This window comes from Clarias gariepinus, chromosome 6 (genome assembly GCF_024256425.1).
Source record: "Clarias gariepinus isolate MV-2021 ecotype Netherlands chromosome 6, CGAR_prim_01v2, whole genome shotgun sequence".
Taxonomy (NCBI): Eukaryota; Metazoa; Chordata; class Actinopteri; order Siluriformes; family Clariidae; genus Clarias; species Clarias gariepinus.
In genome coordinates, this window is record NC_071105.1 from 1,187,754 (window position 1) to 1,248,701 (window position 60,948).

Below are 60,948 nucleotides of genomic sequence, written 5' to 3' on the forward strand. Positions count from 1 at the left end.
GGCTGAAGAGAGCTGATTAGGCAAGCTCTCTTACAGGGAAGGGATGGGAGGCACTCTGTGCTTTCACATCAATCATGGCTTTACAGCCAGTCGCAGGGGCCTGCGAGCTTGAGCAAGCAGAAGGAGCGGATAGCGCTGTCCTCCGAGTGTGTTACGCTGCCCCAATGCTGGGCAGTTCGAAAAGATGCGAAAGTGATAGTCATCAGCCCTCCCTGACTAGTAGTAGTAGCCTTGATGGGGGAGTGCCTTAATGACGGTTGGGAATTGGACATGACCAAATTCCCTGCCAAAAAATAAATAAATAATAATGGAGGATATATTGTTAACTCTACTGATACTGATAGAAAATGTTTTAGGACCCCAACCCTAAGGATTGCACATCCCAAACATAGTCAGACTTTAGTGTTTAATCTTACCTGGATACTGCTCACCTGTACATGCATAAACTGCAGCTGTAATCATAAATAATATCATTTAGCACAATTAGTACTAATTACATTTATGGTACACATTTAGGAAAGAATACTGCTTCATAATCGCACTATTTGGCATCACCCAGAAAATACCCAGTTCTCTTTTAGTGTCTGGTTCATCCCAATGGTTCTTCCTCATGATGTTTCAATAACTTTTGAGAGTTGTTAGGGCAGGAAGTACCTTGTGATATGTGGTGACTACTTGAGATATCTATGGGGTGCAAACTCCCACATTTAACTTTAATGTTCATCTTACTTGGATCTTTGGAGGAAAATCTATGGATCTATGAAGTTTTATATTGGACATTCGCCACACATTCAAGATTATCTCATCTGTTCATCAAGAAATAAACACACAAAAATTTCAAAAAATATTTTCTTACTCTGGAGTGGACAGAGAAGCTATTACAAATAAAAATTTTTAGATCTTCTCCTGTTACAGCCTGCTGGAGCTATATCTGTCAGAAACGCTGCTAACCGGCGCTTTATAGCGATGGAGTCACTAAGGGACCGTTTAACAAGTGCATGACCAAGACCCAACCTTTTGTTTACAGAAGAATACACAAGAGTACAGAGAAATGTCTCACAGGACATCAAACATATAACACTGTTAGGCTACAGCAGTGGTTTTCAAACATTTTCTGTCATTCCCCACTTAACGGGGTGGGCGAATTTTCAAGCCCCACTTGTCAACAAAATGACAACGAAAACGGCCAGGTTTACTATTTATTAAAAAATCAATTTCTAAACCAATAAGATCAAATAACACCAAGTTCAAATGAGATAAAACACACGTGCTATTGTTATAACAGGCTTACTTCGTCACTTATCTAGAGCTTTTTTTCAAAGAAGTCGAGTGGCTTATTAACGTGACTGGGGTGTGTCGATAAGTGTCTTCCTACTTTGTTTCGTGCTGTCTGCTGCCAGCGCTTTGGGACACAAAACACACACGTGTCTCTCCTCTGCCCCACCATCCCCACCATAAATCCAAGCGCAACATACAGTAGGCTTCATCATGTTTTCATTTCGGCTGAGCTTTTGGTTGATTAGGTTGATGATGCTGAATCACCTGCTTATTTGTGGTCTATGTAACAAATGTATCCATTTATGTTATTATGCTCACTACATACAGTACTCTACTGTGTTATGTTTTAAAATGCCCCCCCCCACATACATAATCTCTTTCAAATAATAAATTAAAACATAAATTCAGAGGTTTATGGTTTACAAATGACAAATTATAACAAATGAATTTAATTATAAAGTAAGCAATATAAAAAAAAATTGTATAGGAGAAAAAATATATACATTTTATATTTTTTCCATATACAACATGTATATTTTAGGGTCAGGGGTTGCTCAGTGGTTAAGGCATTGGACTACGATTCGGAAGATCCCAGGTTCAAACCCCACAACCACCAAGTTGCCACTGTTAGGCCCTTGAGCCCTTAACCCTCAACTGCTCAGATGTGTTATAAGATAAAAATGTAAGTCGCTCTGGATAAGAACGTCTTCCAGATGACTAAATGTATATTTTTTTTATATTGCTTATTTTGTAATAAAAATCGTTTCCTGTAATTTTTCACCACAGACAATATTTATTTAGTGTAATTTGTGATAAATAATTTGTTATTTGTACATTGACAAACCCCTACAAAATGAATCATTTTTGGGGATTTGTATTAATCGTCTCGACGGCTGTCACGTGCCTAGGTGTAAGGATTTCAGGAAGTTTGGTAGACCTCCTTTTGTCTACTCAGTGCTCAGCCTGTATTCTGCTTGTCCCGCCTGGATCCAGGGAACCCCTCAATGATACACACAAGTCAGTGTTCAGTGAGACGTTCAAAGTTTATTGTGGGAGACAGGAGTATATATACGCACACACACAAAGAACCAAAAAAAGGTGGATGCAGGAGTGTTTACATCCAGTCTGGAATGCTTTAAAAAGATAAGGTAAGGAAAAACATAAATTTAGGAGTAGCTCTGCATTTACGAGCGTTTAAAAGTTTTACGACCTTTAACATAAACTACTATAGTTTAGTATTTATTGAAAGTACAGCTTGTGTCGTGAGAAAAGGAAGAAAATCACTCTGTTCTCATGCACACAGAATACAATGAAACATACTAAAAATCAAATATTCCCTACACTAGGGTTAATTATAATATTAATAATATATTTGATAATAATAAACCTTTGAATGTATGTCGTAATGTAATATTTGATAAAGATTATGTAGGGGGGGGCAATCCGTGGCAGGGGGGCATTTTACCGCATAACACCTGTTTGTGTCCGCAGTAAAGTTAGTTTAATATTTGCATCTCCGAATTCAATAACTGCGTAAATAAACCCGTGAATAAGATACCCAGATATATTTCCTCTCTACATTGTCTTTAAGCTCCATCCGCCTTAAATTATACAAGTTTAAAAGCATAAACACCATTATTCTCTACAGCGCAACGAATGATTTAGGGATCATCGCAAAACGCCGCAAAGCAACAAAAAGCGTAGAACGATATCGATCTTCCCTTCTGTTCAGCGCCTGAAGGATCAAAAAGCAACTCTGTTACCACACTGGAAACTAGAAATGCCAGACTAGTACTGCCTGATAAAATATTAATGTTTAACAAAAATACAGAAACATCAGCATACACATTGGAATAAATGAAATTACATATATAATACCGAATGTTTCCTTATATATTGTTCCTCTGGAATTAGCATGCTGACGTTAAACCGTTATTGTTGCTCTATGGTTCCACTTTTTCTCTGAGGTTATTTTAATTTACTTGTATTAATGATCCTTTTTTTTGTGTGTCATTATTTAGTTTTGAGTGTCTGATCTTTATTGTCAATAAACAAAAGCATAAATTAGAACTGTCCTATTATTTTCCACTAATTCCCTCCCGTTCATTGCGCCCCACCTGTCATGTCTGTATTCCCCACTAGTGGGGCGCCACACACTTTGAGAACCACTGGGCTACAGTTAGGATTATTTGTTTATTTATTTGTTTGTTTAATTGATTAATAATTATTTTAATTTACATTTAAAAATAAATGATTACACAGACAATTCTTGTGGCAATAAAACAGATAATTTGTTAAATAAGAGTTGGAATGTTTTTTATTATTTAAATAATAATAATAATTGTAAAGGTATGTATGAAAATGAATGCACTTTGGTACAGTCTATTATGAGTTCTAAAAAATGACAATTAAATCAACAAAATTCAATAACTTTTTTGCTATAGAAATTTTGAATTTAAATCCAACTGTACTACTGTATAATCCACTCTATCCTTGCTAATAACTACAACCATTGCCTTTGCAATATTCAGTTTGAGCTTATTTCAGTTGTAAATTCTTTTTATTAATTTTTTGCAAAAAAAAAGAAAATAAAAATAAAATCAAACTGAATGAGAAAAAAGGAATAGTTATGGTTATGAGCAATGATAGAGGGGATTATAGAGGGGATTAACCAGAAATGAAACCACTGCAGAAATCTTCACAACAACATCATGCAATAGTGAGGACTTCATGAACTTTTTTAATAATAAAATTGTAAATATTGGCACAAAATTGAGGCTTTGAAACCGAACAATGTAATTGATGCAGATGGTAATCTAGCCATGTCAGATCGGAACCTAGAATACTTTACTCCCCTTGAAGAGAATGAACTAATTTCACTCATCTCTAACCAACCATCGCATTGGTTATGTTCCAAAATCATTTAAATTAGCAGTTATCAAACCAATAATTAAGAAACCTGACCTTAACCCCTGTGAGCTGTCCAATTACAGGCCAATATCAAACCTCCCCTTTATCTGTAAGATTCTGGAAAAGATAGTAGCGGAGCAGCTATGCTCATATCTACATAGAAATAGCATACATGAACTGTATCAGTCAGGATTTAGGCCTTAATACAGCACAGAGACAGCACTCGTTGAAGTAGTAAATGACCTCCTATTGGCCTCTGATCAGGGTTGTGTAACTATGCTTGTATTACTTGACCCCAGTGCAGCTTTTAACACCATTGATCACGCTATTCTTCTTCACAGATTAGAAAATGTAGTAGGAATTAAGGGTACAGCCCTCTCCTGGCTCAGATCCTATCTGACCGATCGGTATCAGTATGTAGACTTAAATGGTGATTATTCTGCATGTTCTCTAGTGGAGTTTGGCATTCCGCAGGGTTTAGTTTTAGGCCCACTGCTTTTTTCCCTTTACATGCTTCCTCTGGGCAACATAATCCGTAAGCATGGTATTAATTTTCATTGTTATGCTGACGACACACAGTTATATGTCTCAGCAAAACCTGATGAGAAAAAACAGCTTACTAAAGTTGAGCAATGTGTGCAGGACATAAGAAATTAGATGATAATTAACTTCCTTCTGCTTAATCCGGATAAGACAGAAGTTCTAGTCATAGGACCGCATACAGCTAGAAGTAAAATTTTAGATCACACCGTAACTTTAGATGGCTTTTCTGCTCCGTCAAGTGCAACAGTAAAAGTTCTGGTTGTTCAGCTAGGTGCATAAACAAGCTTCAGCTAGTCCAGAATGCAGCAGCGAGAGTCCTCACTAGAACCAGAAGATACGAGCACATCACCCTTATCTTATCTTCACTGCATTGGCTCCCTGTAAAATTTCGCATTGATTTTAAAATACTACTCTTGACATATAAAGCATTAAATGGTCTCGCGCCGCAGTACCTAAGCGAACTGCTAGTGTCTTACGAACCGCCACGCCTACTTCGATCAAAGGATGCAGGCTGCTTGTCAGTACCGCGTATTATGAAAAATACAGCTGGGGGCAGAGCTTTTTCTTACAAAGCCCCAAAATTATGGAATAGTCTTCCAAATAGTGTTCGGGACTCAAACACAGTCTCAGTGTTTAAGTCCAGGCTAAAAACCTATTTATTTAATCAAGCATTTTTATAAATAGATTTGCCTTAGGTAAAGGAGCAGATCTGGGGGACTCATGGACGTAGAGTATTATGGTGAACTGGTATATGTTTCGATGCTGTCTTCCTCACTCTCATTGATCACTCAGGTTTGCTGACGGTGAGGTGATTGTTTGCTTTACATCTCAGGAAGCCCTCATGTTTGTGTTTCCTTCTGGCTCTCCCTTTTAGTTATGCTGTCATAGTTAGTCCTGCCGGAGTCTCTGCTTGCACTCTACAGTTAATATACATTCACATTATACATTGTGTGACTGTGACCATACCTAACTGCCATCTCTCCTCTTCTTCTCTTTCTCCCCCTCTTATTCTTTCCTCTCTCCTCCTGTCTCCCCCTTTCACTCTTTCTCTCTCTCTGTCGAGCTACACATGTCGTTCCTGAGCTACCAGTGATCCAGACTCCCTCTGCCCTCCGGACCTGTCTGACCCATCCTGGTGCCCCGCTTCTGGTTGGAGATCTCGTCACATGGATGCCCCGTGTGTCTCTCTGGGATGCGTCTGGTGTCTGGGGATGATTCTCTCTACCTAGAAGATGGTTCTGGCCTCGACTGGTGTTGGCAACTGTTTCTCTGGGGACTTGACAGTTTGATAGTTCAGGACTGGAACTTCCTACAAGTCTACCTGGGTCTTCAATAACTACCTGGACTCCATATTGACATCAATTAACATCAGCTATTATAGCTGAACTGCCTCCCACCCTACACACTGTATAAATGCAGATCATTTACTGCTTTCTGTTTCACCCAAATGAGGATGGGTTCCCTGTTGAGTCTGGTTCCTCTCAAGGTTTCTTCCTATTACCATCTCAGGGAGTTTTTCCTTGCCACTGTCGCCCTCGGCTTGCTACCCAGGGACAAACTGACCATTTTGATTCATACACATTCACATTTCATACAAACTTAAATAATTATTTTGATTGTGTAAAGCTGCTTTGCGGCAATAAAAATTGCTAAAAGCGCTATACAAATAAAATTGAATTGAATTGAATTGAATAATGCAGGGGGAAAGTTTGTAGTTATTAGCAAGAGAGTATAGAGTCTAGCAGCAAATATAGCAGAATTATCAAAATTTTAATCAGTGCAGAAATTAATTTTGGAGAACTCTCTGTCTTACACAGTTTTGTGGTTCACCTGCTCTATCACATCAATAGACTGGGGGTGTTTAATTTAAATTTTTTTACTATTTCTTAAAACACGTTTCAGTTTGTCATTTTAAATTACTACATAAAACATAACTGATTCCTGAATCCATTTTAATATACAGTATAATTTAAATAATTTAAATGAATACTTAACCTGTATGTCTGGCTGAAGCATAAATTATTATTATAGGGCTGACATTTCACATAAACAAATGCTTTTTTAAAACACATTTTACTTAGTAAACCTTGCTGGAAAAACAATTGTTGATATGGTGAAGCTTTCTGTAAGATTTATACCTTTGACTGTAAATGTGAAAATAGATGTCAAGTGCACTGAGCAGGAGGTATCTACTGTAGCAAGCAAGCAAAGACCTTTTACACTTTGAAGTATGCCTTTAAGTTCACTTTTTATTAATCTATTTATTACAAACTCAAATGACTGACTACACAGTATTGTGTAGTTACAACAGAGCTTTCAGCATAAAAGCCTTCTCTTATGATTCGATTATACTGTAGCTGTGTAAACCATGATATAAACCATGCTCCCTGTTCAGGAAATATCAGTTAATGATGAAGTTCCTACAGTATATAAACTTTCACTTACAACATGTAGACCCTGGATGGCCCCAAAAATTCAACACATGCTTTAATTTTGTACCTCTGTGCACTTGTCTGTGAGAGGTGTTAGTGTGGAAAGTCATGGGAAATTGAAGTTGTCTTCTTGTGCTGAATGTGTGATGTACACGCTCACACAGCATCATCTACTGGTGCACTCAGGTGGGACTTTACCTTTACAGGTGCGAGTGTACAGAAGGGTTTATTTGTTTAATATAATCTAAATAAAAAAACCTTTGTGTTTGTTTAAAAAAATGTAAAACCTGATATTAATTCACTGTGCTTTGGCTTTAGAGTCTGATTATTTGTTATTTATATGATTGTTTATTATTGAATGTAATACTTCTATTATTGATATCAAGTAACAAATTGATACATTATGTGTTTAGTTGATATTAATTGTACCACTTTCAGTACCCCTTAGTAACAAAGGACATAGCACAATGACATCAGGGGGCTGAATAAATTATAATATACCAAAAAATAACAACAAATTGGATAGGACAAAGCAATGAGGAGGGCAATATCAACCCATATAAACCCATGCTGAAAAAGAAATTTTTTTTTTTTTTACAGCATTAGCTTGTTTTGAGCTACTTTCTGACCAGTTCAGAATTTTTTTCCAGCTTTTTGGGAGTTTTGCATTTTTGATCTTGTGGGTTAGAATGTGGTTGTTTCTATAATAAAATTTGGTCTTGAATTTTTTGAGTTAATTGTTAAAAGTTTACACCTTAAAATAAACCTGAAATTTTGCTACAAAATCTCCTTAACATGTTTTGACTTCGCAATTATGTTAGGCCTTGTTCACACGGGTGTTAAAATCGAGCGTTTTTCTTGTGTTCGTAGCGTCCGGTGAGCGCGGATCAAGCGGCGAGTGTTTCCTACACATAGGAGTCAATGAGAGTGATGTCAATCGATCGCCACTATAAAACACAATACAAAAGTCTAGGACGTTCAGAGCACGTTCGTTTATCCAAAAACTTAACGCCCGTGTGAACAAGGCCTTATTGTGTCTGACATAGCTGAATCATTTGAAAATTAAACCCCTAAAAAAGGCAAAATCTGAAGGGTCTATTATGCTTCTCAAACTCACTGTATTTTACTTTATACGCGGTTGAGATTGGCGTCTCCTCAAATCCGCAATCCCGTTATATTAAAACTTCTGTCTTATCAGTGTCTTCTGTTCAAGGTTCCTGTCTCCTCCAGTTACAAGATTCTGCTCTAAAAATTGTCAAAACTGTGAGGTCAGGATTGTGGCATGAATATAACGCCATACCTGTGACCCTGAATACAAAATAAACCTGTATAGATGATAAGTGAGCGTGAATGAGTGAGTGTTCTTAGGGAAAATTATGAGTGAGCCCACTCCCTTGGCTGAGAAGCAACCCCACACATAAATGGTCTCGGGGTGCTTTATTGTTGACATGATGCATGACAAATAGTATCGCTCACCTTCATACAGTTCAAGAAGGGCAGCAAAAAACCCACACTTCTCTCTAGGAAAAACATCAGGGACAGACTGAACTCAACTCAACATTTATTTATATAGCACCTTACAGCAACCTTAGTTGAACCAAAGTGCTTCACAGCATTAAAATAAATGACAAAAGAAAAAGTGGCGCATACATTTTTTTAAAAATCAAAATAAATGAGTTTTAAGTTTTGCTTTAAACAGAGGCAGATCAGTAATATAATGTAACTCAGGAGGAATGGTTTAGGAGTTTAAGAGTTTAGGACCGGTGTTCCATCGAAACATGCTACCCATCGAGTTGTGCTAACTACCGGATCTGCGAATGCGCAGTCCCACAAGTTTACACTCTATCTCCACTGCCATAAATTCATACTACCTTGGTGCTGAGACTTCGGTTGACGGTGAGTTTAAACCGTTTTTCTTTGCTTAATTTTACTGAAACATTTGAGTTTCTGCATAAATTGTCATGAATGAGCCATAAGGTTGAGGAAAGAAAAAAATGGTTCAGGGTCTAAAATTTAAACACCTACGTTTACATCTTTTTGTATACTTAAATATCTTGTGGTTATCATATGTGTGCAGCACTATTCAGTACACAGAGTAGTTCATGCATAAATGCTTACGCACGTGATAACATGCGTTTTTGATTAAATTTATGATAATGCCAAAAAACACAAACAGCTCTTCTAATAACACTGAACGTCCACAGTGTTGTTGTAGTGATGCGGTAGCATAAATCGATAGGCTCTGCTATCGATTTGTGCTATGGTTGCATTTTTCGACAAGGCAGCATAAATCGACAGAACACCGGCCTCAACTGAAAGACCACTAGTGGTTTTGATCAGCAGAACGTAAAGCTCTATGTTGGTAGAAACTTACTGTCTCACACAAGTAAGAAGGTGCCAGGCCATTAACTGCACTAAAAACAAATATAAAAAGTTTAAACTGAATCCTGAAGCAGCAGACTTTGTGAATATTAATATTTGTGTCATTCTCATCCATACTTTGTCTTTGGTCAAGACAGCTGTAAGAAGCATTGCACTGCATGTTGTACTGTGTATAGTTGTGTGTGCGTGTGTGAGACAAATTAACATTAGAATTTGTTAACAATACTGGAAATACTAAACATGTCAAATGTTAGAAAGGAAACAACAAAATATCAATCATTAATGCAAGTGACTTTACATATTTTGGTACATGTCCTAACATCAGGGAAAACAACATATATTATTTATTAGAAATATACAAGGAACTGTTACCAAATGTACATGCATTACATTAAAATGTACTAAAATGAATACATTTTTATAATTTATTTAAATTCATAATTTCTTAAATTATTGCACAAAATCATTTTTATAATTGCACAAGGTGGCCCGTAATAAGCATTTAAACAGCCACTATTCACAGTCTCTGTGTATGAAACTTCAGCTTGTCCTTATTTTTAACTGTGTGAATGAATCTGTATTGATCTTGCACTTTTCCCCTGTCAGAATGCTAGAGATGAAACTCTCCCTCTTGGTTCGTGCACTCATAGGGCTTCTCTCTTGTATGAACAAGCTGGTGTTGTTTGAGGTTGCCTAGGTTACCAAAACTTCTCCCACACTCTGTGCAGTAATAGGGTTTGGCTCCTGTGTGAATGCGTTGATGGACTTGGAGATTGTCTTTTCTTTTACACGTCTTCCCACACTCCTCACAGCGATACAGTTTCTCTGCTGTGTGAATCCGCTGATGTTTCGTCAGATTTCTGTTGTCGGTAAAACCTTTTCCGCACTGTGAGCATTCATACGGTTTCTCTCCAGTGTGAACGCGCTGGTGTCGTATCAGATTACTGATGATGGTGAAACTTTTTTCACACTCTGAGCACTGATAGCGCTCCTCTCCCTCGTGAATACGCTTATGTCTCATGAGACTACTACTCGCAGCGAAACCTTGCCCACACTGTGAGCACTGATACGGCTTCTCTCCAGTGTGAACACGCTGGTGTTGGTGAAGCGTACCCCTCTGGGTAAAACTCCTCCCACATTCTGAGCAACAATACAGCTTCTGTCCTGTATGAATGCGCTGGTGCTGCTGGAGATTACCCTTCTGTGTGAAACTCTTCCCGCAGTCTAAGCAGTGATACGGCTTCTCTCCGGTGTGAACGACCTCATGCGTCTTGAGATTTCTTCTATTACTGAAACTCTTCCCACAGTGAGGACACTGATGAATTTGTTTTTGCGCTTCTCTGTGAGAGGTTTCGGTGTAAACAGGACCAGATGAACTTTGGTGTCTACTGGAGCTCTCCGTTGGCTGCAGAATCTCAAATTCAATGTTTTCTGACTTCATTATGGCCGGAGCTCCTGTGGAAGGATGTATTCACACACAATATGAACGAAAACAGGACACCACGTATTGGTAACAGAAAAATCACTATGCAATCATGCTAACAAATAAACGCACAAATACACTTTTCAGTTTGGAACACGATGACGTCACCTCATATTTGGTCTTTTCTTCCTAAACCACATCATTTACCTTGATATTGTTGGAATGGAATCTAGACGGGAGTTTGATAAAAGTGCATTGAAAACAGGTTTTGGCACAAAAAAAAAAAAAATTACAATTAAATTACTAAATTGGCACAAAAAAAAATTACAATTAAATTACTAAATTCCTTTGGGGTTAAACAAAATATAAATAGATCAACTCACCGGTATAATCATACACTAGATTTAATTATATCTCATGGTATAGATGTCACTAATATAGAGATTTTACCTCAAAGTGATGATATCACAGATCATCACCTCCTGATATATACTCTACCCGTAGAACAGATTAGCTGCGTCTCTCCACGTTATCGATTTGTTAGAAATATGAATCCGACTACTAAAGACAGATTCACAAGTAATCTACCGGATCTGTCCCAAATTCTTATTAGACCCCTAAATGCAGACGATCTAGATGAAGTGACCAGCAGCATGGGTACTATTTTTACCAGTACATTAGACACTGTTGCTCCCATCAGATTAAAAAAAGTCAGAGATAAAACACTTGCTCCTTGGTACAATAGTCATACTCGTGCCCTAAAGAGAGCAACCCGTAACCTTGAGCGAAAATGGAGAAAAACTAAATTAGAAGTTTTTCGAATTGCGTTTAAAGACAGTATGTGCAGCTATAGACGGGCTCTAAAAACCGCTAGGACCAAGCATCTTAGCCAACTGATAGCAAGAAACCAAAACAATCCCAAGTTCTTATTTAGTACAGTAGCCTGCCTAACAAAACCTAAGATGCCTGCAGAGAGTACTCCACAACATTTTAGTAGTGAAGATTTTATGGACTTCTTTAATGAAAAAATCGATAGCATAAGGAAGAAAATAACAGAGGTTCAACCTCTAATAGCATCTCATGATCTAGTTCAGCCTAGAGCTTCACATTTAGATTTTCAGTGCTTTACAGGTATAGGACAGGAAGAGCTGTATAAACTTATCATCTCAGCTAAATCAACAACGTGCCTGTTAGACCCAATACCAACCAGATTTTTAAAAGAAGTGATGCTTACAGTTGGAGAGCCACTTCTAAACATTTTTAATTCTTCATTATATCTAGGTCACGTCCCTAAACCTTTGAAGCTGGCAGTCATTAAGCCGCTTCTTAAAACATCTAATTTGGACGCGAATGAAATAACAAATTATAGACCGATTTCAAACCTTCCGTTCATATCAAAAATATTAGAAAAAGTAGTATCAGCTCAAATATGCACATTCTTGCAGGAAAACAACATCCTAGAAGAATTTCAGTCAGGTTTCAGGCCCCATCATAGTACAGAAACTGCACTAGTTAAGATTGCAAATGACTTGTTTTTAGCTTCAGACCAAGGCTGCATCTCAATACTAGTCTTACTTGATCTAAGTGCTGCATTCGACACCATAGATCATAATATTCTCATAGATCGCCTACAAAATCATATAGGTATTCAGGGGCAGGCATTAAAATGGTTTAGATCATATCTGTCTGATCGATACCATTTTGTAGATCTAAATGGAGTACCGTCTAATGTAATGCCAGTGAAATATGGGGTCCCACAAGGGTCAGTTTTAGGACCTCTCCTGTTCTCAATTTACATGCTTCCCCTGGGAAACATCATTAGAAGGCATGGGATTAGTTTCCATTGTTATGCTGATGATACCCAATTATACATCTCAACAAAACCAGATGAAATACCCAAGTTGTCTAGATTAACAGAGTGTGTCCAGGACATAAAAGATTGGATGACCAATAACTTTCTTTTACTAAATTCAGATAAGACAGAGATATTGCTCATCGGCCCAAAAACCAACACACAACAGCTTTCACAATTCAGCCTGCGTTTAGAAGGATGTACTGTTACTACTAGCTCAACAGTAAAAGACCTGGGCGTAATATTAGACAGTAACTTGTCTTTTGAAAATCATATTTCCAATATCACAAAAATAGCCTTTTTCCATCTTAGAAATATTGCCAAACTTAGGAGTATCCTATCCGTATCTGATGCAGAAAAGCTAGTTCATGCATTCATGACCTCAAGACTGGACTATTGTAATGCATTACTAGGTGGTTGTCCTGCATCCTCAATAAACAAGCTACAGTTAGTCCAAAATGCAGCCGCCAGGGTTCTCACTAGATCCAGAAAATATGATCATATAACACCTATATTATCATCCCTGCACTGGCTACCTGTTCAATTTAGAATTAATTACAAAATAGTACTACTTACATACAAGGCTTTAAATGGTTTAGCTCCCTCATACCTAACCAGTCTTTTGATACACTATAATCCACCACGTCCCTTAAGATCACAAAACTCCGGACTTCTGGTAATTCCCAGAATTTTAAAATCTACAAAAGGGGGCAGGGCATTTTCATATTTGGCTCCAAAGCTTTGGAATAGCCTTCCAGACACTGTACGGGGAGCAGACACGGTTTCCCAATTCAAAAGTAGGCTCAAGACGCATCTCTTTAATCTGGCATACGCGTAACTCATCCCATAACCTCATACTCCAGCACACCTATCCTGAATGGCAACTACGCTAATTCTCTCCATCTTTTCTGTATTTTTCTACCCATCCTGAGGCATCTGGAGATTGTGCCAGCTTCAGTAGACAAAGGCCAACCCTGCGAGGTTTCTAAGGCATCTTGAGAAGGACCTGCTCCAGCTAGATTCTGCTTTATGATGGCTGGAGCTACACATCCTGCTCCTGTGCTTTCAGTGATCCTGACCCCATCTGCCCTCTGCACTTACTGCTGAACTGAATCTACACAACTTCTGTTATATTGAACTTTCACCTGCACAACACACTTGATGTTATTTCTATCTGTTATCACCCAGATGAGGATGGGTTCCCTGTTGAGTCTGGTTCCTCTCAAGGTTTCTTCCTATTGCCATCTCAGGGAGTTTTTCCTTGCCACTGTCGCCGTCACCCTTGGCTTGCTCATCAGAGACATTTCATTCATCATTCATTCATTTCATTATTATCTAGACACATTTTTCTCACACATACACACTTCCAAATATTTTCTTTTCTTTTCTAAAAAAAAAAAAAAAAAATCTTTAATTTTTTTTTTTGTGAAGCTGCTTTGGGACAATGACCATTGTTAAAAGCGCTATATAAATAAAATTGAATTGAATTGAAATTTAAATTCTGTGTGCACCAGGAAGTATTAATATTCTACTCTATCTTTCTGCCAATCTGCTGCCGCATTTGGACCGACAATAGTCTGAATGTGTGAATATAAAGCTACAACGCAAATTCCAAAAAAGTTGGGACAGGATGGAAATTGGCAATATAAAAAAAAATAAATTAGTCTGTAAAGTCTCTTTAGCTTGTACTATAGTGAAAACTCTACAAGAAGTCATTATTTGATGTGGTTTATCGTGAATTTAATTGTTTGTTGAAAATATGCACTAATTTTGCAATCTGATGAGATGAAATTTCGTACCACCAAGCTGTTATTGTTCCCGTAAACATTTGTGCATTTTGTAAAAACCTTGTGAAGACTTAAAGAAAACATTTGACCGCCGTCATTGCCAACAAAGGGTATATAACAAAGTATTGAGATGAAATCTGTCAGTTCAGAATTAAATTTTATTTAATGCATATTACGGTATATATACACACACACACACACACACAGTGTAATATACACTAGTAGTTTGTTACACCAAGAGCTACCACCCCAGATATATTTCCTGGTGTGTTCAGACTTGACATAATTAAATGATTAAATGATTAAAACAAACTTTGGTGCGGTTGCTCTGTAAGTGCGGTTAATTTGACCAAGTATGACGCTTCCATCTGAACCTTAGCGTGCACCAGCAAACGAACCAAGATCGTTTGAAAATTTGCTTCTCTCTCGGCCCGCTTTCATTTCTCTCTCGGGGCAACTTTCACTGTAAGATTCTGTATCTGTGACATCTGATGTAGAGAAGGCAGCGTTTGGATGGGCAGTAAGTGAGGAAAGGTTCTAACTACGTCATGCATGTTAGTACGGTACTGGAAGAGTTTCAAAAAAAACAAATTAAATGAAAACACTGCCTTGTTAAATATTCAATTTACAAGCGTCTGAGGACATTGACCATGGACAGAGTTAGAGCTGGAAGATACAGGTGATATCGCCTCCCCTGCTGGGTCTTAGTGCCTGCAGAGTTTCTGAGTGTGCGTGTGTGCGTGTATTCACCCAGCAGGGGAGACGATTAACTACAAGAAAGAAAAAAAACGTTTGCTCAGTTGTGATGACATGACGCTTGGCGTCAAAACAAGAAGCGCATGCGTGACACAAGATACTCGGTACTCGTAAACCAAGACAATGCTTGTTTTACAAGTCAAAATTTAAAAAAAAAATCTTTGCTCGTCTTGCGGAACACTCGCAAACCGCGTTACTCATAATCTGAGGTTCCACTGTATTGTTAGACAATGTAATCTAATAAGAAGATTCCTGTGCTCTAAGAAAAGACGCCTCATTGTGCTTTCTCATGAGTTATGCAGTAACACCTTCTATATCCTGTATCCAAACGAGGATACATCCAAATGGCTCTTGTCTGCTAGAACCCGTTTGTTTAATTAGGAGAATGCAATTCTCACCTGTCTGTCTTCGGGTCCCTCTATGACTGACATGTTAATGACTGGTTCTTTTGATGTTCGGGACGTAGCACCGTTTAAATGTGCTCTCCTTGCTGAGAATAAACAGAGATCTTCAGAAATCATGCCTGCGTGCGTGTGTGTGTGTGTGTGTGTTTGTTAGTCTCTCTCGGTCGATCGGGCTTGGACTGGTAAGTGTATCAAGGTGCAGAGGACACAAGAAATTCTCTGAGCTTAAAACTTAGCTCGGACACACTTCTTCTACATTTTAAAACCTAACATCTTGTAATCTTTTTGACCCCACGGGGTGAGATCTTGCGTGGAGCCCTAGATCGAGGGAGATTATCAGTGGTCTTGTATGTCTTCCATTTTCTAATAATTGTTCCCACAGGTGATTTCTTCACACCAAGCTGCTTACCTATTTCAGATTCAGCCTTCCCAGCCTGGTGCAGGTCTACAACTTTGTTTCTGGCATCCTTTGACAGCTCTTTGGTCTTGGCCATAGTGAAGTTTGGAGTGTGACTGTTTAAGGTTGTGGACAGGTGTCTTTTATACTGATAACACGTTTAAACAGATGCCATTAATACAGTTAACGAGTGGAGGACAGGGGAGCCTCTTAAAGAAGAAGTTACAGGTGTGTGAAAGCCAGAAATCCAAAATTGCTTGTTTGTAGGTGACCAAATACTTATTTTACCAAGGTAAACAATTTACAAATTAATTCATTAAAAATCCTACAATGTGATTTTCTGGATTTTTTTCTTCTTATTATTTTGTCTCTCATAGTTGAGGTATACCTATGATGAAAATTACAGGCCTCTTTCACATTTTTAAGTGGGAGAACCTCCACAATTGGTGGCTGACTAAGTACTTTTTTGCTCCATTGTATGAGGGATTGGTAAAATGCAAGCTGCAGACCTAAATTACTTTTTATAAAATAAAAAGTTGTAAAAATAGAAAAAAAAGAATGGATTTTTTTAATCACTGAAGAAAAACAATTTTGTGAACCACATACCAAATAAAATCAAAATGGTGCCTGACAGTATTTTACATGTTTTTAGCAAATAACGCAAGCCTGTCCACCGCATCAGACTTGAGACACGCACTGTGGCAAAAAAAAAAAAAATCAATTTTCAACATCAACATTAATTCTAATAAATCGATAATAACAAGTACAGAACAGCATGTGACAAGAGTGCATGTGAAATGTTCACAAACGAACAATAGTGAAATTAACAAAATTTCATGTGTTTTTTAGCGCTCTTGTCATTTAACGCAGCCGTGCTGGACTATCGAACACTTTTGTGCTCTCGGATCGGGCAGGCTGACGTAGGAGCGAGCGGGGAGTCTATCACAGAAATAAAGATCACTGCTTCCATTGCTTAATTATTGATAGCCATTTATTTATTTATTTAAGTTTTTAATATATATAGGGAATAAAAAATATATACACACTTCAGAAAAAGAAAATACTATAATGTATATTACTATAATATCACATATCAATATATAATATGTAGAAATACATTTAGTATTAAAATTCTTATAAATGTTTTTCCTGTATATACAGTATACACAAAGACACCACGTTATATGTATAATTTGTGTTTGGGTCCGAACCAAGAGAACCGGACTACAGGTGTGAACACACACTCAGACCCGCGCGGACACCAGCCTGTGTAGCGCACTAGCATAGGAAGTAGAAGCCCATTTAGGACTGAGCCACTGTTAGCCGAGTGTAACTTACCTTGAGCTTTACAGCAGAACGCAGTTAACCACCTCAAATACACCCACAACGGATCAGATGGAACTGTGGGGGTAAAACCCTGTCAGAAATATTGGAATGTAAAGATGATTAGTAGAGTCGGAGAGCTCAGCTCATCAATCAGCAACACTGCAGCACGGCTTCTTCTGCTTCTGGGAATGTGTGGAGGAACGAGACCGAAACGCTCACAGCGACACCTACTGGAGGATCAGGGCACTCATTTGGAAAGAAGACCGAAGCCGTTAAGACACTAAAAAATATATATATTTTTATACCTTATAAAATTAAAAAGCTCAATATGTGTATTTGCTGTAAATACAAAAAGATGCAATTTTATAGACTTAATATGGAAGTTTTAATGTAAAAGAATGTGGCATAAGGAACAAGCATGAGAATGTCTTTATTTAAGCCACCCCGAACCAATATTTACATATCTGGTCAAATAATGATTTTATTATATTTTATTGACATAGCATTCACAAATCAAAAGTATAGCAATTACCCAAGTATTTGACTGTTGTTTATTAAATTCCCAGTAAGGATTGACAGAATCTTGATACTGTCTTTAAATCAATAAAGCATTTACTGTATGTCCACTTAAAAATGTATTTGGCCGTCACAATGAAGTTATAATAATTTTAATAGCTGAATATTCAAACACTGATTCAAATATTTATTTAATTAAAACAATTAGTATAATTTGCCAAATAAATAAAACAAATGCATACTCAGTCATGCTATGAAGGCTCATTATAATATTTCCATACTTTGTGTAACCTTCTAGACACAAACTGTTCAAAATACATAATGGAGTTAGGTTGTTTAAAATAAAGTTCATGTAACAAACATGGTTTCCGCATATTTAGACTACATAAATGAAACATTGTTTTACCCAAATATGAAACATCATTTTAAAACTGGAATTAGTTAACCTAACATCAAAGTGAACACTCTATCCACAGAACTGGTGTTCATGTATTTTTCGCCTCTCAGTGCATGGTATGCCAATTAACACAGAATGAGAACGATTCAAGTTTGCAGAACAATTTTTTGGTGTTTCTTTCTAGGCACAAAATGTTCAAAATAATTACTTTAAAAAAAGTAGCAACATGGAACCAACTAATTTAAAAAACAGCAGTTTAGACCTAAGTGACTAGACTTTGCTTGACAGCTTTGAAGCATCCAGCTCCAAGAGAGGTTTCAGTAATACCTCAAAGGTATACTTGAGATGCCTGGGATAATAGAGATTCAATGCATAGTTCAAACCAAGGAGGAGACAGCAAACCCTAGGAAAACCTTCAAGGCCTGTAAGAACTTTCACTCCCTCGATAATGATTGCAGCATCCTTTGAACTGGCACTTGTAGCTCCTGTCCTCGTCACAATTACTGCCATCAGAGGCGGCGTTACCATTAGGCAAACGTAGGCGAGCACCAAGTGCCCCAAACTGCCAGGGCCCCATGACTTAAGCCTAACTAAGTGGTTTTAGCTAGCACTTACGTCTAACATGTAAATGAAACCACAAAGCCATGGATAGGATCTTTGGCAAAGGTAACAAAAGTTTTTCACGCCTGTGCATAGTCACAAGTCACCTCAGGTCAACAATGTCCTAAGAAAGGCTGTCTGCACTTGCTATTCTCTCCATTGAGCACAAAGTCAGAAAATCAGTGGATATGGTGTCAGAAATAACAAAGTTTGTTGAAGCCAAAGCTTGCAAGGCCAGATTTTAGTGTCTTGGCCTACACCATTTACCCCAGCCATGCACACAATAAGACTAATTATTTCAAATATTTTAAAATTAACATTATTTTCATATTATCCTTAATCCAACACCCTAATATTCATAATGTTTTTCCCACCCACTAAATCTTATTTGATGAAATAAGACTAAGCTATTTTAAAAAAGTAAATAATAAAAAACAGGGAGAAAGAATAAAAGGAGCCAGAAGCAAGCTTTTTGATCAGACAGTAATTTTCAAAGATCACCCTGAGGTGTACTGAATCCATGTTTAGTTAGCTATAAAACAAAAAAACAAGAAAAAGACAATTCCAACTGACACTGGTAGAAAACTGTGTCTGTGATTGACATTGTAAGTGCTGTTACTTTGAACATAATTAGTGATGTTGTAGACATATGCAGCTGCCTTAGATATAAAAGGTACTTACTGTTATGGTAAACTGCAACAAATGTGTCTTTTTAGTGTAACCATGCACTTTCCCTCTACAGAATAAGATGCCAGTGGATAATAATCTTGAAGGCAATGGTGATGAACAAGAATCAATTCTTTACTGCTTTCTAACAGAAAAGACCTAAAATGCTCCAGGTACCAGGCACTGAGTTTCTTTACAATGAAGTAGTTTTCAAAATTCGTGTCTGTATAAGCTCAACAAAATCAGGTAGACCTCCGGTGGAACTATATGGCATGATAATTCCAGTAAAATACTGTGTCCCTTAGTATGTCACAGCATTTCAAAACTGTATGCTGCTTAACTAAAGGAACAGTTCCTTAACAGACTCTCAGATTCTATCATCTAGTACTTCCAGATGCACAGATGACACTTTGCTTACGATTAGTGCAGGAATAATGTCATTTACCTGTAGGCCCTCATTATTTAAATGTTTTGTTGAAAGTGACAACAAAATATTCTTGAACATTTTACCTGTGAACCTGAGTACTCGTTTAAAGAACTTATGTTTGGCCTCGAAGCCCATAGTCCATAATCCAACTATGGGACCAAAAGCTTTTATCAAAGCAGGGTAGTGCTACAAAATGTTAGTTTCAGCTTGGGAAAAACTTCTTGCAACCTCTGAAAATGCTCTGAAATTTCCAGACCAAGATAAGCTTTCACATGAGTGGATAGGAGCCACTGTAAGCTCTACCATTTCTTTCAATGTCATAAGTATTTGCCATGCTGGATCATCATAAGGAGTCCTTGATCCAATATAATATAATAATATGTATAAGAATAGTTTTTCAGTCAGTGGACAAGCTCACTTGACACCATAACAATGTAGTAATGTGCAAATTTTCTCTTTTAGTCTTGACATGAAATTTATAGGCTTTTTTTGTTTTTTTTTTAAATTCTTTTCCCTGCTTTCGACAGTATTCAAACTGTGGTCCAAGGCAGAACCTGCAAATGTAAGGCCTATTAAAACTTTTAACAAGTCCACCAAGAGAATGAGCTGCAAGATTGTCAGCTGCAACACAATATACGGTTCCTTTAATGTTTTTTCCAGCACTGGGCACAAAAACTCTCCTGTTCTAAGACAAAGATTTTTAAAAAAAATGGCTAAATCTGCTTCATAACCAAATCTTTTAGCATTCATGGCTTTGCAGAAAATACTTATATGTATTGCAGTTAGTGTGGAGTGCACTTCAGGTGGTGCATTTGCGAGGATCTGGTAAACTAACATAATCTTGTGTTTCTTTCGTAATGTCACTAAGGGGTTATAATTGATATAAAGAACTAAAGAAATAATTGTTTTTCAAATGTATCCCTTTTTATATGATTCATACAGAGTGGATGTGCTGGGTTGTATGCATCTGTAAAATCTTTTTTCGATCAATATATGCTGTAATGTCTGAAGAAAGGAAACATACTTAAAGCTGAGCTTTTCTTGTGAATTAAGAATGTATTCAACAGGCTTTATGACCAGTGTTGGGGGACATTCCATTTTAAAGTAATTAATTACAAAATTACTGTCTTTAAAAAGTAATCAGTTACATTACAGTGTTACTTTCTGATAAAACTAACTAGTTCAGTACTTTTCCCCTGCAGAAAATTAAAACTCCTTTGTGATTCCTCATGCATGTTGTTTTAGTCAAGACCTTTATAATTATTCTACCTGCGCGGTTTCACACGGTGGCCGTAAGTACACTTCATTATGATTCACTGCGAGTTTTGGAGCTGTGATTAGGTTCCCATCTTTCCGCAAGTTGGTCCTTGCATAGTCAAACTGCATAGGTGAGATGGGGGGTGTTAATATACACACAATAACGGATTGGAAATCACTGGTGTCAGGCTCACGAATTACATAAATTGTCTGAATAACGAATCACATTAAAAAATAATAATAATAATAAATAACCGAGTACTTAAATGGCTGCATGCATTAAAAAAAAAAAAAAAAAAAGTAGATTTTTCTAAAAAGAAAACCAATTAAGCTTCGTTTCTCTTTTATATTTTACATTGCTGTTTAATTAAGCAAAAGTAATTTTTATCCGATTACTCCATCATAGGCATCGCTAGGCCATTTTTTTGAGGGACAAAATTCTCCATAAACTACTCACAAATTGGTGATCGCCCATCATCCCCTTTAAATTCCATATGAAAGTGGTGACAGACTTCGGCTCCTTCCCGTCTTTCAGCGCGGTCTTCAATTCGCCATCACAGAGGAAGGATTAAGGCAAGGTGTGTGTGCGATAAATTGTTATATCTGCATCAGTGCAGTCCTTTCACATAAATACAGTTTACAAAATGTCCTGAGGGATTAATCAGTTAAATCTTCACTGTGTTCACCCTCATCACACCAGCTGTTTCCTCTAGTGAAAATGAAGCCCTTAATACAGACTCTATGAACCTATAGTCTACTTTATACAACAATCATGCCATTGCCATTTTAATTGAAAAACCTAACTGTCTATATAAAACATTACACAGTGCATATGGCATTTACTACCATAGAGTTATACACATGAATGATTAATAATAGTGACAGACAGCATTCAGTGCACTCGGTATAACTGTACATCAGTGTGATTTACAGAGATAGAAAAATCCTGTTTTTGTAATAAATATTGCATTGTATTAAATAATGTACCAAATCGTAAAATACATTTATTAGCCTTAGAGTAGTTTTTTGTCACTTTGATTTAGAAAAAGTAACTTTTTTAATGAATAAATACAAACAAGTAATGATGTTAAAAAGATGCATTTTTTAAAATTACATTAAAACAATGTTTGTCTATATTAATGAATTTTAATAAATAGCCTAGTAGCTATGAAATTTTAAGAGGTTGAATGTAGAACCTACTGTTTTCTTTATGAAGCTAAAACATTAAAATAAACTAGACAACATGACAATCAAAATTTTCATATTTATATTTAACTTTAGATGGAAGGTCACATGGGAGTAGGTCTCCAAATGAACAGCAGGTAAGAATAGGACATGGACAGCCTCTCATGCACATTAACACTGTGGTTTCAACATTGAAGTCATTGCATCAGAAAATATTTTTCACATTTTTTATGTCTGACAATTTCCAACAAAAAGCAGCAGTATTGTCAAAGAATTAACAGATAAATCTTTGACATTACTGGCCCCCACACAGTTTATCCCATTGCCCAGCCTCATAGGTGTGTTGTTTATATTGCTAATCAACGTAGGTTTAAAGTTATATGCTGTTTTCTGGTTACATTTTTTATACAAGGTTTATACAGTAAACTGTGTGTGTGAGATCAGGAAGACTCATTTAAGTACTGATTCTGAACAAGCCAAATACGTATTCAATATCTATGGGGGCTGAGCCCCCCTTAACTGAAAGTCCTAAAAACGCCTCTGTACTCGATTAATCGATAACATTTTTGGTAGAATACTTGATTACTAAAATATTCGATAGCTACAGCCCTATTATGGTTTCTTTTAACTTCTGCCTGGTAAGAGACAATACGAGCTTGGCAGTCATACACACTTGCTAGGCACAAAAAACCTCACATCATTAGGTTTTAGCATGGCTTTTTCCCTCATGAAAAATTGAGAAAGTCAAGTCAACTCAATAAAATTTTATTTTTATAGCACTTTTAATGATAGCCATTGTTGCAAAGCAGCTTTACAGAATCAAAATAATATTATGTAAATGTGGATGAAATCAAAATGATCAGATAAAAAAGTCCCTTGTTTTTGTTGCTTGTGTATTTCTTATCTAGGCTGAGGTCGACCTCTCCCCATCATGCAGGTGTTAGGTTTATTATGATCTTATGTGAGAAAACACCCCACTTTCCCTGGGCACTCGGTGTCTTTCAATTCATCCTACACGAGTTTTAAACCTTTAAGAGCAAACATTAGTTTATGTGCATATATTTGATACTTAAATAACAAATATATGTGATGCATATGTAATTCTGTGTATCTACCAAAAAACATGCTTACAATATTGTAATAATAACAGGAGTACAAGAGCTCTTACTTGACCTTAATTATACACGCACATGTTCGGTTTCACTAAAAACAACATACTTTGTTTTGATAGCTGTTTAATCTGTTAATACTGTCTGCAGTTGGTACAGTGTGGGTGCGGGGGAGGAGGAGGAGGAGGAGGAGCTATTCACAGGTGGGTACGCGAGTTTGTGTGCATGGGAGAGGAGTTGAGAAAACATTAATTTCTTTTACATTTATCAAAAAATGAAAAAGAAAAAATTGAGTGGTTAATAAAAAGTGCAACCCCCCTATAATAATAAATAAGTAAATGTAATGTAAAGGTCATTGAGGATACCAGTCTGAAAGCCGATTTGGGAGCGAAATCTGATGCAGGCCTCGAAATTGCGACCATTTTGGTCGCATATGGTCCCGAAATTTCATCTATGCGACCTCAAAATATATTTGGGAGCATTGGTGCGAGTGCATGTAATTGTAGCCGTGTGACCTGTTTTAATTTCTCTACAAATTAAACAAATTAATATGTTAACAGTATGTATGTGTTTTGTGCCCTAAAGGCTGATACGATGACGTTCTGCCGTTGAGATTTTAGATTGGTTAATAATAGCTGTCAATCACTCAGTCAGGTGACGGCGCTAACTACAGCTGGGAAATTAAAATTTAAAGAGGTGCAGAAGAGGGAAAATGAAAAGAACACTGATTTCTTTTGCAAACCACATAACATTACAAATAATGACGCTGGTGATAGTGATCATGTAGTGATTGTTGATTTACCAGCCGAAAAGAAGGCGTACAGTTTTCGGAGGGAATGGCTGAAAGACTTCGAGTGGCTCCGCTATAAAAAATGGCTCTATGCACTGCATTCACTGTAAAACCTGTGGGACGGAGTTTGCAGGTAACAAAGCGTTCGCCACTGAATCTACGCGCTTTAAGCTCGAGAGCTTGATCAAACACGGTGAGAGTGTCAAACACAAGAAATGTAGGGACAAGTGTGTAGCAAAAAGTTCAGTTTCAACAGGTTCGATCGTTGAGGCTTTTAATCGTCAGGATACTGCCAGCCGTTCCGCGCAGTTGGCAGAACAGTCGGCATACACTATCTGCAAAGAAGAACTCGCCTTTACTAAATTTAAACCCATGTTGCAGCTAATGAAAATGAACAGTATTGCAATTAACATGATATATGCAAATGACAAGTCATGTGCCAATATCATCGGCGTAATAGCAGATACCCTCCGTGAGAACACTGCAGTTAAAGTATCATCAGCCCAGTACATCTCATTCATGATCGATGGAGACACTGACCTGTCTGTCAAGGAGTGCGTGATTGTGTATGTCCGCATCCTGCTTGGCAGACTGCCCACAACCATCCTCGTCGGGCATGTTGAGGTGGAACATGCTAATGCTGTGTCCTCAGCGCAGTGTGAGAGGGGGTTCTCTATCCAAAAGCGCATAAAGTCAGACATTAGATCTTCATTACACCCCAACACGGTAAAGGATCTAATTTAAATCAGCGTTGAGGGACCTCCTTTGGAAGCCTTTGATGCCTCAGCCAAAAGATGGATGTCAGAGGGACAGCAAGCCAGAAGACCGAATTTCAAATCCTGGCCACAGGATATGTAAAGCTTCAGTGATTGGTTGTTAGTGTTAGGGCCAGGGGTAGCTTAGTGGTTAAGGCATTGGACTACGGTTCGGAAGATCCCAGGTTCAAACCCCACAACCACCAAGTTGCCACTGTTGGGCCCTTGAGCGCGGCCCTTAACCCTCAACTGCTCAGATGTGTAATGAGATAAAAATGTAAGTCGCTCTGGATAAGAGCGTCTGCCAAATGCCTAAATGTGTTGATTGGTGTTGTTTTTAAATTAAAGAAATCTGTTAATATACAATTTGTAGTTGTGGTGCTCATTAATTTTTGGTGGGTGCTCCTAACTTTTTGAATGTGGTAGCACCAGTGCTACCAAATAAAAAATAATTTCGAGCCCTGTGATAATTGCCAAAAAACAGTCAATAAGATCTATAAATCAATAAACAAAATTCCACAGTTAACATCAGAAAAGTAGTGGAGCACTGACAATGCTGAGAGTTTATTTTGTGGTTGATTTAAGGATATAAGAAATTTTCAATGCATATACTGGCATAAAATAACATTTGGCAACACTTCTGGATTTATGCAACTACTGGACAACAATTTAACTCAAACATCTAGTAATGTTAGTAATGTTAATGATTAGTCATCAATCAACTAATTGCCACTGCGAATTTAAATGATTTTTAATGTATTAACTGTTAGTTTGTTTAGCATCGTATTTCTCAGTAGCTCACATACATATTAACTAGTCCACCCCTAGAGCAATTCATGTAATGTGAAGTTTTTGACAGCCTGATATTTTAAGCTCAATTTGTTTATCTTGCATAAATAATTTTTGTGATTGTTCCACTATAATTGTTCAAATAAGAGTTACAATTACTTATCAGTGATTAACTATTTAAATGTGATATTTAAATTATATTTAATTTGTACCTTTAGAGTTCCAAAATGAATCTTGTTTTTTCGGTAGATGAAAATGAAAAAATTTAAAGCTAAATGAATTTTTAATATGTCACTTGTCATGTAAAAAGAAGTCATGTTAAAAATAGAAAAGGCCATCTACTCCTTTAATACGTTTCCAAGTTCGCAGTTTGATCATGATAAAACCCTTAATGCCTGTCAAGGACGTATCAAGGAATATACATGAATTGCGACTAGCCAGAGTTCATTCCTAGACTTCCTGCTGAGAACTGTCCATTATCTTAGCCACGTGAGTGTGTTTGTGTCTCAGCAAGTTACTTCGTCGTACAAAACTCTTCCCACACTCGGAGCACTGATACGGCTTCTCTCCTGTGTGAATCCGCTTGTGTTTTCTGAGATTACTCTGAATAGTAAAACTCTTTCCGCACTGCGAGCACTCGTATGGTTTTTCTCCCGTGTGAATGCGCTCATGTTGCTTGAAACTTTTGTGAGTGGTAAAACTTTTCCCGCACTGATGGCAGTAATAAGGCTTTTGCCCCGTGTGGATGTGTTGGTGCACTCGAAGAGCGTTCCTGTCTCTAAAACACTTCCCGCACTCTGAGCACTTGTAGGGTTTGTCTCCACTATGAACCAGCTGGTGTTGCAGTAGAGTCCCCCTGGCTGCGAAACTCTTCCCACAGTTTAAGCAGAGATATGGCTTCTCACCAGTGTGAACACGCTGGTGTTTTAACAGCTTACTCTTCTCACTAAAACTCTTTCCACAACATGAACACTGATACGGCTTCTCTCCCAAGTGCATGCGCTGGTGTTGCTTGAGACATCTTGGCCTGGAGAAGGCCCTCCCGCACTCTGAACAGTGATACGGCTTTTCTCCTGTGTGGACTCGCATGTGTTGTACAAGATTACGGTTCTCGATAAAATGCATCTCGCACTCTGAGCACTGGTATGGCTTCTCTCCTGTGTGAATGCGCTTGTGTTTTATTAGTTGATCCTTTCGTTTAAAACTCATCTCGCACTCTGAGCACTTGTAAGGCTCCTCTCCAGTGTGAATGCGCTGGTGTTTATTGAGCGTGCTCCTCTGTCTGAAACCTTTCCCGCAGTGTGAGCACTTGTATGGCTTCTCTCCAGTGTGAATGTACTGGTGTTTATTGAGCGTTCCCCTGAAACTGAAACTTTTCCCGCAGTGCGAGCACTGATATGGTTTTTCTCCGGTATGCGTGCGCTGGTGCTGTTTGAAACTACTCATATTAGTAAAAATCTTTCCACAATGTGAGCAGAGGATACATGCTTTTTGCTTTTGCTTGAAAGATGAGCGTTGCTGACTCCTGGAGCTCTCTGTGGACTCTGGACTCTCCCCTTCAATCCCGTCTGACTTCATCCTACTTGTGATGTTCTTGTAGAAATAAATTTATGATGCGTAGGAGAGAGGACCGCAGGAGAAGACTGGGCAAAAGTTATCTGGATTCAAAAGAGAAAAAGTTATTAACCACTTATAATTGGTTACAGTATAAATTTAAGGCGTCATCACAGCTGACCTGTTTGAGAAATTTTGCATCCTCAATGTATTGAGATTACAGTATATAGGTCAGGTTTGTTGGCAACCATGTAAATCCCCTAGGTGTTCAGTAATGTATAATGTATAAACATTATTTCATTTGATAAGGTGACATTGATAGAACCTGTAGCCCTACCTAAGCTGTTCAACCACTGAAGTATGCTCACCTGTAGCACTATCCCACCCACCCTACAGAGACAAAAGCTGTAGCCTATCTGGGGTCCTGGATTACAGACTCTTCCCCACTCTCTCATTGGCCAGTGTTCACATCGTTCTTATTATTCGCTGTACACTTGCATATTTACCAAGGATGCGAACCATCAGTCAATTCTCGGTTTGGAATTATCACGATACCTCGGGCTAATCCTAATTAGATATTACATTTTCCCTGATTTTGTTACAATTTTAAAGCTCAATTATTGGTTTAAACATTAGACTTTTCACTTAAAATCGAAGTGCAACATTTAAACAATACAAACTAACTTGAAATACGAGAGTTCAACATTTAACTCAATTAAATTAAACACAAAGCTACCTTGTTAGTGAGCAGCGCAGATCTCTGTCATCTGCCATATTTATTACCTAGCAAATAATTCACTTTTACCACATTAAATGGATGAAAAGGTGTGAATAGTTCAGAGTGCTCCACCTGTAGGATTATAAAGCGACTGTGACACTTTACCTCCTTAAACACCTCAAATGTCTCAAAAGTCAACTTGATAGTGAGCACGCGTGGGCATGCAGGGCAGCTAACACACACGATTTTTGACTAATGAGTGCTCATGGTGTGAGACTTTGAAGAAAATGGCAGATCGGCCTTTAAAGGCATGCAATTTTTTATAATGTAACACCATAAGAATGTGTTCTGCGCTTGGTACAGACCTATTTATATCGCTTAAACTGAAAAACAGCCAATTCTGGTCACTGGCTGATGAACTAGTTCATCATAAAGTCCGTCATGGCAACAGAAATTGGATAAATACACTACACCATGTGCAAATAGTACTTTTCAGTACTTTCACTTATTGTTCAAGGAACACTGCTATGTACTTGAAAATACTTATTGCAAAATATTTACTAGAATTAAAATATCTGTATTCAAAAGCATCATCAATTCCCAAAATGCACTACATGGTCCATTTTTCAACACAGATGCGATTATATAGACCATTAAGGCACCACTGGTCTATGGGATTTAAAATACAAAAACTTCCAAAACATTTCTTTGACACTTGCCAATATACATTAAATGCACATGGCATAAACGATGATGGGGAATGAAGGTGGATATTCTGCCTCATTTCTTCATGACGGAGATTTTGTTGGTAGTGGTGAAGAAATAGACTTGCCTAAAATACATCCAGATTTAGTTCAAACATTTCAGATGTTGGAAAATACAAATTCAACAGCAGTGTATCGAGCAGATTATTCAATAGAATATCGCAAAGAATCTGCATTGGTTATGAAATATGAAGGTGATATTCCAGTTTTTGTGTGTGTTGCAAGAGATACTTGTTCTTAAGTATGTCAAGTATTTAATCTGTGAAAAAATGGGATCTTATTATGAAGAGCATATTTTGTGCTTTGTGTTAAAACCAATGGTAGAAATGCTCATTTGTTTGTTGACACAGTTGCGTTTCAGTGGCCTTTATCTATTTATAGTTATTAAGGCTCTAGAGTGGTAATGAATGTGAACAGCCATATGTATATGGTTTAAATACCTAAAATGAGGCATATATGAAAGATTAAGAATACCATTATCATTATTATGGATTGATATTAGGGGTGATATAACTTTCATAAGCTTTGCTCACCATCTAATATTATTACACAAAATATCGCAGACTATAGACAATGCCAATCTTTAAAGTTTGGAATGCCACACGCAGTTTAAATTAAGCTGTTGGTGTTGTGATTTTAAGGAGAAAAGTGAATAAAATATTATTTATTATTCATATTGTAGCGTTTTTACGCCGGAAAGAATGCTGGAGAGACGAGTGAGCTTATTTGCTGCCCAATGCAATGGCTGGGAGTACTTTATTTAGCACACAGCAGGTATGGCATGAGCAGCACCTTCACTCAGGAGCCTACATCCAATTTAGCGTTAGCCTGAACTGGAGCACATTTCACACGTCACACACCTCAACACACACACAACAGGGCCGAAGTCATTTACCCAAACACCTTTCCCCATCATGGTGAACACACCGACATCCCCGCAAGGCATGCTGGTCGTCAGCCGCCGCCCCGCCCACGCCACACTGCCCCCACCCGAGCTGTGACCGTCCCCGGTCACCACGACAAACTTTGTTTCGGAGGCGTGGAGGTGGTCGGCGCTGGCGGTGGGAACGCCGGCGTCCTTTGGCAGGTGAGGGATAAACGCGAACGTAGCCCTGAGGCGATCCGGCCTCCACAGAGTTCAATGTTTTCCCGGCGTGCGGCTGGCAAGGCGCAAGACGGTCCCGGTGGAGCAAAACTCGTGCCCGCCCTGCCAACCGCACCCGGTAGATGACATCGGAGAGCCGAGCTATTACCGTACAGGGGCCCACCCAGTGAGACACACGCCCGGCCGAGAGCCCCCTCCTCCTCCTTCCGGAGGAACACACCCACACTTGCTCGCCAGCAGCAAAATCTCGCCCCTGGCTGTGAGTGTCCACGCCCATTCGCCCCATAGGTGCCCCCACCCGAAAGTCTTGCAGCGGTGCCCGCGAGCGCTGGGTGGGGCCCTTCTGCTTGGCGATGAGCGGATCACGGTTCAGCTGTGACACCGGCGAAACGACTGCGGGTGACGCAGTAACTCGGCTGCACGCTGGCTCGGACGGCTGATCACCGCTGGAGAGCCTGGAGGACTGCACGGGGAAAATGTTCGGCGTCGAGGGTTCTACGTCGTCACGGCGCTCCACTCGCTCGCAGCACCGAGGGTTTCCCGCTCGGTCTGCTACCGGAAGTTCCGCCCCCCCGGGTGTGTGCTGCTAACCTGTCCGGCTGTGGCTTGTGTCCGAGCAACCTGGCTACCCCGAAGTTACCACGCAGAGTTCCGCTAGACAAGTTCAGCACCGCACCCCATCTCTCCAAAATGTCCAACCCCAAAACGCAGTCCTCCTCGACATTCCCCACTAAGAACTCGTGTGTAAAAGTTCGACCACCCACCTGGACTCGCGCAGTGCCAGGATTTTCACCTCGCCGCTCCGCGTTGGTTGCCGTGGTATGCTCGCTTTAGCGCCGTCGGGAAAGCGCTTCTTCTGCGCGAGTAGTCGCTCCGCTACTCGGCGGCCCGCTTGAATTTTCAGAAGGTCCTCTGTTGTGCGCTCGAACCCGTTATTCTCCATCCCACTTCTGACACCAATGTAGCGTTTTTACGCCGGAAAGAATGCTGGAGAGACGAGTGAGCTTATTTGCTGTCCAATGCAATGGCTGGGAGTACTTTATTTAGCACACAGCAGGTATAGCATGAGCAGCACCTTCACTCAGGAGCCTACATCCAATTCAGCGTTAGCCTGAACTGGAGCACATTTCACACGTCACACACCTCAACACACACACAACAGGGCCGAAGTCACTAACCCAAACACCTTCCCCCATCATGGTAAACACACCGACATCCCCGCAAGGCATGCTGGTCGTCAGCTGCCGCCCCGCCCACGCCACACTATATTTCAATTAATTTGTTTTCAATGAATTTTGGTACATTCATATTTGCTGTAATTCATTATAATGCTGTACTTGATTGTAGGTGCCCAGAACCTTGTCCACTCACACCATCAACCTAATGGCTTCCTGTGATGACAAATGTTACTAAAGTCTATAAATATAGTAAGACATATATATTGATTTTGTGTCATCAGTTCTGAATCATTCGAACTTTGTCAAGCTTTGAAGGCAGCTCCTCTTCCAACCTTCAGCCCTTTGGTAGAAAGGGAACTGACAGCTGTGAAACCAGAGCCACTCAAGGTCTGGACAGAGATGATTAAGCAGACAGCACACTTTTACCTTGGCAAATGGCAAGAGATTTCCTTGCACTGGATTTGTTCAACTTAATAGGTAATCAAATTTTACATTATGATTGTAATTCATTACAATCATAATGATAGATTTTTTACAAAACGAAAAAAGAAAGTATAGCATTAGATAAGCATTTGCTGACCTAATCATGAATTAATTATCTGCCCACCTATAATTATATGGTCACATTCGCTGTGCGCTCAAGAAAAAGTCACAGGCTTAGCCTGGCAGCACCAGCAAAACACCACCTACCAAGAAGAGATGTTTCAGGCTGCTTCAACATCCAGAGGAGGTTTCCTCAGAGGATGTGAAAAGACATGTTGCACTGGGGAAAGAGTGTGAGAGGTAGAAGTGTGGACAGAGCCCCTCCCATATAAAGGCCCTGCTGAAAAGCACCAGACAGGACAGAGTGAAGATGCTGGCCAAATGTCAAGAGGGTGGCCTCTCAGCCATCTCAGCCATCACAAAAAAAGTAAAGAAAACCAATTAATCTTTGTTTCTCTTGTATATTTTACATTGCTGTTTAATTAAGCAAAAGTTTATCTGATTACTCGAATAAATTTTTGGTAAAATACTGGATTCCTAAAATATTCGATAGCTACAGCCCTAGATGAGATATATAGCAGGATGCGGTAAACACTCTGCTGTTTGTATCATACAGCTAGACATATATGGACATTTCCAAACAATAGCCAATCCAAATAGTGCACAACTAAGTGAGGAGGTTCATGTCAAAATCCGAGGTTAATGTGTTACAAATAATTTAAGTGTACAGCTCGGGCCATTAGATTTAAACCTGGTGAAATGTAAATGACACAGGGCACAAAACCTATGTTTGTTTCTTTTTTTTTAATCCATCTAACATCCAAAAATTCTCACACACAGTCTGTATACACGCACTATGTTCAAGTGCCCTAAAGAGTGTGTGAGTTAAACAGCACTATGTTCAAATGCCCTACAGAGTGTGTAAGGTAAACAGCACTATGTTCTAGTGCCCTACAGAGTGTGAGTTAAACAGCACTATTTTCTAGTGCCCTACAGAGTGTGTGAGGTGAACAGCACTATGTTCTAGTGCCCTACAGAGTGTGTGAGGTAAACAGCACTATGTTCTAGTGCCCTACAGAGTGTGTGAGGTAAACAGCACTATGTTCTAGTGCCCTACAGAGTGTGTGAGGTAAACAGCACTATGTTCTAGTGCCCTACAGAGTGTGTGTGAGGTAAACAGCACTATGTTCTAGTGCCCTACAGAGTGTGTAAGGTAAACAGCACTATGTTCTAGTGCCCTACAGAGTGTGAGTTAAACAGCACTATTTTCTAGTGCCCTACAGAGTGTGTGAGGTGAACAGCACTATTTTCTAGTGCCCTACAGAGTGTGTGAGGTGAACAGCACTATGTTCTAGTGCCCTACAGAGTGTGTGAGGAAAACAGCACTATGTTCTAGTGCCGTACAGAGTGTGTGAGGTAAACAGCACTATGTTCTAGTGCCCTACAGGGTGTGTGAGGTAAACAGTACTATGTTCTAGTGCCCTACAGAGTGTGTGTGAGGTAAACAGCACTATGTTCTAGTGCCCTACAGAGTGTGTAAGGTAAACAGCACTATGTTCTAGTGCCCTACAGAGTGTGTGAGTTAAACAGCACTATTTTCTAGTGCCCTACAGAGTGTGTGAGGTGAACAGCACTATGTTCTAGTGCCCTACAGAGTGTGTGTGAGGTAAACAGCACTATGTTTTAGTGCCCTACAGAGTGTGTAAGGTAAAGAGCACTATGTTCTAGTGCCCTACAGAGTGTGTGAGTTAAACAGCACTATTTTCTAGTGCCCTACAGAGTGTGTGAGTTAAACAGCACTATTTTCTAGTGCCCTACAGAGTGTGTGAGGTGAACAGCATTATGTTCTAGTGCCCTACAGAGTGTGTGAGGTAAACAGCACTATGTTCTAGTGCCGTACAGAGTGTGTGAGGTAAACAGCACTATGTTCTAGTGCCCTACAGAGTGTGTGAGGTAAACAGCACTATGTTCTAGTGCCCTACAGAGTGTGTGTGAGGTAAACAGCCCTATGTTTTAGTGCCCTACAGAGTGTGTAAGGTAAAGAGCACTATGTTCTAGTGCCCTACAGAGTGTGTGAGTTAAACAGCACTATTTTCTAGTGCCCTACAGAGTGTGTAAGGTAAAGAGCACTATTTTCTAGTGCCCTACAGAGTGTGTGAGTTAAACAGCACTATTTTCTAGTGCCCTACAGAGTGTGTGAGGTGAACAGCACTATTTTCTAGTGCCCTACAGAGTGTGTGAGGTAAACAGCACTATGTTCTAGTGCCCTACAGAGTGTGTGAGGAAAACAGCACTATGTTCTAGTGCCGTACAGAGTGTGTGAGGTAAACAGCACTATGTTCTAGTGCCCTACAGGGTGTGTGAGGTAAACAGTACTATGTTCTAGTGCCCTACAGAGTGTGTGTGAGGTAAACAGCACTATGTTCTAGTGCCCTACAGCGTGTGTAAGGTAAACAGCACTATGTTCTAGTGCCCTACAGAGTGTGTGAGTTAAACAGCACTATTTTCTAGTGCCCTACAGAGTGTGTGAGGTGAACAGCATTATGTTCTAGTGCCCTACAGAGTGTGTGAGGTAAACAGCACTATGTTCTAGTGCCGTACAGAGTGTGTGAGGTAAACAGCACTATGTTCTAGTGCCCTACAGAGTGTGTGAGGTAAACAGCACTATGTTCTAGTGCCCTACAGAGTGTGTGTAAGGTAAACAGCACTATGTTTTAGTGCCCTACAGAGTGTGTAAGGTAAACAGCACTATGTTCTAGTGCCCTACAGAGTGTGTGAGTTAAACAGCACTATTTTCTAGTGCCCTACAGAGTGTGTGAGGTGAACAGCACTATTTTCTAGTGCCCTACACAGTGTGTGAGGTGAACAGCACTATGTTCTAGTGCCCTACAGAGTGTGTGAGGAAAACAGCACTATGTTCTAGTGCCGTACAGAGTGTGTGAGGTAAACAGCACTATGTTCTAGTGCCCTACAGGGTGTCTGAGGTTAACAGTACTACGTTCTAGTGCCCTACAGAGTGTGTGTGAGGTAAACAGCACTATGTTCTAGTGCCCTACAGAGTGTGTAAGGTAAACAGCACTATGTTCTAGTGCCCTACAGAGTAGGGCTGGACGATTTTATCGATTCTGCGATATAAATCGATTTTTTTTTCCAAAGAAAGTATTTTTTAGCCGCGAGTATCGATACATACGTCCCATTCAAATCCCCCGTGTTGTTTACCCCCGTTCGCGTTGCAGGAAGAGCGATTTGGTCAGCCAGTCGCTAGTGTTGCTGTAGAGCAAGTTACCCGTACTAACTTTACACAGACGCAGATGTCTACCTATATTCAGAGAATGGCGGCGAATATAAATCCAGCACCTGCCTGCTTAAAAGCAGATGTGTGGGAGCACTTTGGTCTAAAAAAAAAAAGAAGGAAAGCAACGACTTGGATAAAAGCATCGCGGTTTGTAAGCTATGTGGCACTAACGTTAAATATTCCGGTGCTGTGTCAAAGTTGGTTCCCCCATCAGGATACGTTTTTTTAGCCCCACCCCCGTGAAATCGGCACAGGGAACGCGCATTTAGTAGAAGGCTCGCCCGCGAAGGGTTATGCGCGGACCACTGAGATTCTACGGATCGCAGTAAAGGCCAAAACGGACAGTTAGCGTTTTTTAATCCCTGACGAACTCGAGCCATCAGGATGTGTTTCCCTTGTTATTCTGGACATATTTAAAATGATGAACCTCGGCTGAGTCACTTGTAGGCTGTAAAAATGTCAGTACATGCGTTGTATTGTTTATATTTAATCACAGGTATACACTACCCATGATTTATTTATTTATGCTATTTTATCAAGGGATTTTTTAAAAATACAGTATATATTTAATATAAATAAATGGACCACTACGAGTGCTGATTACTTTCATATGCAGTTTGGGTTTATTTAAATAGAGGTGACCTAGTGAATTGACATCACACGGATAAAATGCTAATTATCTCGCATAATAATAATAATAATAATAATAATAATAACAATAATTTATTATTATTATTATTATTATTATTAATGTCTTGAGACTGTATCTGATGGGTCTCTATTTTGGCATTATGATTTTGCTGAAAAGGCATATTTGATATGAAATATCAGACAAAATACTGACAAGTTTACAGCCTAAGGTCAAAGAAACTGTTCAGAACAGGCCACTTGCACTTTAACTCTCCATTGTTAATTGCAAATTGCAATGTTGCACTTTATTTACTTTCAAGGCTTGTAAGCTACAGTTTGCACTGTTTCAATAAATGGAACTAATTTTCTTAACACATCTTTGATTAATTTTGTCCAGCATTTATTTTGCAAGCTGTCTGATGTTTTTTGTAAATGAAACACTCACATGATGTCACCAAAATCACTCTGTCTCTTTTAAATCGATCAGAAAATGATGTAAGGGTATCGAATTATATCGAATCGTATCGTTGGCTAAATATCGTGATATATATCGTATCGTGAGCTGAATATCGTGTATCGTATCGTATCGTGAGATTAGTGTATCGCTACAGCCCTACTACAGAGTGTGTGAGTTAAACAGCACTATTTTCTAGTGCCCTACAGAGTGAACAGCACTATGTTCTAGTGCCCTACAGAGTGTGTGAGGTAAACAGCACTATGTTCTAGTGCCCTACAGAGTGTGTGTGAGGTAAACAGCACTATGTTCTAGTGCCCTACAGAGTGTGTGAGGTAAACATCACTATGTTCTAGTGCCCTACAGAGTGTGTGTGAGGTGAACAGCACTATGTTCTAGTGCCCTACAGAGTGTGTGAGGTAAACAGCACTATGTTCTAGTGCCCTACAGAGTGTGTGTGAGGTAAACAGCACTATGTTCTAGTGCCCTATAGAGTGTGTGTGAGGTAAACAGCACTATGTTCTAGTGCCCTACAGAGTGTGTGTGAGGTAAACAGCACTATGTTCTAGTGCCCTACAGAGTGTGTGTGAGGTAAACAGCACTATGTTCTAGTGCCCTACAGAGTGTGTGTGGGGTAAACAGCACTATGTTCTAGTGCCCTACAGAGTGTGTGTGGGGTAAACAGCACTATGTTCTAGTGCCCTACAGAGTGTGTGAGGTAAACAGCACTATGTTCTAGTGCCCTACAGAGTGTGTGTGAGGTAAACAGCACTATGTTCTAGTGCCCTACAGAGTGTGTGAGGTAAACAGCACTATGTTCTAGTGCCCTACAGAGTGAGTGAGGTGAACAGCACTATGTTCTAGTGCACAACAGAGTGAGTGAGGTGAACAGCACTATGTTCTAGTGCCCTCCAGAGTGTGTGTGAGGTAAACAGCACCATGTTCTAGTGCCCTACAGAGTGAGTGTGAGGTAAACAGCACTATGTTCTAGTGCCCTACAGAGTGTGTGAGGTAAACAGCACTATGTTCTAGTGCCCTACAGAGTGTGTGTGAGGTAAACAGCACTATGTTCTAGTGCCCTACAGAGTGTGTGGGGTAAACAGCACTATGTTCTAGTGCCCTACAGAGTGTGTGTGAGGTAAACAGCACTATGTTCTAGTGCCCTACAGAGTGTGTGTGAGGTAAACAGCACTATGTTCTAGTGCCCTACAGAGTGTGTGTGAGGTAAACAGCACTATGTTCTAGTGCCCTACAGAGTGTGTGAGGTAAACAGCACTATGTTCTAGTGCCCTACAGAGTGTGTGAGGTAAACAGCACTATGTTCCAGCCTGTGTAGCGCACTAGCATAGGAAGTAGAAGCCCATTTAGGACTGAGCCACTGTTAGCCGAGTGTAACTTACCTTGAGCTTTACAGCAGAACGCAGTTAACCACCTCAAATACACCCACAACGGATCAGATGGAACTGTGGGGGTAAAACCCTGTCAGAAATATTGGAATGTAAAGATGATTAGTAGAGTCGGAGAGCTCAGCTCATCAATCAGCAACACTGCAGCACGGCTTCTTCTGCTTCTGGGAATGTGTGGAGGAACGAGACCGAAACGCTCACAGCGACACCTACTGGAGGATCAGGGCACACATTTGGAAAGAAGACCAAAGCCGTCTTGTTTAGAAACACCATCATAAACATTCTAAAACCTAAGAGGCTGAAGTTAGCTCCTTATTCGCCTCGTTACTAACGGGAGTGTTCACGTTGGCGAAAGCTGCGCAGTTTATCAATAAAACGTTATTTTGGTGGCTTAAACCATTCTGGCCAGGCAAATATAAACTATACAACACCTAGCAGGTACCCAACTATATAGTAAAAGTGAAATTGTCCTGGCACAGATTGATTTTACACTTTAAAAAGGATGGAAATATTTGACTATTTAATTGTATTATTAAATCGATTTTTGAATTGAAAATTTATTTATTTTTTTGATTGTTATTTTTTAAAATTGTAGTGATTTTAATGTCAATTAAACTTTAGAACAGAATTTAAGTGTATGGAGCGCTCTGACTGATTAATGGATATGTATTAGTTATTCAGCAATCACTATATTTTAAATATTTGCCTATCCCTTACTTGCTATATACACTCACTAAATTATAAGTATGTTAGGAGGGTATTTAAACTGATACATTTTAATTCTTTTATACAGCACATTAATGATAGTAAAAAAATGTTGCACATAGCAATGATAACTAATAATAATAACATTTATAAAAAAATTACCCAAACAGGTCTTAAAACCAACAATAGAGATACACATCCAAAATGCAATGACAAACTATACGGGATTATCCTACATTTTTTGACAGTAAACTAATTTAATTTTCATTGTATCTCTTATATTTTCTAAAAACACTAGCATGTCCTTTATTTCGGAGAAGATAAATGAAAAATTCACTAGAATATCTTCTTTTTCATCTTCTCCAACATTTTCTAGTGTGTCAGATTTACACAGGGCCGTCTCTGCTTCATCCTTGTTCATGTACAAGAGTGGAGGTGAAGCAACATTTCCACTGAAAAGCTGTTTATTTTCATTGCGCCACCTCTCAGCTTCCAAAATGCACTGATATACCTGGTGGATCTAAAATCAGAAAATATATTAATCTCAACACATATACAGTGATTAACACAGTGATTAGTTTACTGCTGATGTTGATGGCAAAAAAGAGAATAAAATAGGCCGTATCTCAGTTTGTTACTGAGCATATATGCTAATTAAATTAGTTTGTGTGTTTGTCTGTCCTGTCTTCAGCATATTCAGTGATTAAACAAAAGAAATAAAGTCAAATGTTTTACTGCCGTAGACTGAACAGTGTTTAAGGTTTTTGTAACAAGTAGAGTTTTTGACAAGTTTGTTTAACAAGATCTTGGAGAGTGAGAGGATTCCAGAGGAATGGAGAAGTGTATTGGTGCCAATTTTTAAGAACAAGGGAGATGTGCAAAGTTGTGGCAATTATAGAGGTATAAAGCTAATGAGCCAGACAATGAAGCTTTGGGAAAGAGTAGTGGAAGCTAGGTTAAGGGCAGAGGTGAGCATTTGTGAGCAGCAATATGGTTTTATGCCTAGAAAGAGTACATCAGATGCAGTATTTGCTTTGAGGATGCTGGCGGAGAAGTACAGAGAAGGTAACAGGGAGTTGCATTGTGTCTTTTTAGATTTAGAGAAAGCGTATGACAGGGTGCCAAGAGAGGAGCTGTGGTATTGTATGAGGAAGTCTGGAGTGGCAGAGAAGTATGTTAGAGTGGTGCAGGACATGTATGAGAGCTGTAAGACAGTGGTAAGATGTGCTGTAGGTGTGACAGAAGAGTTCAAGGTGGTGGTGGGTCTGCATCAAGGATCAGCTCTAAGCCCCTTTTTGTTTGCTCTGGTGATGGACAGGATGACAGATGAGGTAAGACAGGAGTCCCCATGGACTATGATGTTTGCAGATGACATTGTGCTCTGTAACGAGAGCAGGGAACAGGTGGAGGAAAATTTGGAGAGGTGGAGGTATGCTCTGGAAAGCAGAGGAATGAAGGTTAGCCGCAGCAAGACAGAATACATGTGTGTAAATGAGAGGGACCCAGGAGGATTGGTGAGGCTACAGGGAGCAGAGGTTAAGAAGGTGCAGGATTTTAAGTACTTAGGGTCAACGGTCCAGAGCAACGGAGAGTGTGGAAAGGAGGTGAAGAGGCGGGTACAGGCAGGTTGGAATGGGTGGAGAAAAGTGTCAGGTGTGTTGTGCGATAAAAGAGTATCAGCGAGAATGAAAGGAAAGGTGTACAGGACAGTGGTGAGACCAGCGATGCTCTACGGCTTAGAGACAGTGGCGCTGAAGAAAAGACAGGAGGCAGAGTTGGAGGTAGCAGAGCTGAAGATGTTGAGGTTCTCTTTGGGAGTGACAAGGATGGATAGGATTAAGAATGAGTTTATCAGAGGGACAACCCACGTTAGATGTTTTGGAGATAAAGTCAGAGAGGCCAGATTGAGGTGGTTTGGACATGTTCAGAGGAGAGATTGTGATTTGGATGCTGTCTTCCTCACTCTCATTGATCACTCAGGTTTGCTGACGGTGAGGTGATTGTTTGCTTTACATGTCAGGAAGCCCTCATGTTTGTGTTTCCTTCTGGCTCTCCCTTTTAGTTATGCTGTCATAGTTAGTCCTGCCGGAGTCTCTGCTTGCACGCTACAGTTAATATACATTCACATTATACATTGTGTGACTGTGACCATACCTAACTGCCATCTCTCCTCTTCTTCTCTTTCACCCCCTCTTTCTTTTTCCTCTCTCCTCCTGTCCCCCCCTTTCACTCTTTCTCTCTCTCTCTGTCGAGCTACACATGTCGTTCCTGAGCTGCCAGTGATCCAGACTCCCTCTGCCCTCCGGACCTGTCTGACCCATCCTGGTGCCCCGCTTCTGGCTGAAGATCTCGTCACATGGATGCCCCGTGTGTCTCTCTGGGATGCGTCTGGTGTCTGGGAATGATTCTCTCTACCTAGAAAATGGTTCTGGCCTTGACTGGTGTTGGCAACTGTTTCTCTGGGGACTTGACAGTTCGATAGTTCATGACTGGAACTTCTTACAAGTCTACCTGGGTCTTCAATAACTACCTGGACTCCATATTAACATCAATTAACATCAGCTATTATAGCTGAACTGCCTCCCACCCTACACACTGTATAAATGCAGATCATTTACTGCTTTCTGTTTCACCCAAATGAGGATGGGTTCCCTGTTGAGTCTGGTTCCTCTCAAGGTTTCTTCCTCTTACCATCTCAGGGAGTTTTTCCTTGCCACTGTCGCCCTCGGCTTGCTCACCAGGGACAAACTGACCATTTTGATTCATACAAATTCACATTTCATACAAACCTAAATAATTCTTTTGACTATTTAAAGCTGCTTTGCGGCAATGAAAATTGCTAAAAGCGCTATACAAATAAAATTGAATTGAATTGAATTGTGAATATATCGGTAGAAGGATGCTAAGGTTGGAACTGCCAGGCAGGAGGTCTAGAGGAAGACCAAAGAGGAGATTTATGGATGCAGTGAGAGAGGACATGAAGTTAGTTGGTGTGAGAGAAGAGGATGCAGAGGATAGGGTTAGATGGAGACAAATGATTCGCTGTGGCGACCCCTGAAAGGGAACAGCCGAAAGACAAAGAAGAAGATTTTTAAAGAAAAACTAAATCCAAAACTACATGGCCTTGTGTGAAAAAGAGCTAAACCTAATAACAGGTTGGGCCATCCCGAGCAGCAACAATTGCAATCAAGTTTTTTGAAAACTTGCGATGAGTCTGTTACAGCACTGTGGAGGAATTTTGGCCCACTCATCTTTACAGAATTGTTGTAATTCAGCCACAACCGCCTTTTTAAGGTCATGCCACAGCATCTCAATTGGATTCAGGTCAGGACTTTGACTAGGCCACTCCAAAGTCTTCATTTTGTTTTTCTTTAGCCAATTAGAAGTGGACTTGCTGGTGTGCTTCAGATCATTGTCTTGCTGCAGAACCCAAGTTACAAGAATAGTAGAATTCATGGTTCCATTTATCACAATGTGATAAATATGTCTTCCTGGTCCTGAAGCAGCAAAACAGCCCCAGGCCATCACGCTGCCACCACCATTTTTACTGTTGGTATGATGTTCTTTTTCTAAAATGCTGTGTTACTTTTACGCCACAAAATGGGACACACACCTTCCAAAAAGTTCAACTTTTGTCTTGTCAGTCCACAAAATATTTCCCAAAAAGTCTTGGGGATCATCATAATGTTTTCTGGCAAAAAGTAAGATGAGCCTTTATATTCTTTTTGCTCAGCCGTGGTTTTCTTCTTGGAACACATTTGTGCCCAGTCTCTTTTTTTATGGTGGAGTCATAACACTCAACTTAACTGAGGCAAGTGAGGCCTGCAGTTTTTTGGATGTTGTTGTGGACTCTTTTGTGACCTCTTGGATAAGTTGTAACTGCACTCTTGGGGTAATTTTTGTCAGCTGGCCACTCCTGGGAAGGTTCTCCACTGGTCTATGTTTTTGCCATTAGTAGATAATAGTTCTCATTTACCTCATTTCCACTACACTGGTGCTGGTGCCAGGTGCCGGTTTTGGTGCTCAGCCGGTGCTGGACTGGGAACCACCGAGACTTGGCCCGCATTTACACTAGACAGGAGCTCAGCGGGAGCTGCATGATAATACATCACACAGCCCACTAAACAGAAACGACCATGGCCAAAGTCAGTTTACTGGCTATTCTCCAAACTAGTATGAAAATGTATTTCAGTATCCAAAAGCAGCTTATTAGACGTGTTATAACCGCTGAAAGTCTTTCTTCAGTTTTTTTTATCTTATACACTATTTGGTCGGTTGTTCGTGTGAAGCCTGCGACTATAAGTTCTTCTCTAATTTCCTCATACACTTTTTTTTTCTTAAAGCACTTTCCAATTTCTGCTGAATCTCAGCGAATGTCCAAAATGCCAAAAAAACGCTTTTGTTTCGTCCACGCTCCTCATTAATGGACTTTGGGTCTCCGCCATTTTTTTAAAGGCTCCCTATAACTCCGCCCACCGCTTGTGACATCACGGGTTCTTGCAACTAGACCAGCAGAGTTTAGGGGCCGGTTCGGTGCTTATTTTAGGGCATCAGCACCAATTTTTTTCTGTGGAAAAGCGCGGCACTGGTTCCAAAATTGGGAACCGGCACGGGAACCAGAGCAGTGGAAAAGGGGTAATTGTGGTTCGCTGTAGTCCCAAAGCTTTAGAAATGGCTTTAGAACCTTTTCCAGATAGATCTCAATTATTTAATATATTAATAATTAATAATTTATTTCAGATCTCAGCAAAATGTCTAGATTTTGAAGATCTTTTGGTCTACTTCACTTTGTCAGGCATGTCCTATTAAAGTTATTTCTTGATTCCAACAGGTGTGGCAGTAATCAGGCCAGGGTCTGGCTAAAGAGATTTACCTCAGGTGTGATAATTTATGTTTAAATCTGTTTGATGATCTGAATCAAAGTGTGACAAACATGCAAAAAAATAAGAAACCAGTAAGGGTGCAAACACTTTTTCACACCACTGTGATAGAGGAAAAATAATGTTCTTATATCTTAAGAGTGAAAATACCTAATGTTTCAAAACATTTACATAAAATGAACAACTGGTTGTGAGAAAGTTTGCTTAGTTTCATAATTTTGTAATGCTTAAAACTCATTTTTACATTTATCAGCCAACTGACTGGTTTTGGCCTGACTCCTGCAGTACTAAACTATGTCCACTAAATGAAGGTTTCCCCCTTTTTCTTTTAATATCGCTTAATGGTCACAATTTAAATATATACAGTAATAATACACACATGTACACATATTCACCCAAACTTTCACTTTTGTCCTTTTGGCATTTCCCCTTTATATGCATGTGCCCACTGTGCACCAATGTGTCTGATGTGATCGGGCAGCAATGGCGCAGTTGCTTGGGCCCGATCATCATTGCTTGCTACCATATTATTTTTTTTGTACTTTTACAGTTTCAAAAAGCATTTTATTTTCTGTAGATAAAAATAATTAAAGCTTTTATAAGCCAAATGAGTCTTTAATATATTATTTATAATTTTGTTAATAATAATTAATTAAAGCCATCTGCTCCTTTAATACATTTCCAAGTTCACAGTTTGATCATAATAAAACCCAAACTGCCCGTCATGGATGCATTAAGTTCATTCTTAGACTTCCTGCTGAGAACTGTTCACCATCTCAGCCACAGGAGTGTGTTTGTGTCTCTGCAAGTAACTTCTTCTTACAAAACTTTTCCCACACTCGGAGCACTGATACGGCTTCTCTCCTGTGTGAATGCGCTTGTGTTCTCTTAAAGTACTCGGACTATTAAAACTCTTTCCGCACTGCAAGCACTCGTATGGTTTCTCTCCCGTGTGAATGCGCTCATGTTGCTGGAAACTTCGGTGAGTGGTAAAACCTTTCCTGCACTGAGGGCAAAAATAAGGCTTTTGCCCCGTGTGGATGTGCTGGTGCACTCGGAGAGCGTTCTTTTCTCTGAAACACTTCCCGCACTCTGAGCACTGGTAGGGTTTGTCTCCGCTATGGATCAGCTGGTGGTGCTGTAGAGTCCTCTTCTCTGTAAAACCCCTCCCACAGTTTAAGCAGGGGTAGGGCTTTTCTCCAGTGTGAACACGCTGGTGTTTTAACAGCTTACTCTTCTCAATAAAACTCTTTCCGCAGTATGAACACAGATATGGCTTCTCTCCCATGTGAATGCGCTGGTGTCGCCGGAGATTGCTTAGCCTGGGGAAATCCTTCCCGCACTCTGAGCATGGATACGGTCTTTCTCCTGTGTGGACTCGCAGGTGTTTCATGAGATTACCACTCTCGATAAAACGCATCTCGCACTCTGAGCACTGGTACGGCTTCTCTCCTGTATGAATGCGCTGGTGTTTAATTAGATGACTCTTTTGAACGAAACCGGTTCCGCACTCTGAGCACTGGTAGGGCTTCTTTCCAGTGTGAATGTACTGGTGTTTAATGAGCGTGCTCCTTTGTCTGAAACTTTTTCCGCAGTCTGAGCATAGATACGGTTTCTCTCCAGTGTGCGTGCGCTGGTGCTCTCGAAGTGTGCTCATCTGAGCGAAACCCTTTCCACAATGTAAGCAGAGTTTAAGTGCTTTTTGCTTTCGTTTGAAAGATGAGCGTTGCTGACTGCTGGAACTCTCTATGGACTCGGGACTCTCACATTTAATCCTGTTTGACTTCATCTTACTCTTGATCTTTTTGAAGAGATAAATTTATGCCACGTAGGAGAGAGGACTGCAGGAGAAGACAGGGCAAAAGTTATTTGGATCAAAAAGAGAAAAACTGTTTAATAATGTATAGCAAATAAAAAGATTATTATTTAATTTGATAAGGTGACATTGATAGAACCTGTAGCTCTATCTAAGGAGCCTAGGATGACATTCTTTGCCTTTGGACTTTTTCAGGATCTGTAGCTCCACCCCCCAATAGAGACAGAACCTGAAGCCTACCTGGTGTCCTGGATTACAAACTATCAGCTCCTCCCCACTCCCCCACTGGCCAGCGTTCACATCGTTATTATATAAATCCAAGCGCGGCATTTAAACTATACAAACTAACTTCAAATACAAGAGTATTTGCATTTAGCATTTAACTTCAAATTAGAATATAGCCGCAAAAAAATAATAAGCTGGTCCAAGCACCTGCGCCATCACCACTCCGGTACACCACACAACCCGTGTGCTTTTTAAGGATGTTAAGACCTCCAAAAAGCAATTGTTGCATAAGTTTAACGCATGGTCATGCCTGGACGTGTCTTTCTGGTGCACCTACAGTAGGCAGCAATGGTGCAGGTTCTTGGGCCGGTCATCGTTGCTTGCAGCGTTGAACTATTTGAGATATCAAAAGTCCGTTCACAATTTTGCATTCTCAATGTTTTAAGATCATATGGGTTGGGTTTGTGGCCATCGTAATGGTGCAGGTGCTTGGGCTGGTCTGCCTGGGTGCAACATGCCATCACTACCAATGTGCCTTTTGAGCAGGTTAAGACGTCCAAAAAGCCCTGGATGCTGATGCCACTCAATGTGATGTCATTTAATATAATGTCACCCAGAAAGTTATTAGCCACTTCAGCATAAGCAATTTTGCATTCTTAATGTTTTGAGATCATATGAATCCAATTTGATGGCTATCATATAAATCCCCTAGGAGGCGTGTCTCAATCAATTCAATCCATCAATAAATTAATGAACTTTGTCATTGTTATAAACAACAGAGTATAACAACCAGATATCATTAGGGCATCATCTTTTAAGACATGTAATGAAGTGCAACCATAGTGCAGCAGTGCAGTTACCATAACGGTTATGTGAATTAGGATTTGAAGGAAGAGGGGCACAAACCACATAAAGTGTGTGTGTATTGTGTGTGCTGCATCAATGCAAAGTCCAGTTCACAGGTATTGTAATAGTGATGCGTGACATGTAAAAAAACATGGGGGCAGGGAGGAGACTAATCATTTAGCAGCCTCACAGCGTGTGGAAAAAGACTGTGGGATAGTCTGGTGGGATCATTTCTGGGTACTAGTGCCGATGATCCTTCTAATATCAAAATCCATTGCATGCATTTTAAAAAACAACCCAAAATAACTGACTTTAAGTTGGGCCCATGACATGCATAGTGAGAATTCAAAAGGATCGAAAGGTGTACCCAGTTTGACATGTACTGTAAGTGTGTATGTTTGTAAGTATTTTTGATCTATGCAGCAAAATCTGCTGTGAAGGCCCTGAGCTACGACCAAAGCCCCGACTCTCAGGTGTCCTAATGACAGCAGATTTCAACCTGTGCATGATTTTTGGCTGTAAGCATGTGGGACTTCTAATGCACACGTTTTCTGACTAATTGCGCTCGTGGTATTGTGAGACTGGTTTAAGCATGTATGATGAGTGGGATTGAGACTAATTTTTTTAGACGAGTTTGGAGAAAAAGTCCGATCAGAAGCACAATTTTTTATTATGCAACGCTTGGGTTTGAAGCTGCCCGAATGGCAGCCTGTTGCAGCACCTCCCATTAAATTCAAACCTTTTTTTAACTTATTTTTGTAGTTTTTCTGGCACTTATTTTTCTTTTCAATTGTATGAGTGTGTGAATGTGAACTTGCACTGTCTTTCCTACATTTTTGGACTTGTTTACAGTCGTATCTGGGAACTCTGTTCACAGCTGCGGTTCTATTATTTACCACCAGAGATGAGTTGTTTGCATTTAGCAATATGGCAGTGCTACTCCAGGCAAAACCGGATATTCCCTGCAAGATATAAAGAAGAAAATGGAAACCCGAACTGGTGCTTAGTGTTTGGCCAAAGGAGACGTTACAAACCAACTCTTCCATCCATGCTCATGGGGAAGGCTCTTACCCGGCATCAGAGGGGTAAGATTCCAGTAGTGGCTGTCATATGGTGAAGAATCTATTCTTTAACAGATTTGATTAGCTACCTGTACAGACTAGCTGTGTGACGTTTTGTTGTACATGTTTGATCTGAGCCTGAAGCTGGGCAAGGTGCCACAGCTGTGAAAGACATCTTGCATGGTACCGGTACTAAAGATGCCACACCTAAAAGAATTTGGAGATTATAGACCAAGAGCACTGACCACAGATCTCAAGAAAAAAATGTTTAAGAGACTGGTGCTTACCCATGTCCGACCTCTGGTGAGCCCATCAATGGACCCACTTCAGCTTGTCTACCAGGCTGGCACTGGAGTGGAACACACTCATCTTCCTCCTTAATAGGGCTTTTTCGCACCTGGAAAAGACCAGGAGTGCTGTTAGTCATATTCTTTAACTTCTCTAGTGCTATTAACACCATCCAACCTACGCGTTTAAAGGATAAGCTAGAGTATAGGGGGGTGGACTATCATCTATGTATATGGATATGGATACTGTAATAGCTCAAGAACTGACCACAGTATGTGAAGATTAGAGACTGAGAGTTTGATATAATTGTCTGCAACACTGGAGCTCCGCAGGGAACGGTCCTGGCTCCATTCCTCTTCACCGTCTACACTGTTGACCTCATGTTCATTTCAGCACTTTATCTGATGACTTTGTCATCGTCAGCCTGATCATGGAGGATGACGACAGGAATTACAGGGGACTGATTTAGAACTTTGTGGACTGGTGTCAATGGAACTTCCTCCAGATAAATGCGGGGAAGACCAAAGAACTGGTGGTGGACTTTCGCAGGGACAAACATACTTTACCAATGAAGATTCAAGAAATACCCGAGTGTTGATCTAAACAGCAAACTGGACTGGACCGACAACTTGACTGCAATTTATATAAAAGGACAGAGCAGACTCTGCTGAGGAGACAAAGGTTTTTTGGAGGGTCAGACCTGAAAACTTTCTTTGACTCTGTAGTGGCCTCAGTCATCCTTTATAAAGTGGTTTGCTTGTGCGGCAGTGTCTCTACTGCAGAAAGGAAGAGACTGGACATGCTGTTAAAAAAGGTCAGCTCAGTCCTGGGGATTTCCAGAAGGTGGTAGAAAGAAGATTTTAACGGTGACTATTCTGCTTGTTCTCAAGCGGAATTTAGTGTTCCACAGGGTACAGTTTCTAGCCCACTGCTTTTTTCTCTTTACATGCTTCCTCTGGGCAACTTAATTCGTAAGCATGGTATTAGTTTTCATTGTTATGCTGATGACACATAGTCATACGTCTCAACAAAACCAGATGAAAAAAAAGCAATGTGTGCAGGACATAAAAGCCTGGATGTTAATTAACTTCCTTTTGCTTAATCCTGATAGGACAGAAGTTCCAGTCATAAGACCACATGCAGCTAGAAGCAAACTTTTTGATCACACTGTAACTTCATATGACCTTTCTGTTCCAACAAGTGCAACAGTAAAAGACCCTGGTGTGATTATAGATTCCAGTCTTTCATTTGAAGCACATGTAGATAATATTACCAGGATAGCATTCTTTCACCTCAGAAATATTGCGATAAGATAATAAGATCAATAGCTGATTCACTTGCCCTGCATTCAGATCAGGCTGCATTCACAAGTTCACTTATTTACTTGACAACAATCCCAGATCAGTCAAGGTCACTGGTTTCACTCAGTGTAACACAAAACACTATTAAATTATGAATCAGGCCAGAGATTAGCGAATGATTTAGTTGTACTGTAAACTTAATCACTTCTCATCTCTCTTGCTCATTTACGGCATTCTGCTGTCACTCACATGATGTGTAACAAGGAGGTGGAGCTAAACAAGCCAACTGGTAATTAAGAGTCGGAGTAGTACGCTGTTATTTTCATGCCAAAAACTGTTTTGCACCCTCATTATTTATGTATTATTGTTAATATTCTATTTATGTTTAACAACTTTTCACTTTTTTACATTAAAATAGGGACAAGTGACTTATTTTAAAACAAACAAGTTTTGTGCTAAGTCTATGTGTAAACTAGCGAAGGCAATGTCCAAAGAAGTAGTATGCTCTGGCCCCACCCTAATGAGATGTGGCAACATAGCTTAGAGCAGCTTATGATTGCTGAACCGCTGAATGTCTAGGTGGTGCTCTGAAAATAATGTGGGCTTTATAGATAATTGGAAGACCTCCAATTAATACTTCTGTATTAATTTTCAGAATCAAGAAGACCCTCAGAGAACAGCATTTATGTCCATACTGGACTTGCTAGGGCTAAATCAGTGTGTAGTAGGACCCACTCATAAAGGAGGTCACACTTTAGATTTAATGATATTCTTCGGATTAAGGTTTTAAAAAATTCACAATTCCACTCTCTAAAGTTACCTCAGATCACTATCTTGTCTCAATTAAAGTGTGCATTCACATCAACTACCATACAGAGCTTTATCAATAATCTCCCAGAGTTACCAACTTTGATTGGATCACTGTCTGACCCCACAGAACTCGATCAGGCGACTGAATATTTAGAGTTGACATTCCGTTATACCTTAAATAAAGTAGCTCCAATTAAAACAAAAATTATTAGAGATAAGAAACTCGCTCCCTGGTATAACGATCACATGTGCACTTTGAAACAGACCGCTTGGAAATTAGAACGTAAATGCCGTCAAACTAAATTGTTGGTATTTCAAATAGCATGGAAGGAGAGCATGCTGAACTATAGAAGAGCTCTTAGAGCACTAATTGAGGCTTTGAAACCGGACAACGTTATTGATGCAGATGTGAAACTCATCATGTCAAATCGAAACCTAGAATACTTTACTCCTCTTCAAGAGAATGAACCTATTTCACTCATCTCTTCTGCAAATTCATCAACCTGTATATTAGGTCATTTACCGACACATTTTCTTAAACAGTTAGTGCCAGAAATAACAGAATTCCTGTTGAAAATAGTTAATTCTTCACTTTGGGTATGTTCCGAAATCTTTTAAATTAGCAGTTATGAAACCGATAATTAAGAAGTCTGACCTGGACTCTTGTCAGCTGTCCAATTACAGGCCAATATCAAACCTCTCCTTTATCTCCAAGATTCTGAAAAAGATAGTAGCGGAGCAGCTAGGCTCATATCTACAATAGATACGTAGAAATAGCATACAGGAACTGTATCTGCAGGATTTAGGCCCCATCACAGCACAGAGACAGCACTCATTAAAGTAGTAAATGACCTCCTATTGGCCTCTGACCAGGGTTGCCTCACTATGCTTGTGGTATTCGACCTCAGTGCAGTTTTTGACACCATTGATCATAGTATTCTCCTTCACAGATTTGAAAACGTGGTAGGAATTAAGGGTACAGCCCTCTCCTGGCTCAGATCCTATTTGACCGATCATTATCAGTAGGTAGATTTAAATGGTGATTATTCTGCATCTTCTCCAGTGGAGTTGAGTGTTCCACAGGGTTCGGTTTTAGGGCCACTGCTTTTTTTTCCCTTAACATGCTTCCTTTGGGCAACATCTGTAAGCATGGTATTAGTTTTCATTGTTATGCTGACGACAAACAGTTACATGTCTCAGCAAAACCAGATAAGAAAAACCAACCTGCTAATGTTAAGCAAAGCGTAAAGGGTATAAGAGACTGGATGCTAATTAACTTCCTTCTGCTCAATCCTGATAAGACAGAAGTTTTACTTATAGGAACACATGCAGCTAGAAGCAAGATTTTAGATCACTCTAACTTTAGATGGCCTTTCTGTTCCATGAAGTGCAACAGTGAAAGACCTCGGTGATTATAGATTCTAGTCTTTCATTTAAAGCTCAGACAATATCACCAGGATAGCATTATTTCACCTCAGAAATATTGCCAAGTTTATATACACACACACCTAAAGAATTATTAGGAACACCTGTTCAATTTCTCATTAATGCAATTATCTAATCAACCAATCACATGGCAGTTGCTTCAATGCATTTAGGGGTGTGGTCCTGGTCAAGACAATCTCCTGAACTTCAAACTGAATGTCAGAATGGGAAAGAAAGGTGATTTTAACCAATTTTGAGCGCGGTTGTTGGTGCCAGATGGGCCGGTCTGAGTATTTCACAATCTGCTCAGTTACTGGAATTTTTACACACAACTATTTCTAGGGTTTACAAAAAATGGTGTGAAAAGGGAAAAACATCCAGTATGCGTGAGTGGGCGAAAATGCCTTGTTGATGCTAGAGGTCAGAGGAAAATGGGCCGACTGATTCAAGCTGATAGAAGAGCAACTTTGACTAAAATAACCACTCGTTACAACCGATGTATGCAGCAAAGCATTTGTGAAGCCACAACATGCACAACCTTGAGGCGGATGGGCTACAACAGCGGAAGATCCCACCCGGTACCACTCATCTCCACTACAAATAGGAAAAAGAGGCTACAATTTGCACGAGCTCACCAAAATTAGACAGTTGAAGAAAAATGTTGCCTGGTCTAATGAGTTTTTATTTCTGTTGAGACATTCAAATGGTAGAGTCAGAATTTGGCGTAAACAGAATAAGAACATGGATCCATCATGCCTTGTTACCACTGGGCAGGCTGGTGGTGTAATGGTGTGGGGGATGTTTTCTTGGCACACTTTAGGCCCCTTAGTGCCAATTGAGCATGGTTTAAATGCCACGGGCTACCTGAGCATTGTTTCTGACCATGTCCATCCCTTTATGACCACCATGTACCCATCCTCTGATGGCTACTTCCAGCAGGATAATGCACCATGTCACAAAGCTCGAATCATTTCAAATTGGTTTCTTGAACATGACAATGAGTTCACTGTACTAAAATGACCCCCACAGTCACCAGATCTCAACCCAATAGAGCATTTTTGGGGTGTGGTGAAACAGGAGCTTCGTGCCCTGGATGTGCATCCCACAAATCTCCATCAACTGCAAGATGCTATCTTATCAATATGGGCCAACATTTCTAAAGAATGCTTTTAGCACCTTGTTGAATCAATGCCACATAGAATTAAGGCAGTTCTGAAGGCGAAAGGGGGTCAAACACCGTCTTAGTATGGTGTTCCTAATAATCCTTTAGGTGAGTGTGTAAATATATATATATATATATATATATATATATATATATATATATATATATATATATATATATATATCCAGTTAATCCAGAATGCAGGAGCGAGAGTCCTCACTAGAACCAGAAGATATGAGCACATCACACCTATCTTATCTTTACTTCATTGGCTCCCTGTGAAATTTCACATTGATTTTAAAATACTACTTTTAACATATAAAGCATTAAATGGTCTCGTGTCGCAGTATCTGAGTGAACTGTTAGTGTCTTATAATCCGCCATGCCTACTTCGATCAAAGGATGCAGGCTGCTTGTCAGTACCGCGTATTATTAAAACTACAGCAGGGGGCGGAGCTTTTTCTTACAAAGCCCCAAAGTTATGGAATAGCCTTCCAAATAGTGTTTGGGACTCGGACACAGTCTCAGTGTTTAAGTCCAGGCTAAAAACCTATTTATTTAGCCAAGCATTTTTGTAAATATATTTGCCTTAGGTAAAGGAGCAGATCTGGGGGACTCATGGACGTAGAGTATTATGGTGAACTGGTATGTTTAGATGCTGTCCTCCCCACTCTCACTGATCACTCAGGTTTGTTGACGGTGAGGTGATTGGTTGCTCAGTTCCCCCTCATGTCTGTGTTTCCTTTTGGCTCTCCCTTTTAGTAATGCTGTTATAATTAGTCCTGCCAGAGTCCCTGCTTGCACTCTACACTAAATATACATTTACGTTATACATTATGTGACTGTGACCATACCTAACTATTATCTCTCCTCTTCTGCTCTCCCCTCTCCTGTTCTCTCTCTCTTTTCCTCTCTCTGTCGAGCTACACATGTCGTTCCTGAGCTGCCAGTGATCCGGACTTCCTCTGCCCTCTGGACCTGTCTGACTCATCCTGGTGCCCCGCTTCTGGTCGGAGATCTCGTTGCATAGATGCCCTGTGTGTCTCTTTGGGATGTGTCTGGTGTCGATTTCACTCTCACGTTCTGGCCTCGACTGATGTTGAGAGCTGGTTCTCTGAGGACTTGAATGGAATTTCCTACAAGTCTACCTAAGCCTCCAATAACTTCCTGTACTCCATATTAACATCAATTAATATCAACTGTTATGCTGAATGCAGATCAATTCCTGCTTTTTATTTCACCCAAATGAGGATGGGTTCCCTGTTGAGTCTGGTTCCTCTCAAGGTTTCTTCCTATTACCATCTCAGGGGGTTTTTCCTTGCCACTGTCGCCCTCGGCTTGCTCATCAGGGACTATCTGACTATTTTTATTCAAACACATTTACATTCTATATAAACTTTAATAATTCTTGTGAATGTGTAAAGCTCCTTTGTGATAATACCAATTGTTAAAAGCGCCATACAAATAAAATTTAATTAAATTAATATGATTTTTTCTCGATAATAATGAGAATATATAAATCAAAATACCCAACTAAGATTCAGTAAACCTGAACTTTGTTTTTTTGCATTTCACAAGGAATTTTATCTCCTTATCTAATATATGAATGAAGGAAATGCACACAAAACTCCTGCTTTATATTAAAGCAAATGTTTTCTTTCATAACCTGTTATTGTATCTAGTATCTCTCTCTTCAATTAAGTTTCTTTATTGTGTGTTTTAATCACTTGCTTTGTGTTTTGAAACCTTAACACCTAATGACAACTGTATATATTCTGTTCAACGATTCCAAGCAAGGGTTGTGTTAGTTGTATTCATGTTCATAATTTTTTTTAAAAAAGGAAAAAAGAAATATAAGGACTTCTATATTTGTTCATTTTTTCTTTCTGTTCTAGTTTATAGATTATATTCACTCAATAACGAACTGGACTCCATATTAACTTAAAGACACCTTCTGTTATATTACACGTCTAGCTGCCTAACACACAGTATGTCTAAAAAACAATTCCTGCTGTCTGTTATCACCCAAATGAGGATGAGTTCCCTGGTGAGTCTGGTTCCTCTCAAGGTTTCTTCTTACTGCCATCTCAAGGAGTTTTTCCTTGCCACTGTTGATCTTGGCTTAATGATCAGGGACTGTATGAGCATTATGATTTATACACATTTTCTCACATTTCCATAATTTTCTTTTAATATCGTAAAGCTGCTTTGAGAAAATGACCACTGTTAAAAGTGAGGTAAACAGCACTATGTTCTAGTGCCCTACAGAGTGTGTGAGGTAAACAGCACTATGTTCTAGTGCCCTACAGAGTGTGTGAGGTAAACAGCACTATGTTCTAGTGCCCTACAGAGTGTGTGTAAGGTAAACAGCACTAAGTTCTAGTGCCCTACAGAGTGTGTGTGAGGTAAACAGCACTATGTTCTAGTGCCCTACAGAGTGTGTGTGAGGTAAACAGCACTATGTTCTAGTGCCCTACAGAGTGTGTGTGAGGTAAACAGCACTATGTTCTAGTGCCCTACAGAGTGTGTGAGGTAAACAGCACTATGTTCTAATGCCCTACAGAGTGTGTGAGGTAAACAACACTATGTTCTAGTGCCCTACAGAGTGTCCTTTCTCTCTAGTGCCCTGAGGTAAACAGCACTATGTTCTAGTGCCCTACAGAGTGTGTGTAAGGTAAACAGCACTATGTTCTAGTGCCCTACAGAGTGTGTGTGAGGTAAACAGCACTATGTTCTAGTGCCCTACAGAGTGTGTGTGAGGTAAACAGCACTATGTTCTAGTGCCCTACAGAGTGTGTGAGGTAAACAGCACTATGTTCTAGTGCCCTACAGTGTGTGAGGTAATCGGCACTATGTTCTAGTGCCCTACAGAGTGTGTGAGGTAAACAGCACTATGTTCTAGTGCCCTACAGAGTCTGTGAGGTAAACAGCACTATGTTCTAGTGCCCTACAGAGTGTGTGTGAGGTAAACAGCACTATGTTCTAGTGCCCTACAGAGTGTGTGAGGTAAACAGCACTATGTTCTAGTGCCCTACAGAGTGTGTGAGGTAAACAGCACTATGTTCTAGTGCCCTACAGAGTGTGTGAGGTAAACAGCACTATGTTCTAGTGCCCTACAGAGTGTGTGAGGTAAACAGCACTATGTTCTAGTGCCCTACAGAGTGTGTGAGGTAAACAGCACTATGTTCTAGTGCCCTACAGTGTGTGAGGTAATCGGCACTATGTTCTAGTGCCCTACAGAGTGTGTGAGGTAAACAGCACCATGTTCTAGTGCCCTACAGAGTGTGTGAGGTAAACAGCACTATGTTCTAGTGCCCTACAGAGTGTGTGTGGGGTAAACAGCACTATGTTCTAGTGCCCTACAGAGTGTGTGTGGGGTAAACAGCACTATGTTCTAGTGCCCTACAGAGTGTGTGTGGGGTAAACAGCACTATGTTCTAGTGCCCTACAGAGTGTGTGTGGGGTAAACAGCACTATGTTCTAGTGCCCTACAGAGTGTGTGTGGGGTAAACAGCACTATGTTCTAGTGCCCTACAGAGTGTGTGTGAGGTAAACAGCACTATGTTCTAGTGCCCTACAGAGTGTGTGAGGTAAACAGCACTATGTTCTAGTGCCCTACAGTGTGTGTGAGGTAAACAGCACTATGTTCTAGTGCCCTACAGAGTGTGTGTGAGGTAAACAGCACTATGTTCTAGTGCCCTACAGAGTGTGTGAGGTAAACAGCACTATGTTCCAGCCTGTGTAGCGCACTAGCATAGGAAGTAGAAGCCCATTTAGGACTGAGCCACTGTAAGCCGAGTGTAACTTACCTTGAGCTTTACAGCAGAACGCAGTTAACCACCTCAAATACACCCACAACGGATCAGATGGAACTGTGGGGGTAAAACCCTGTCAGAAATATTGGAATGTAAAGATGATTAGTAGAGTCGGAGAGCTCAGCTCATCAATCAGCAACACTGCAGCACGGCTTCTTCTGCTTCTGGGAATGTGTGGAGGAACGAGACCGAAACGCTCACAGCGACACCTACTGGAGAAGTCTTCTTCTACAGGTTTAATCAGAGATGTCATATTTATTCGTTCATTCATTCATTTATATTCAACAAATAATTAGTCCTGCTGGGACTTTAATTAACCCCACAAAGTGATTGCAAAATATGTACAATTTTAAAGAACAGTTTTCTTAACAAAATATAAGCCTCATTAAATCAACTTGGAGCCATCAAAACAAAAAACATGCATTTAAACATGCAACTGTCAAATCGCAATTATCAATCCAGATTACAAGTAATAAATTTTTCACCCAATGTTGGATTACAGCTGGCAAATTAAGGACAGTGAAGTTCTGAACATCAGATTCTCTCGCTACCTCAGCTGAACCCTCTCCCATGTGATCCTTTCCATGGCTTTCATATGGGGAGGATAATAAGAGTATAATAAAAATCTACATAAACTTTAGTAATGAAAAAAAATTATTTAATAGTAGTGTAGTTTTGCATGACTACGCAACAGTCTCTTACTCTCGCTCTCACACACAGATACGCACACAAATCATCAACTTATTATTATGGCATTTAGAAAAAAATTGACCCTTCGTACCAAAGCATGTATGTGAAGCCGCAAAGTCTAATCAAAAAATAAATCTCTTCTTTAAAGTGAGAATGAAACACAAATTGAATAACGAATGAAACTTTTATAACCTTTAAAGCTGTCAGTCATTTCGAAAACTCCTTTTTTAAACTGAATCCTTGACCAGATAGTCGCGGAGACGTCTATGCGACGCCATCTTTTTCATCTGGCAGATGTCTGGCAGAGGGCGTTTGCTTAGCCTACGTATTTAAGACGTAAATAAATTAAAACATCCCTGATCCGCTCTTTAGACGATGTTAATCAGATGTTCATACATCTGCCAAAGGTCTGATTCATGTCGGATAGACGTCATTTTTTTAAAACACTCCCTCCCATCATTTTAATTAAATACCCTCGGTTAATTATAATTAACCATGGTCAACAGAATTCTGTGAAGAAAGGAAGCAGACAAACGGAATAAAACAGAGATTTTTATTTTATATTTAATGTTTTACACCAGCAGCAACAAATGAGGTCTCAATTTGAAAAGATGTACAAAACATAAAACACCACAAATAAGTATCAATCATAGAAAAAAAAAAAAAAAACACCAACAGAAGCGTTTTGTACTTTATAACTGTCCGACTTTTAAATACGACCGTTAGAGACGGTTGGTCAGGAAACTCCTGAAGTCAGATGCAGACAGGACACTTTCACTCACAAACTCCTGTGAAAAAATATAGAGATAGATTCAATTAAAATTCATGATACTTAATTTATCAAATGAACAATATTTATACTTTGTTCCTCTCGCTTCACAACTCATGAGAACAGACCGAAACCAGAACCGAACCGCAGATTAAGCACGCGCATATAACCGTCGGTTTTTTAAGTGTGATTAAAAATACAAGAAATAGCTTAAACCAAAATAACGTGACTAAACAGCAGGTGACATTTATGTTTAGTATTTTGTTTCTATTTAGAAAGATGGGAATTAATTCTTGCTTACCTTTTCCACACGCCCGCCAAACGTTTGTCTTCTCAACACACTGTTCCCTTCTTCTTCTTCTTCTTCTTCGGAGTTTAACGGCGGCTTGCATCCATAAGTGTTGCACTACCGCCACCTTCTGGTTGATTCTCCTTTGGTGTTTCTCCACTCTATTTCCAGATTATTTATATATATATTTCCCGTCCACATACCAGCAAATTTCGGATGATAAAGATACGTCGTATAGACGTCGTATAGATGTAAAGACGATGTATCATTTAACAGCTCAAACAGGCGATCTACAGACGATCAAAATCTGACTATAAAAAAAATGAACGCGATGTTTACCAGATGATACGCTCTTTAGCAGACGTCTCCGCGACGTACCTGTGCTATCTGGATGGTTTTCATAGTGTCTTCGCTGAGAGGATTCTCTGGGCCGTTGCGAAAATGTGAACAGGGAGAAAAATGACAAACTTGCGTGAGCTCGTGAGCGTGTTACAATATTAATTTCTGATTGGCTAGTCGCCGTTATTAGCTTGAAAATGATCATACATAGAGAGTTTTAATATTTCATAACAAACCTTACATAATACACAGCATTAATAATCTGAAGACGATGGTAATGGGGCGGGGGATCATCATTTTACAGAGGGGATGGTTTTTAAAAAAGAATTTCAACGCATCCCCTCACAAATTGAGCCCCGTACATATACAGTATGTGTGTGTGTGTGTGTGTGTATAAGTCTAATATAGTTAAACATTCATGGTTAAAAAAAGGTAAAAACTATGGAATACAGTTTTAGTAATTACAAAGAAATAAAAATAAATAAATTTTGGCTGTAGAAGAATCACACCAGGATCATCAGGAACATGGTAAACTCTCCACATTCTGTGCAAGGAATCACCTGTCCTAACTTGTATCTCTATGAACACCCTGGTGTCGTCTGAAATTGCTCTTGAAAGTAAACCGCTTTCCGCACTCTAAACAGTAATACGGCTTCTCCCCTGTGTGAACTCGTTGGTGTACCTGAAGAACATTCTGGCGGGTAAAGCTCTTTTCGCAGTCTAAGCAGTAATGCGGTTTATCTCCTGTGTGAATGCGCACATGTTGGCGAAGGGTACTTCTCTGCGTGAAACTCTTCCCGCAGTCTGAGCACTGATACGGCTTCTCCCCTGTGTGAATGCGCAGGTGGTTAACGAGACTGCCGCTCTCAATGAAACTCTTTGCACAATGAGAACACCGATAAGGCTTCTCTCCGGTGTGAATGCGCTGATGTCTCTCGAGAGTGCTCTGGGTAGCGAAACTCTTTGCACACACTGAACACTGATGCGGTCTCTCTCCAGTGTGGATTCGCTGATGACGCTGGAGATTACAGAAGTAACGGAAGCTGAAACCACACTGTGAGCAGTGATACGGCTTCTCTCCTGTGTGAATGCCCTGGTGTGTTTGAAGAGTGCTCACTTGACCAAAACGCTTCCCACACTGTGAGCACTGGTGAAGTTCTTTTTTAACTTGTCTATGAAAATCTTTAGTGCATAAGGTACCAGATAACCTCTGCTGATTGTTTGAGCTTCCTGTGGTTTCTGGATCCTCAGGTTGTATCTCTTCTGACTTCATCCTAGCCGTGACTTGTGATGTTCTTATGGAAGTACGAAAATCACTCAAATCTGGATCAGACAAAAAGACGACAAGATAGCAAAAGGGCAACAAAAGTTTTTACCAAAAAAAACTTTTTCCTGTCTGAAGGTCAACTAGTGCATTTTGGGAGGAAGTAAAAGTGCACCCTAATGTCGGCATTACGTGGTTGGTTATAGGCTAAACTATCCACCAGCTTCAAAAAGTCATGTGGACTACATTCTGCCTTACCTAATTGATCAAATAATCAAATCATTAATTAAAATGATTAAATAATAAGCCACGAGAACTAATTTTCTGCTTCAAGACAAAGTACATTTTAATAGGCTAATATTTAATCCATAGCTCCAGGACAGTAAATACACCCCACCCCCCGGTAAGTGAAGAGCGTTTTTATAGCTTACCTCCAACTCCTAGGACACTGTACTAGCATAGGAGGTAGAAGGCCATTTGGAATTCAGGCACAGATCTCCATCAGGGAACAGATTGTAACCTGAACAAAGTGGACTTAATGTTAATCAAAATAGCATTTTTTGGCCCTGTAGCATCAGTTTGGTGATAAATAAATAAAATGGATTTATGTACAGATGTACTATCTGGTATCGCTTCACAGGCATACATCAATATGGATACATTCATTCCATAGGTGTCCAAATGCTCTCCAGAAAGGGACTGTGTTCGGGGGCAGGTTTACATTCTAACCAAGGAAATGCCAGACCTAAACAGGTGGGATCAGGTGTAGATTGGGCTCGGCTGAAATGAAAGCTGGACATACTGTACAATAGCCTTTTCTGGAGAAGATTGAAGGACGCTAATTTACGCACTTAAACAAAAATGCTTTATGTCCTGAATTTATACTTCTGTAAAGCTGCTCTGTAAGAATAATAGAAAAATGTGACTTTTTCAATTTAAAGTAAATTAAACCACTTGGTTACACACATTAAGAAACCATGTTCAGACAGAATACAGTTTTTACGTAAACTCAGACAAAACCAAAAATTATATACACTATACTGTATTTTTCCCCCTTTTCTCGAGCAGGGCAGGTAAAAAAGATCAAGATTTCAATCCTTAAGTCAATGTTAACCTCCTAACCAACGTGACTTTAATTAACTTCATTATAAAACGTAACTTTAATTAACATTTAGGACTGAGCCACTGTTAGCCGAGTGTAACTTACCTTGAGCTTTACAGCAGAACGCAGTTAACCACCTCAAATACACCCACAACGGATCAGATGGAACTGTGGGGGTAAAACCCTGTCAGAAATATTGGAATGTAAAGATGATTAGTAGAGTCGGAGAGCTCAGCTCATCAATCAGCAACACTGCAGCACGGCTTCTTCTGCTTCTGGGAATGTGTGGAGGAACGAGACCGAAACGCTCACAGCGACACCTACTGGAGGAGGCCAGTCGCTCTATTATCAATAGTGCTGATCCTGTATCCCATGGAACTCAGGCCACAAGGTTGGGTACACACTGAATAGCATGCGAACTTAAAGTGCACAAGTGCACAGTCATAAACTATTGCCAACTTGGAAACATTAATAAGCCTGCCAAAAAACAACAACAAAGCACCCCGAGAATATGCAACTACATACAGACCCAATGCATATTTTATCCTTTTGTCTTAAAAAACTTATAAGTGTTATCTTATTTTGCTTATAAA

General features: G+C 39.8%; 2 protein-coding genes across 2 annotated transcripts; both read right to left on the reverse strand.

Annotated features, from left to right (window-relative positions):
• Positions 1-8,648: 8,648 nt before the first annotated feature.
• On the reverse strand, positions 8,649-57,694 carry LOC128526363 (zinc finger protein 850-like). Its single transcript, XM_053498154.1, has 5 exons — positions 55,897-57,694; positions 47,389-47,498; positions 43,905-44,994; positions 26,510-27,583; positions 8,649-10,842 (listed from the first exon to the last, which is right to left on the reverse strand). The coding sequence occupies exons 3-5, from the start codon at positions 44,940-44,942 to the stop codon at positions 10,156-10,158; spliced, it is 2,799 nt and encodes a 932-aa protein (XP_053354129.1). The 5' UTR covers positions 44,943-44,994; positions 47,389-47,498; positions 55,897-57,694; the 3' UTR covers positions 8,649-10,155.
• Positions 57,695-57,727: 33 nt separating this feature from the next.
• Positions 57,728-60,659, reverse strand: LOC128526252 (zinc finger protein 239-like). Its single transcript, XM_053497913.1, has 3 exons — positions 60,461-60,659; positions 59,685-59,773; positions 57,728-59,312 (listed from the first exon to the last, which is right to left on the reverse strand). Exon 3 carries the CDS (start codon positions 59,260-59,262, stop codon positions 58,555-58,557), a length of 708 nt encoding a protein of 235 aa, XP_053353888.1. The 5' UTR covers positions 59,263-59,312; positions 59,685-59,773; positions 60,461-60,659; the 3' UTR covers positions 57,728-58,554.
• Positions 60,660-60,948: the final 289 nt, after the last annotated feature.

Excerpts from the sequence above, each read along its gene's own strand:
- LOC128526363 (XM_053498154.1), bottom strand. The coding sequence starts at position 44,942 with ATGAAGTCAAACAGGATTAAATGTGAGAGTCCCGAGTCCATAGAGAGT. Across the intron at positions 27,584-43,904 it reads TGAACAGTTCTCAGCAGGAA|TTCTACAAGAACATCACAAG; the intron begins GTCTAAGAATGA and ends TCATAAATTTAT. Across the intron at positions 10,843-26,509 it reads CCGAGTGTGGGAAGAGTTTT|AGTTTCAGTAATAGAAGAAA; the intron begins GTACGACGAAGT and ends CACTGTGGGAAG.
- LOC128526252 (XM_053497913.1), bottom strand. The coding sequence starts at position 59,262 with ATGAAGTCAGAAGAGATACAACCTGAGGATCCAGAAACCACAGGAAGC.